This window comes from Pyrus communis, chromosome 9, assembly GCF_963583255.1.
Source record: "Pyrus communis chromosome 9, drPyrComm1.1, whole genome shotgun sequence".
NCBI lineage: Eukaryota > Viridiplantae > Streptophyta > Magnoliopsida > Rosales > Rosaceae > Pyrus > Pyrus communis.
Genome location: NC_084811.1, coordinates 22571110 through 22635584, shown reverse-complemented (window position 1 = coordinate 22635584; position 64475 = coordinate 22571110). Strand labels below are relative to the sequence as shown.

The 64475-nt window shown below is 37.0% G+C and overlaps 4 protein-coding genes and 1 pseudogene across 4 annotated transcripts; 2 read left to right on the top strand and 3 right to left on the bottom strand.

Annotated features, from left to right (window-relative positions):
- Positions 1 to 11418: 11418 nt before the first annotated feature.
- On the bottom strand, positions 11419 to 12048 carry LOC137744531 (uncharacterized). The gene has a single exon (XM_068484326.1). It carries the CDS (start codon positions 12046 to 12048, stop codon positions 11419 to 11421), a length of 630 nt encoding a protein of 209 aa, XP_068340427.1.
- Positions 12049 to 26138: 14090 nt separating this feature from the next.
- On the top strand, positions 26139 to 26986 carry LOC137745592 (uncharacterized). Its single transcript, XM_068485567.1, has one exon. It carries the CDS (start codon positions 26215 to 26217, stop codon positions 26794 to 26796), a length of 582 nt encoding a protein of 193 aa, XP_068341668.1. The 5' UTR covers positions 26139 to 26214; the 3' UTR covers positions 26797 to 26986.
- A 3257-nt stretch (positions 26987 to 30243) lies between these two features.
- LOC137744530 (uncharacterized) lies at positions 30244 to 30892 on the top strand (annotated as a pseudogene).
- A 1815-nt stretch (positions 30893 to 32707) lies between these two features.
- Positions 32708 to 39775, bottom strand: LOC137745334 (uncharacterized). The gene is made up of 8 exons (XM_068485278.1): positions 39255 to 39775; positions 38070 to 38438; positions 37727 to 37986; positions 36979 to 37120; positions 36431 to 36802; positions 36181 to 36312; positions 35508 to 35636; positions 32708 to 35368 (listed from the first exon to the last, which is right to left on the bottom strand). The coding sequence occupies exons 1-8, from the start codon at positions 39378 to 39380 to the stop codon at positions 33095 to 33097; spliced, it is 3804 nt and encodes a 1267-aa protein (XP_068341379.1). The 5' UTR covers positions 39381 to 39775; the 3' UTR covers positions 32708 to 33094.
- A 2498-nt stretch (positions 39776 to 42273) lies between these two features.
- Positions 42274 to 45852, bottom strand: LOC137746107 (probable protein kinase At2g41970). The gene is made up of 7 exons (XM_068486175.1): positions 45665 to 45852; positions 44702 to 44955; positions 44495 to 44621; positions 44135 to 44408; positions 43498 to 43630; positions 43317 to 43403; positions 42274 to 42635 (listed from the first exon to the last, which is right to left on the bottom strand). The coding sequence occupies exons 1-7, from the start codon at positions 45762 to 45764 to the stop codon at positions 42510 to 42512; spliced, it is 1101 nt and encodes a 366-aa protein (XP_068342276.1). The 5' UTR covers positions 45765 to 45852; the 3' UTR covers positions 42274 to 42509.
- Positions 45853 to 64475: the final 18623 nt, after the last annotated feature.

The following is a 64475-nucleotide window of genomic DNA, read 5'->3' as shown; positions in this document are numbered from 1 at the left end:
TGCACTGCAAAAAAAACAACCGCTTCCACTTCAACAACCAAAATAGTCATGGCCAGGAACCCGCCTCGACTGCCTCCCTTGATATACCACCACCCTGCGATGTAGCGGACCACCAACCAGCCCTTCCCACTAACGTATCAGAGGACCAAGCTCCATTACAATTAACTTTTATAGTTCCATATATAGTTGGTTATTTCCACTATTGTGCCGCCTTACTGACTTGAATTTGAGTTGCATAGCTCGTCTCTCTGGCCTATTGCAGTGGCGATGTACTTAAGTCAATGGGGTGGGACAATCTTGGTCCTTGGTGGGAGGGTTGGTTGGGAGATGCGCAACAACGCAGGATGATAACAGATGAGGAAACATATTTTGTGGCATAATTTGATGGTTTAAGAAAGGATTGTGTGGTAGAAGTAATTTTTTGTACGTTTACACTGGGAATTCATCTAGACCACGCGTGGCCTGAAAAAGATATCATGAAGCCTCAAATTAATGCAAAAAAACCATGTCTGTACTAATTGCAACTCAGCCAAATTATTATAGTTCTAATAACCCTAAGTGTGTGTTTAATTAGAGACTTTAAATTTCACGGAGCTCAGGCTAAGGTGTATCATTTTGAAAGTCCATCTGTTAATTTAGTGTCCTTCTAGTGCATTTATAGTGTTTTAGTATTAAAATAGTTTTTTTATATAGTGTTCTTGTAGCACTTTTTAGGCGGCACCAAACTATTTTTGCAAATTAATGGGCATCCCAAGAAATGAAGTCTGGCATTATTTAACAACAAATTATTTTCATGAAAAGGGTGGATGTTAAACTAGAAAAACAACCATTAATATATTGATGCTTAGAGCATTATATATAGTTCAGAAATCATAACACTAAAACAAGAGAGCAAGCCATTAAGATCTAGCTAGCTAGCTCCAAACTGTAACTTACAAGACCCTCTAATAATCCCACAATTACATGACTCAAACTCATTATTCCCATATATACATTATTCATCCATAAACCAGATCTAAGCACCTTGGTATATATAGAGACTCCGCATCAGCTCTTCAAAATCCAAGCCCTAGAGTTTGAGCTCCAAATCCAAATCATCATCCCTTTGCTCGGAAGTCATTTCCTCACCATCATGACCAACCCTAAAAATTGGGTCAGTCACAGTCCTTTCAGAAGACCTCACCGACCCTGCAGCTGCACCATTCCAACAATTAGTGGCATTATTATTTTCCCACTCAGCTAGATAATCTCTTGTATAGTTAATAACACCCTCTTGGGCCTCCTTCAGTTGATTATCCACTTCTGACCTAATCATTGCAAAAGCAACCTCATGAAAATGATAAGCACCAATACTTGAAGCTGCAAGCAGGTTAACAGTATGCTGGACTATCCCATGATAACCCCATCCGGCTACATTCATCTCCAGAGGCATCTGGTAGGCAGCGAAAGCAGCCGACTGGACCTCCACCAGAGCAGCAGCAACATAGGGGTTACTTCCATGGGTTCCAATGGCATCTGCGAGTCTCCTCATGTTATTTTCGTAGCGGTGGGCGTTTTGGTGACCACCCAAGGCCTGACCAGAGGAGAAACCTTTCTCACAACGGGTGCACTTGAAGAGATCTTTTTCGCCAGAGTTGGCCGTGCTGTCTTCAGAGTTGGTGGCACTGTTTGACATGGTGATTGGTTTGGACGATGAAAACAAGGTAAACTGAGAGAGAGAGAGAGAGAGCTGGGTTGGAGGAAGTAGTGCTTAGAGGGGTTTATAAAGGAGTGAAAACCGGACTTGAAGTTGGATTCAATTAAAGTTTTATGTATGAACTTAAATGCAGTGAGATTCTGTAAGTGAGGGACAGATATCGTCTTGTGAGAGCTTTATGTATCTGCACTTAGGATTTGTGCGACTTGGACACATCCTAAGAAAACTTTCAAGAAAAAGCTGAACTGGATAAGCACATAGTTAAGAGATTTTTTCAAGAACACGGTATGTTATTATACAAGTGGAGAGAATTGTTTTTTTAAGTGTTCTTGTACTTGTATAATCACTTATGACATATATATTTGTGTTCCAAGCACACTGAAAAATCTTTCTACATATGTTTACATTACATGAAAAAACAAAAATCCTGTCTATTAATATCATGGACTTTCACATAACTTTATTTAGATTTTTTTTTCTTTTTGTGAAGAAATTAAAACAACCAAGTTAGCCAAAGAATCATGGAGGACACTATTAACATTACCATAAAGAGGTAAAAACATTATACGAGTATAGCTAGTAAGCATGCACTAATATAGTGAGATTGAATTTGACCGATTAATCTTCATATATGAATATCGTGCACGTGCTTGCTAGATTGAAACATATATAGTGAAATTTAATTTTACCTAATAATCTTCGGATTTAGCAAGTTGTGGATTGTTTTGGTGGATAAGGCTTTACTCTTCACTCACTGTATCATGAGTTCAAATCTTGCCCTTATAGTAGTAATATCGCTTCTAATAATTAAAAAAAATCATTAGATATAAATATAATTTTTGGAGCATTAATTATTTTGTCGGTTGTGCCTTTACGTTCGACACTAATATACTTTATCCAAAATGTTTAGAGAATCAACTATTTTGTCGGTGCGCTGTCGCATTTCATTTGACATACATATGCACCCGAAAATTTTGGAGCATTAATTTATTTATCCAGTGCATTGTCTCCTAGATTCTGACAGTAATATACTACGTATCTTAATAATCTTACACTTCTACATAATAAGTTATTTTGTCGATGCATTGAGCGTTGTCGCATTTCACCTGACACATATATGCACCTGAAATTTTTGGTGCAATAATTTATTTATTCAGTTTGTCTCCTAGATTTCGACAGTAATATACTACGTATCTTTCACTTTTACAGAATAAGTTATTTTGTCGATGCACTGACACATTGTTTCAATGCATTGTCTATTGAAGACAGGTGTCTCTTGATCATTGGTAATTAGATAATCACTGCCAATTAGCCAAAATTATTAGAATATTGTTGGGCTATTAAGTGATTTGTTAGTGGGTTAATTAGTTACAAGTAACCTTGTATTGTGTTTAGTATATTAGAAATTACAACTCATAAATTTAATTAGTTAGTAATTTTCTCAATTAATACAAAAGTCTTATTTCTCTCTTTAAATTCTCTCTCTAGTTCTTTATCTTTCTCAATGTTCATCTTCCCTTGAGAAATTTTGATAATTAGCCATATTTTATTACCACAAAATAATTTTTAGCCTACCGTTTACAATTCTTACAAATTTAACAAAAAATTCATACAAAAGTTCTAAATTGCCCCTCCATTCTCCCTTGTCTCTTCTTCCCCCTCTCTCTTCGACTCCCAGCACCCCACCCCACAGTCCCCACCCCACCCTACCCCACCTGTATCTTCTCCAAATCCACCACCGCCGCCGCGCCCACTGTGACCAACATGCCACCATATCTCGCTCTCTCCATACCATAGAAGATTTCCAAAAATGCATCTAAATCAGCAACGCTTCTTGCAGGTACTTTTTCATGTCATCGTTTTCTATGATATGTGGAATAATAAGAATCATGGGTTGTTCAAATTTGCTTCCATTAAAGCATTTCTGCACATTTTGAGTCCTCATTTTTTGTAAACCATTTCCTTTTTTTTCCCTTCATAATTTCTTCAATTAGAAAAGTAGTCATATTTCTGCATATTCTACTATTATAATGCTACTTCTCAGTTGCATGTCATAATTTTTACTTACTGCATTGGACATTAATTTCTGGTTACGAAGCCGATGAAGTCCCAGTTGCATGTTATTGGTGCACACAAGAGCTTGCTAATTAAGGAAGTAATTCAGAAGTTGTTTGCATAGTATTGTAACAGTGTAACATCACCTTTTTTTTTGTCTGTAGGAAACTTTCAGATCTCAGGTATGCCACATATATTTCTTCACATCAGTTTTGAGTGCCTAACTAGAGAAGAGACAGGGTGGGGTGGGGCTGTGGTGGATAGGTGAAGGGGGTAATTTAGAAATTTTACATGAAAATTTGGTTAAATTTATAAGAATTGTAAAAGGTAGGCTAATCTTGAAAATGTTAGAAATCAAGGTCAACGTCAATCAAAGCTTGATTTGTGGATCAAATATTAGAGAATAAATCAAATTGTAATCACTGTAATTAGGTCCTAAAGTTTAGCTATTTGTCTGCTAGTTTACTTATTTAAACTAAATGTATTCCTATATAAGTATTATAAACAAGTTGTACAGATACATAGAAATATACAAGAAAGCCTTTTCTTCATTATCAAATTCTTTATGGTACAAGAGCACCTCCCTGGTGCCTAATATTGCTCACTTTTGCTTCGGCCAATATCATCGACCACCATGTTTGAAACTCTAACAAAAAAGTCAACCACCATCACCTCACCTATAGAGGTTATGGATTTCAATGATCCCTATTATATTCACCACTCAGATCGCACTGAGCACTCTCTTGTCACTCAACTCTTAGAGGGTGACAACTACGCGACATGGAGTCATGCCATGGTGATTTCTCTTGAGGCCAAGAACAAACTCGACTTTGTCGACAGCTCAATTAAAGCGCTGTCAGAGGATGATAAAAAATATGGAGCTTGGAGAAAATGCAATCAGATCGTGAAATCATGGATCTTCAACTCAGTTAGCCCAACCATAACCAATATTATGATATTTTCCAATATAGCCACTGAGGTCTGGTCAGACCTTTAAGATTGGTTCTCACAAGGTAATCTTTCCCGTATTTTCGAACTCAAACGAAGGATCGTTGAACATCGTCAACAACAACAGTCCATAACAGCTTACTACACAACACTTTAGTCATTTTGGGACGAACTGGGATCGTACAATCCTCCACCTTCATGTAATTGTGAAGGGTTGAAGAAGATTGCTGAAAGGGAAGAGCAGAAGCAAATCCTCCAGTTCCTCATGGGATTGAATGACACATATTCTGCTGTTCGTGGACAAATTCTTTTGATGTGGCCACTTCTGAATATTAGAAAAATCTACTCACTTCTACTCCAAGAAGAAAAACAGGGGTAACTTGCCAATGCTCGTGATGTAACTATTCATGCCATGAACGTGACGAAAGGCACAAAGAACACAGGAAATAAGCAGCCGGCAAAATCACAAGACAATAAAGGGAAATCCTTTCTTTGCACATACTATGAAGATGATGCACACACAGTTGATTGCTGATTCTACATTATCGGCTTTCCACTAGGGCACAAGTTCCATGGCAAGGCAGTCAAGCCACCAAACAAGAACAAGCATACCACAACTAACAATGTTCACGATGCCAAACCCGCCACTGCAGAAAATACACATCAGAACTTTCCACACTTCACAGAGGAGAAGTACAATCAAATAAGGGCTTTACTCAGTAAAAATCAGTTTTGTGGAAACGTGACAGGTAAACCCAATACTGAAGACTATTTAGCCTGGATTATTGATAGTAGTGCTTGTGATCATATATCCTCTTCATCTCATCTTTTAAATCAAACACCTTACCATGATACTGTTGGTTTACCTAATGGCTCACATATAGATATCCTATATGTTGGATTAGTACAACTTAAACCAAATTTATTCATAAAAATTGTCCTTCATGTATCTTCCTTTCGGGTCAACTTACTCTCAGTCAGTAAAATTACTCGTGACTTATGTTGTATTGTCATTTTCCATCCTAATTTTTGTATTTTACAAGACCTGAAAACGATGAAGGTGATTGGCCTGGGGAAGGACCATAACGATCTCTACTATTTGTCCAAACACACAGCCATCAAGCCACCACCAGAAATTTGAACCAACGCTGTCTCCACCACTCCAAATTTATGGCACTACGACCTAGGACATCCCTCTGTTGCACCATTACAATTTTTATATAGAACAATTCCCAATGTTTCCTTTCATCCTAATAAGCATTGTGAAATTTGCCTGATGGCAAAACAAACTCGTTTACCTTTCAATTAAAGTTCAATTTCAACACATGCACCTTTTGAACTCATACATTGTGACATTTGGGGTCCCCATCGCACTCATTCACATTCCGGTGCCCGTTATTTTTTAAATATTGTGGATGATTTCTCCCGCTACACTTAGGTGCATCTTATGGCTTTTAAATCCGAAACACAAAACTTACTAAAATCCTTTATAGCCTTTGTTAAAACACAATTCCAATGCAATATTAAACAAGTCAGGGTAAACAATGAGAGTGAGTTTCTTTCAATGTGTCCATTTTTTAATGATTTGGGAATTCTTTTTCAACATTCTTGCCCAGCAACATCACAACAAAATGGAGTCGTCGAGCGCAAACATCGTCATCTCTTAAACGTTGCTTGTGCTATACGATTCCAATCTCACTTACCACTTACCTTTTGGGGGGAAAGCATTCTTACTGCTGCTTATATAATAAATATATTACCCATACTTGTCCTCTCCAAAAGCACACCATATGAAAAGCTCTATAACACCACACCCCATTACAGCCACATGAAAGCCTTTGGTTGCTTGTGTTATGCCACCAACATTAAAGCTTCACACAAATTTGGTTCAAGGGCATGCAGATGTATTTTTGTGGTCTACCCTCTTGGTCAAAAAGCATATTGACTATATGACCTTTCTACCAAAACATTATTTTCCAGTCATGATGTCACATTCCATGAAATAATATTTCCATTTTCTACCCAGCCACGAGACACATAAACTGACTACCCGGACTCCTCTGTCATACCTTTGGCTTTACCAGATGTCACACATCAACCTATAAACACCAATATCTCAAACATAGACCTAGCACTAATACCTTATTCGCTAACTGTTACAACATCAGCCGACATTCAGCCCAACCAATCCAATGACATACCATCTAGCACATTTACTTCATCTTCACCAAATAACACCACATTTACCCTGCCTTCGCTACCTTTTCCACAACTATCATCCACTGAACGTATACACACTACAATCAACATACTCATGCCATCATTAGTGACCACACCACCTATCGTTCCATGACGGGGTTAACATGAACGCCACCCACCACCATACCTCCAAGATTACCAATGCTCTAATGCTGTGGTGCTTCCCTTAGGGTCGTCATCTTCTCGTCGAGGTAGCATAATCCTTTATCCAATTTTGTTTTCTATGATCATTTATCTACTTCTCACAGTTGTTTTATCGCTAGTCTTTCTGCCCATAGCGAGCCAAAATCCTTTGCACAAGCTTATTCAGACCCAAAATGGAGGGAGGCTATGCAAGTAGAATTGACAACTCTTGAACAAAACAAAACATGGGTTTTATGTCCCCTACCATCAAGAAAACGAGCTATTGGGAGCAAATGGGTCTTTAAATTAAATACCACTCTAATGGCACGATTGAAAGATACAAAGCCCGCCTCGTCGCCAAGGGTTATACACAAATGGAAGGTCTCGACTGTACCGAAACCTTTTCACCCGTAGCTAAATTAGTCACTCTCAAATGTTTACTTGTTGTTGCTGTTGTCCGACATTGGTCTTTACATTAACTTGATGTCCAAAATGCCTTCCTCCACGGCAATTTGGATGAAGAGGTTTATATGTTGCCTCCTACTAGCCTTCGTCGAAAGGGGGCGAATATGGTTTGTCGACTTCGGAAGTCGCTATAGGGTTTAAAACAAGCATCGCGTAACTGGTTCTCCAAATTCTTCGCAACCATCAAGAGAGCCAACTCTAATAGGATAATATCTAACCCTAGGAAATATTCCAAGTTATCCCTAGATACACTAAGATTTACATAATTATATTCCTCTCATAGGTTTATGTTGTTTGTGACAAATTGTAATTTTTTTGTGAGAAAACTGTTGGTCACGAACAACATAAACCTATGAGTTACCATATATTCAAATACCAAAAGCTATAGGGCAAAAGAAAAAGGGATGTAAGAGTAGTTGAGAGTATGAAACTCATATCGGAGTTGGGCCATTCTTCATATTTTCAATTGGTTTTATAGTGGAATTTTAACTTTTTTTATGGTATCAAAGAATAGTTGTTTCATGTGGGAAGCCTAATGACCACACGCACTCTACATTACCCAATATGTATTGCCTAGGTCTTAGATTTGAAAATTTGTCACATGTGACGGTACGTGTTAAGAGTATGAATCTCACATTAAACAAATAATGGACCTTACATATGCTTCTAAGTAATTGGGCTACTCCTCATTTTGTCAATAAATTTTATGGTGGAATCTAAAAGTTCTTCGATAGCATCTCTGATAATGTTCAATACTTTCAAGCCAAATATTAGAAAATTATTTTAGGGAGCTTTGTATAAAATTTATACTCCAACCATATACATAATCTTTATTTTACAATGATTATGAACCAATAGTATAGAGTTTTTATTTTAAATATTATTAAAATATTAGTAATCAGTGAACTCATTTTTCCCTCTCCAAATTTACGAGGTCCTACTCCTAGTGGTTTTGGTATTCTAAGGGCAGGATATAGAGTGTGATTGGAGATGGATTTTTTCTAACTTTTGGTTAAATTTTAATTAAGGCTCATTTAGAGATCCCTTTGAAGATTTTCTAAGAGAATATGCTTAAAGTTTAGGAAAGTAGAAATAAGCAGCAAGGGCCACAACAACAACAACAATAACAATAAGGTCTTTTTCCCACTAAGTGGGGTTGGCTATATGAATCATAGAACGTCAATACACTTGGTTCTGTGCCACGTCTACCATTAGATCCAAGTACTCCAAATCTTTTTTAGAGTCTCTTCCAAAGTCTTTCCAGGTCTTCCGTTATCCTTTCAGCCCTAATCCTTTGTCTCATAATCACATCTTCTAATCGGAGTGTCTGTAGGCCTTCGTTTCACATGCCCATACCATCGTAACTGATTTTCTCTCATCTTTCCTTCAATTTTGGCTACTCCTACTCTACTTCCGATATCCTCATTCCTAATCTTATAATTTCTCGTGTGCTCACGCATCCAACGAAGCATTCTCATCTCCGCTACTCTTATTTTATATACGTGTTGATGCTTCACTGCCTAAAATTCCATGCCATAAAACATTGTTGCCCTTATTGCCGTCTTATAAAATTTTCCCTTGAGGTTCAGTGGCATACGACGGTCACACAACACACCCAATACACTCTTCCACTTCATCCATCCAACTTGCATTCTATGGTTGAGGCCTTCATCCAACTCTCCATTTTTTTGCAAGATAGATCCTAGGTAGCAAGGGCCAAATTATAATATTTGATGACTAAATCTCTTTCTATACTAAGAGAGCTATTTCCCTAGTAATTTCATGGAACAAATTAAGGATTGGTTTGCTATTGTTGTGCTTTGAAAAAAGCCTATTTTTGCTGTGCTGTGAGAATAAGTGGCTATGAAATAAAGTAGCAGAGTGTTTGGTAAAATTTTTTGTAAAAGTACTTTTGGAAAAAATACTTTTACAAAAAATAAAAAATAAAAAATAAAAAAAAGCAGTATGATAGTGTTTGGTAAACTTTTATGTAAAATAGCCGTGACTGTGTGAAATGACCAAAAATGGTATAATACTAGATGTGCTATTAATTTAATTTTCTTAACAAATATAGGTTAATTTTCTTTACAATTTTTAATCCACTATTGCCAATATTTTTTTTTTTATTTCATTCCAGCATTATCTAGTCATTATTCGTACAATATTCTAATCCACTTTGCCATTTTTTATTCCATTCCATTATCCTCTAGTCTTCTTCTTCAATCATACATCTGCAAGCACTCCATCCAAATCCTCTCTCTCTCTGAAAAGCTCAAATCACCTTTTTTTTTTTTTGTGAAAAAACCCAGATCAAAATTCTTCATTTTCGCCGCCACCGGGGTGCCTTGATCCTGATCAACCGAAACCGGCACAATGCAGCACAGCGGGTTCATCTTCAACCTCAATCAGACCATCCAATCAGATAAAAAGCGAAATCGATCGTTGAAATCCGAATCCCTTCCAGCGCCAATCAAATGGCTCCGATTTATACAAAAGCAAGACCGATCCGAAGCCAAAACGAACCTTAAAGACTCAGAGCTTCTGGTTCTAAAGAAAGACAGAGACTCATGAAGAGTTCTACGCAACAAGAAGGAGAAATGGAGGAGGGTATTTATGAGATTGTGAAAATTTCATTAATTAATTACAGAAAAAATTGAAAGCAAGTTAAGTACCTGGTACCTGGAAGGCGACGACGGTGTGACGCTGGGACCGACAGAGAGAAAGGAAAAGGAGGAGGAGGAAGAGGTGCAGCGGCAGGAGGGAAGAGGGGCATTCAGAGTGTTTTGCAAGAGAGAGAGAGAGAGAGTGCAGAGTGTAGGAATCAAGAGAAGGAGAAAGGAGAAAGGAGAAAGGAGGGGGTAGTATTGGCAAATTGAAAAAATTCATTAACTTGGTACTGTAGCTCCGTGTTTTGGATAATAAGCGGCTTCTTGAAGCTGCAAAATGCAGCTTCCACTTTTTGGCTTTTTTTTCATGTGAAACTTTGAAATAAAATTGTTTTGGGATGTCTACCAAACATTAAAACCCCTACCAGCTTTTTTTCATCCCAGTTTTTTTTTAATCACCTCAATCCCAAACTGCACCTAAGTATCAGTTCTTGGGAGAATTTTGAATGACAAATTGAAATAGGGCATAGATACCCTTCTTGAAAATGTCGTCATTTTAATCTTAAAAACCATTTTTCTGGGCAAAGAGATAATCATCCACTTAGTTCTAATATACAAAAGGGCATCTCTTTTGCTCGGAGTAGTCAACACCAAAAATGATAGTCGAAGCCTCCAGTAGCCGTTTCTAATTACCAGTAAGATTGCATCCAGCTTTGCAATCAACTTCCTAACTGGTTCTTTTTTAATTCCCAATATTTGAATTGAACTTATCTAGTTCTCTGCAGCCAGATATGTAAAGAACCAGCACGCACATGCACACACATCAATAAGATGAAAGAGCAGTTACAAATTTTCAAATACAAACAAAGACTTAACATACATTCCATGATGTCTCACAATTACATGCATTTTGAATTCATGGAGGACATAGCCTCCTACAGTTCATCATCAGTAAGCATGGCGACAACAGCAAGAAAAGATGAAACAGTACAAAGACACTAGAACTGGACCCAAAAACAATAAGAAAAAGCAAGTATTCATCTCTCTCACTCCCTCTACCTGGCCATAACATACATATTTTTTAGGGAATTATTATTTGCACTCCAAATATATATATAGCTCCAAGTTTGAAGAAATTGTTTTCGGAGTGCAGATATCAAGCTCCCTAAATTTTATTATTACTTATTACCTCTAAATAAAGCTAAGCATGCGTACAAGGATGCATATTTATTATGTGAGGAAAGAGAGAAAGAGAAATAAATTAACTTAATAGAGTTTCAGATTTAAGTCCAGTTCTTCAGTCCTGGAAGTACTTGCTTCACCGTCACCTCCAACAACGTACATATACTCCCCGTCCTCCCAATCTAAACCAGAATCGGACTTCTCCACGTCACCACTTCCTGTTGCCAAGCTTAGAGTCACATTAGACATAGACACTTTCAAATCATCAACGACACCAATATACTTACCCTTCTTCTTGTCACGATCCGCCCCGGCATCGTCGTTGTGATCATAACCACGCTTCTTTGTTTTAGAACCTGATCCAAACCCTAACCCTGCACCCCATTTTGGATTACAATCCCCCGCCATTCCCAGGAAATGGTAGAAATCGTATGAACGCATTCGAGGCTTGGTTTTGTTAATGAAATCGTTGTAGATAGATGGCGGTGCCCATCTCCAGGGGTCATGTGGGAAAACGTAGGGTCTGAACCTGAGATTTTCCTGAGCAGCGCGTGCAACCTCATTCGCACGGAGATCGTTTCGCTCTTTCCGGTGAGCGTTCTGGTGGCCTCCCAAAGCCTGAGTTGTTGGGAAGGCCTTGTCGCAACTATTACATGCGTACTTGCAGGAACCATGATTATGAAAATAGAGACATGAACCAAGGATTGGTGACATGGGGTACATCATTGAAATTGAGGTATCTGAGGTGATAGGGTTGCATGGAGAGATGCTAGGGCTACGGTTACATGGAGCGATGGTAGAGCGGTGAGCTGAGGATCTGGAATTGTTGAACATGGAAGGGGACTTGAACATGAAATTCAACATCTTTTTCTTGAGATGGAAAAGAAATTGGAGGCCAGAAGATGGAAGGGAATGAGGAAAGAGAGGTGATGAACAATGGTGCTTGTGTGTAGCACAACTGGAGGAGGAGGGTATATATAGGGAAAAGGCGGGTTAATTTTGTGGTTGCATGGGTGGGGTCGAGTGGGTTAAAAGTGAAGGATTTTGGGGTTTACACCCACAAAACTGATGAATTTGCTAACATACTCTCTAATACAAGAGGAATTCAATGGTATAGCCCGCGTATGCATTAGGGAGTTTTACTACGAGGGTAATGTAAATTGGAAAGGAATCTATCTGAAAGTTGAGGATGAAGTTTGGGCTAGGGTTTGAAGCAACGTGGGAAGAGGAATGAAGACTTGTACAAGCTTCATGCATTGGGTGAGTAGGAGTAATGACACTTGGACTAGATGGCCAAACTTATGACACACTAACCTGAGTTCTCACCAGATAGAAAAGGACTAACTAGAGTTAAGTCAGTGTAGTCTCTAATCACTTTTGAAACTGCAGAGCAGTTACATGCACCTTCGGTTTCACTTGGTCAGACTCAAAGCTCGCAAAGACAAATTGTTTGGTACAGGAACTCTGCAAGCCAGCTAAGTAGACCAAACCATGCCCTCATATATATGGACTGCCCTAATGTGGGTCTGAAAAGAATAGGTAAACTATCGATTAAGTAACTGAATTATTATTTTAGTAAAAATTAAGTCTTAGATTTTTTTTATATAAAATAAATTTATGTCTCTAATATTATATTCAAATTAAAATATTTATCTAATTTTTCGTCAACAAATCACAAGATACATTGATAGAAAAGATTTTAATGTTCATAGTCAATTAATCATTTTTTTTTTCGTTTTTTTTTTTCTTCACGCAGTGCTATCTGAGTTTTAGATAATTACTAGAAACGGAGTAAAGTACTTTGTCTTAACACAAATAAATAAGATTCTAAATTATCTCGGTTAATGTATAGAGTTAAGAGTGTATAACCAAACAAATCTGTCTTGTTCCTTTTGAGTCCAATAGATTTCATTCATATGAGCAGTATAACGCCTGCGTCTTCAACGATCACTTTATTGGCTGAAGGGTAATGAAACCCCCGTGAACCATATTTGTGTGGATGATTATTAAATCTTGATTGACATATTAAACTTCTTGTGAAATTTACATGGATTAACATCTAGAGTGGGTAACATTTCACTTAATTTTGTATGGCATTTGTAATATTAGTTAACCTTCTCACACTCATTTCATGGACTTCCAAATAACGAGTGCAAAATATCAACTTTGGAGTGGAATAACATCCTTCTTATGAGGAAGTTAAGGTTGAGGTTGGGCTTCACACTCAAGTTAATCTGCTTTGATATCGAAAGTTGAGGTTTTATCCTAAAACCAATTGATAGAAGAGTACCTCAAGTTCTTATAAATTCTTGAAATATTTCTTAACTTATTATAATGCGGAATAACACTCTACACACTCACATCTTATCGAGGTCATGAGTCACTAATGTTTGAAGGGTTAGTGACGCTTTTCAATCGTAACCAAAAATGTCCGGATCGACAGTTGGATTGCAAGACTTGCAACATCAGCGGCCCTGAAGAAGTTAGCTTCAAACTTAAGCCATGCAGATCTGTTTGGACTTTTTTTTTTTTTTTTTTTGCCACGTTCTCTTAACTGCAAAAATTACTCCCCAGAAAAAGACATAATAAATGCCATCTGATACTACCAACAACTGCCTTCCATTGAGATTTTGTCTTCAATTAATTATGAGGCATGCAACACTTTTCATATTTTTCGTACCATATTTATACAAGGTTTTTAATAGAGATATAACCCAGCAACATTGTCTTCCCCCCTCTCTCTCTTTCATTTTTAAAAAAAAAAATTCTTGTATTATGAGGAGTTATGTTTATGTCTCTTCTAACTAGATGTACCTTTTTTTTTCAATATCAATAAAATTCTTCTCATACCGTTGAGATTTTCTGAAGAAAAAAAAAAGGTATGACCGACAACACATGTAGGTCCCAACTTTATTAGAAAGGTGATACAAATGTGGTATGAAAAATGTGATATGAAAAAATGTGATAAGAATAGCATTTTTGATTGGTTATACTTTCTACTATATACAACTAGAATTGTGATTTCCACTCATCGATTTTCTCCTTGTGCACTTCTCCTCTTGTTTTTGTCATGTTTCTTTGATTTTGTATCACTTAATTCTCCTTTAATTTATTTAATCTAAATACTAAAAAAGTGAGTACATCCCTTAATTTAGTACAGTGATTTTCATGCACTCCTTTTAGTGTGACATCCCACATCGCCCAGGGGAGTGATCCTTAAATGTATATTCCCATCCCTACCTAGCACGAGGCCTTTTGGGAGCTCACTGGCTTCGGGTTCCGTAGGAACTCCGAAGTTAAGCGAGAAGGGGGCTAGAGTAATCCCATGATGGGTGACCCACTGGGAAGTTGCTCGTGAGTTCCCAAAAACAAAACCGTGAGGGAATGGTAAGCCCAAAGCGGACAATATCGTGCTACGGTGGTGGAGCGGGCCCGGGAAGTGATCCGTCCCAGGCCGGGATGTGACAATTTGGTATCAGAGCCTAACCCTGGTCGCGTGTGTGCCGACGAGGACGTCGGGCCCCTAAGGGGGGATGGATTGTGACATCCCACATCGCCCAGGGGAGTGATCCTTAAATGTATATTCTCATCCCTACCTAGCACGAGGCCTTTTGGAAGCTCACTGGCTTCGGGTTCCGTAGGAACTCCGAAGTTAAGCGAGAAGGGGGCTAGAGCAATCCCATGATGGGTGACCCACTGGGAAGTTGCTCGTGAGTTCCCAAAAACAAAACCGTGAGGGAATGGTAAGCCCAAAGCGGATAATATCGTGCTACGGTGGTGGAGCGGGCCCGGGAAGTGATCCGCTCCGGGCCAGGATGTGACATTTTAGTCTCTCGCACACCTTGTTTAATCCTAACAGTCTCTCGCACGCCTTGTTTAATCATGACCGTTGATTTTGTTTGATTTAGGGCTAGTTTGGTATTGTTGTGCTTTTTAAAAAGATTGTTTCTTGATGTACTGTGATAATAAACAGCTGTAAAATAAAGTTATTGAGTGTTTGGTAAAAAAAATTTGTAAAAGTGCTTTTAACAAAAAAAATAGTTTCTAAGTATTTGGTAAACTTTTATATAAATTAATGTGAATATGTTAAATTAATGAAAGTGATATGGTATTTAATGTGATATAATAATTGTCAAAGAAAATAATTTAGGGGCAATAATTGTAATTTTTTTAAATATGTGGATGTATACTTGCCATTTGATAATTTCATTAATAAGCACTAATTACTATGCTTTGAAAAAAAAAAAAAAAAAAAACCACTTTTTTAAGCATGGTAAACCCTGCTTCTGTTTTTCTATGTTTTTCTATTGTCATTGACAGCAGTTTAAAGAGAAAAAAAAAACACTTTATTTTTTGTTTTACCAAACATATTTGATGTTCTAGATTTTCTAATAAGCTGTTTTTTTTTTCTTTTTTATCTTATTTTATTTTTTTAAACACTACAATCCCAAACTAGCTCTTATTCAACCTAATTTTCAAAAATAAAAAGCAGTATGTGGAGAAGCTATAAAAAGAGTGTAAAATTCCCTTAAAATATGTAATCTGTTGCAGTCTTGTCCTATTAGATTAGGAATGGGATTGTGTAAATCCTAATGTATCTAGGGATATCTTTGAATATTCCCTTTAGTAGTTAATATCCTATTAGAGTTGTAATCCTAAAAGGGTAAGGAATTAACCTTCCCTACTACTATAAATAAAGGCACAATGGGGTGGAATAGAACACACCTCACAATTACACATCTCTCTCTTTCTCTCTACTATTGCCGCACCCCTCTCTCTATGGTCTCCATAATCGTTCAATAAATTATACCTACAACACGTTATCAGCACGCTCTTTACGCTGCGCTAAAGAGAGTTTATTCTTCAATCAGGGGAGTATTACGTTTTAATCATTCTTTTATGATTAATTTATTATCTTATTGAATTGATATACATGCTATTGATTCAATTTAATTTTTCTGTGTTGAACGTGATATAATGCGATAGAGATGCAATTCCGGCTTTCTAAGAAGGATCTTCCACAAATTCAAAGGCTTTTATTGTTTTCTACCAATCAAGTACACTTAAAATAAAGGAAGATATTTGAAACGATCATGAAGTATGAAAACATTCCCCATGATGCATGAACCCTCTACATTTATATTTTCCTTCCAATATATATATATATATATATATATATATTGTATATGTTTCATATTTGTCAATATATATATATACACGTTTCATGCATTACGCAATTTTCGCTATGTGGAATTTGTGAGTCAAAGAATCGAAAGAAATTAGAAGCAATTACGGTTTTTCAAACCCTAAGATTGTCGGGAAAAAAAAACAATTAAACTTTTGGGAAAATTTTGCGGCTGAGCCCAGCCTCGAGACGTACCAAGCTTGAAGCTTGGGTAAGCGACTGGACAGCCTTGTTAGGCTTACTGCTCAAATTGGACGAAGCTTGCTGCTTAGGTCCCTGGTGCATGGGCTTCAAGCCCTCGGTCCGTTCCAGAAGCCAGCAAATGTGCTGGGCTTCTCTCGCCTAGGCCCATCGCCAGTAGCCTTTGCATTGCGCTGCTGGGCCTCGATCCAGCTCGGCCCGCTTTCAACTGCAAGCTTGCATCTTGCTTTATATTCTGGGCTGCACAGTAGCCTCTCCCAAACCCACTAGCAGCAAAAAAAATTTCTACCTTGATGGGCTGTTTATCTTGGCCTGCTGCCACATGCAACCATCTGGGTTGTTTTTGCAGCCTTGATCCGAGCCCAATGGCCTGCAACTTTTATTTTTTTTTGCAAAGTCGTGCATTGCAACCAGCCCACTTATGCTAGGCTGTATCTATTTTTTCGACCCAATGCCATATTTTGGCATCCCCTGCTTCTTAACCATAACCAAATATTTTTGGGACGTTTTTTGTTAATGCTAATTAAGCTATAATTCACTTGTCACTTGGCATGCCGCCAATTGAAGCTAATAAGACCCTGAATGTCATTATTTTGCTTCCACGATCAACCCCGTATGGTCCCGATCTATTAAATTAATTAAAAGTGACCAGCAATCCATTAATTTGACAAGAAATCCAAAATTATTGACTTGAAGATCACTTTTGAACATTAACGATTCAATAATTTATTTCTCTTCTTTGAACTGTGACATCCTTTCATAGTTCACTTGAGTTCCTGAAACAACTCAAATCCACTACACTTAAATCAGCAGATTGCATTATGTGTTCTTGCATAAACCTCTCTTTGAACCCGAAGTTTTCATAAAACAATACACCCATGAAAACTATGTCTTAGAACTTGAATGTTCTAACTTTGATGCTTATGGATGATTCATTCTCATAGCATCAATCACAATCTTGTTCCATCCATTTAGTGGATTGTCGAACCGTAACAAGTTCGATTTTCCTTATGTGGACGTTTCTAATAGAAACCACTTTATGTGGGTGCAAGACGTGAATCTCCACTTGACTATCAAGAATATGAGAAACCATTGTAGCTAACAATGGCAAGAAAAAGCTGAATAAGCCTCCACCATGATCTTCATTTGAAGACTTATGCCTGAAGCATTACCTACGGAAGTACCTCCCAAACAAGGATTCCTTGGCTCTTTGGCTCGCTTCTATGGATCGTCTGATCATGAAAGATATTGCCTGAAGCATATTATGATTACATCCATGAATGAGTACAATTATGAAGTTTATACATCCCATCGAATTTCGACTGGAGAATACTTTTTCTCGTCATTCCTTGTTTTTAATTCGCTCCTGAAGCAACAAGTGTAGAAAGCGGAAGTTTATCAAATTCTTGGATTTGATTACTACCATAAATGTGAGAGAAAGGTATAGACCCAATTTCGACTGGAGTCTACTGAATGGTATAAACCCAGTTTGGTTGGAGTCTACCGAATGGCTCAACCTAGTTCGGTCAAAGCCTACCGAATGGTGATGCCCTGTTTCAACAAGGATGCATCAAAAGGCATGCTTTGCTTCGGCAAAGATGTATTGGACGGTATTGCTCTACTTTTTCAAAAACCTACCAAACAGACCCCTCCAGCTTCAGCTAAAGCCTACCGAACCCAATTCAGGGTTTGTCTCTCTCACCATCCAATTTCGAGTTTGTTTTTACAACATATGGTAGAATCAAGGCCTGCTAAGGTATGGCATCATGCCCGAAGTGTGATCCATGGCACATAAGACCTAAAGCTTCAAGAATAAGGGATATTATTTTCAAACCTCAACCCTACCGAATCTACTTTCATCTTGATGAAATAAATCATTGGTTATGCACTTGTTTGTGCCCCTATCAATGTCGTTGAGGAGAACCATTCCTGTAGTCAATATGTGAAACTAATTTTGCTCCACCATATATCGTTGGAAGAACAGAATTTTGACATGGATGGCTTTGTTGGCCGAATCCCCATAGTAAACCATTTAGTTTATGAACACTTTTCCATGTTCTTAGATTCAAGTTTGGTGTATGTTTTAGTTATGGATAATCTTATTGATATTGTCCTCGAATATGAATTAATTGAATCATGTTTCTTGTATACATGTGACCGAATTCAATTAAACACGTGATTAGGTACGAATATGGAGAGGTTAGTTGTTTAGATGAATGCGATACTATGCACACTAACTTTACACCTAAATCACATCTCTAGCAACAACTCTAGGTTTATCTAACCTGATTAAGAGCAATAGCACGCTCCTCATTGTATGAATGATACTACGATTTAAGAGACCTTATATTCTCACCGTTCTGGATTTTTGAGGATATTCGAGATGGCAATAATCATAAATGCCATTGAAGAAAATAGGGTGAAATATCTTTGCACCACCTCCAGAAATGAGCCTGAAGCTTTGATTTAGGGCCAATAGGTTATCTCCTAACTGGGAACACACCACATGTAGTCGACCTGGAGCCTGGTGATTGAGCAGTTTACTGCTCTGGCATGACCATTTGGGACACTTAGGTTGAACAATGATGCTACGACGCATCTCCTTACCTGAAGTACGAATTTTGTACCTACAAGCACATTCAGCCTAGCCTGCTCATTAAGGAAATTAATTCTCTAAATCATCCCTTGGAAAGATACAAAATCACCCTTTTTCACAGTGGATTCGAGGGAATATATGTGGACTAATCCAACCAAAATGCAGACCATATAAATACTTATGGTTTGGATTGATGAATCGACAAACTGGTCACATGTTTGTCCATACACATTGCTGCTAAACCCCCTGGCCAATTAAGGGTTCACTACCCTACTTATCCCTTAAAGTCCAGGAAACTAGATAATGCACGAGAGTTTATATCGACGGTTTTCGATAAAGTATTGCATGTATTTTCGGTTTATAATTGAACATAGAATTCTCATGTTCACCCCAAATAGCCTCACCTAGTGATCATAAAGCACAATTTAAATGATTGCCCAGATTTTGGTGAACGTACCAAGTTTTTGGTTTCTTCCTAAGGCTATACAATCTTGTACGCAGTTATGTTGGCTGCCTTGAGGCCCGTTGCCACCAACCATTTCGATATAACAGTTGGTTAATGGGTACGATCCTGACGTTTTTTTTATTTACACATTTGGGTATGCATTCCATGTGCCAAGTTGCTCCACCGCAACATACCAATATGGGTCATCAAAAGAAGGATGTGAATATTTGTCGATTATGATTCTCCTTCATACTAGCTCTCTTAGAGCCCTTGCATGCAATCTTTTTACCATTCATTTAACGGTAGTCACTTCAATGAGACAGTTTTCCCACTGTTAAGGGGAGATAAGAACGTCAACATTCTTGTAGAACGGCGCGAATTTGCATGGATGTTGCCCACTATGTCTCATCTCGATCTTCGTACTGCACAAGTGTGATAAGCAAATGCGATGTATTCTAGCTTTCAGAATGTTGCTCCAGACGCATTCCTCTGATCTAGCTAAAGTGACGAGATCATATACTAGCTGTAAACATGCCTGCAAGGATAGACGTGCTTAACGGACGTCGATTCAACATCCCCGAAGAGTGTGCCACCCTTGTTTGACGATTTAGACACCCTTATTAGACGGTCCGGTACACTAGCAGATATCCAATCAATCTGTCTTGGCCTGGAGCATGACAGATCAATCGGCTCATAGGATTCACTTCTCTAGAAAAGGAAAACACGGCACAAAATGAATCTATACTTGATCGTTGTCTCAAATCATTTCCATCTTATGAGATTAATCTAGATTACTCATGAGACTTGAAGTTCTTGGTCCAGTATACCAGTTTAGATGAGAAAATGGAATTAAAATGAGATTACCATCGATAATGTTTTCACTTATACATAGCTACTAACATAAAAGAAAAGCAATGATATCGAACCGTGTTCCGTTAATTCCTTACCAAAGTGTGTTTTAGACCTGTCGTTCCTACACTGCCCAAGGTAACCCTGTTGTGTTATAAGTGGGAAAGGAAGCGTTATGAGATAAATGAAATAGTGCAATATGATGCAGGCCTTACGGCACAAAGTTTCTCTCAAATGCCATGTGATTGATAACAACATTATGAAATGTGGTTAATGTTTCCTCCATAGGGATATAGATATGGAGATTTACGTGTAAGTTCCCAAAGAATTACATGGATTGACTCAAATAGTTCTAGACCACAAAACACCCTCTCAACTCGTTTGAGGCGTTCACTTAAGGATTGAAACAATCTGGCAGATGTGGTATACTCATCTAAGTGATTATTTGATTAGTCAAGGATTGAATGAATTCCCTTGCGTGTTAAACTATGAAGTCTTATTCCGAATTGCTAGAGTTACAGTTTATGTCATTAACACGAATCTTACTAAGACTTTAAAAGAGCTTGAGAAAACTGTCTCGCACTTGAAGACAGAATTTAAGATGAATGATCTTAGGAAAACTCGTTTATGCCTTGACCTGAAGTTCTAGCGTTGTTCTGACGGTACATTGGTATACCAGTCGAACTACACCCTGAATGTGTTACCTTAGAGTATACATATGATCGTCCATACGTTATATGCAAATGAGACCCTTGAAGAGGTTATGGAATCCAAAATTTCATATCTAAGTTCAACTTTGCGCTTCGTTGTACTTAGATCATTTTATTAGACATGACATCTCTTTCACTGGTAAAGATGCAGCACCGCGCCAACACGTAACCACTGAATTAGTATTAAAGACGTACCCTGAAGGTACTGCGAATTTGGGCAAATCCTTACGCATCTCGAGCGGATCCAACCTTCATGATCCTCGGAATGATGCTTGCTTTGTTGTTATGCTGACGTTGGTTACTTATTAAACCCGCACAAGGCAAAATCTCCAAATGGTTATGTCTTTACTGTCAAAGGATATTGCAATATCTTGGAAGTCCACTATATGACCTTAGTTGCGAAATCTTCGAATCATTCCAAGACTCACCTTACTTCACTACGCCACAAGTGAGATATGGTTAGGAGTTCTTGTTGAGCATAATCAAAGTACTTGCTATTTTTTATCCATCATTAAGTCCCAACGACGATCCATGAAGACTATGCCACATGTATTCGCCCGACCAAGACATGATACATCAACGAAGTCAACGCCAAGACATATTGCGTTTACATCAGCAAATCAATAGGAGATTAAAGTCATGCAAGCCGGTCCCAGACAACCTTTCCAACCTCTACATGACGTCACTGCTGAAGTCAACCTTCCAAAAGCTTGTCCAAGGAATTGGTATGCCTAACTATCATATGCAATGCTTGTAGTTCTCATTTGGAAGATCTATCAAACTTAAGGGTAGTATCCGGAAGTATACTTACTTGATCTTAATGTACTCTTTTTCCCTATGATTAGAAGAATTTTTCCCACTGGGTTTTTGATACTTAACTAGGTTTTAACGAGGCACCCATCTTGGGCTGATCATACCTTTGTGAGCTCTTCTACTTGCGTCCAGAAGACGTATAGTTTTGACTTAATGCAACTTCTCACTTTTCTCCTTAGTCTATGAGTTTTTCTCCCACCTTGGGTTTTACCATAGCAAGGTTTTGTGAGTTTTACCATTTTATGCATTATTCCGTTAATTTGAGACTCGCATTCGTTCATTGTGCCGACAACTTCATCAACTGTACTTACTTTATTGATGAATACCTGATGCACCATTTGTTTAAATATTTACACACTAAAGGGGAGTATTGCAATCCTATTAAGTTATGAATGTGATTGTGTAAATCCTAGTGTATCTAACGATATCTTTGAATATTCCGTTTTGTAGTGAATATCCTATTAGGGTTGTAATCCTAAAAGGGTAAAGAATTAACATTTCCTACTACGATAAATAAAGACACAATGGGATGGAATAGAACACACCTCACAATTACACATCTCTCTTTCTCTCTACTATTGCCACACCCCTCTCTATATGGTCTTCATAATCGTTCAATAAATTATGCCTACAACATAATCAACCTTCTTAGAGAATTGATAGCCAATTGGAATGGATTTGAGTTTTAAGAGGGCTCATGTTCTTCTAAAATTGGGTAAAGCTAGGATGATTGATGCACGAACCCATCAATCGGTTTCATTCTGAGAGGCAAATGAAATTTTACTATGGGCCTAACTATTTTTTCAGGCTTGGGCCTTGGACCTTATTATATTAATCCAATTGTGCAAAGATCTCATATTTTCCTACTACTATTATTAAAGATCCAATCGAGGATCATCATCATCACTAAACCCGGCAGTTTCTTACACGACACGGTGACACGAGACGAAAACGACATGAAAATAACGAGTTTCGGGTCAACACGATAACTAATCGGGTCATTATCGGGTGACCCGTTAAGAACTCATTAATAACGGGTATACACGCGGGTAACACGTAGGTAACCCGTTTCGACCTGTTAAGGAAAATAAATTATAATTTTAAAGTTTAATTACAAAAAAAATTATTATAAAATACAATAGCCATATTGTATACATTGGTATATTCTATATTAAATATATATTTTTGTATTATTATTCTATATAAGTTTAAAAAATTAAGTTTTATTCATTTATTTATTTTTATTATGTGAGTTTCTTATTATCATTATCAGGATAAATTTTACTTAACATGTTGTTGTCCAAAATTAAAATCAACTAGTATAGTATTAGTATAGGCAATAAGACATTCCTACAAGTATGAAAAATGTGAAAGAATATATAAAAACTCGTGATTCATCATTCCTCCACGAGTAGACAATAGTTACACTTACATTATCGTTTAGATTTTTAAAACCCTCCAAACCGTCATGAATAGTATTTTTTATTTGAGTGTAAAAGTAATAAAATTAATAATAATTACTGTAGAAGTGTAAGAAATGTAAAAATACACACACACACACACACACACACACACATATACAATCACTTGTAGTGATAAGCTTTACAACTTTCATAAAGGGTCAACTTCGAAATCCGACACTATAATCTATAAACCTTAAATTTGTATTTAACCACTCATTGTCGTTTAGCCTTTATGCTTTATATTGAATTTCATTTTTTAAATTTTCTTTTTTGAAAACATGATCTACTAGGGGATTGAAAACAGTTCGGATCTTTGATATCAAATTCCGATATTTACGGTTAATTGAAATATGAGTCGATGTTATATAGTTTATAGAGACTTTATAAACACCAAGCAATATTTTCACTAACGGTAAAACTCTGAACATACTATCAACGATCCGAACTGTTCATCTTCCTGTATCCTCTAATAGATCATGTTTTCAAAAAAACAAAATATGAAAAAACAAAATTTGGTGGGAAAAATGAAGCATAAATGTAAACAACAATCGACGGTTAAATTTTAATCTATGATTTATATGATTATAGTGGCACATTTCAAAGTTATGCCCTTCACGAAAGTTGTAAAGCTTGTCATTACAAGCATTTATATATATATATATATATATATATTATACTTTTCACACTTCTACATTAATTAAAAAACTATTAAAGACTTTACTTAAACAATAGCCATATAATCAATGAGAAGAGAATGCTAATGTAGAAAGCCTAACTAAAAATATCATCAATATAACTCTTGAAAACAATATATCAAGCCAAAGTTCCAATACCGTTTCCCATGGTGATTGATGAGAATTGAAGAGTTTGATTGTAAGAAAATATGCAAGGTTCCAAACCTTGAAACATAACTCCCTTAATTTTGCAAATCTTTTGAACATTTGATATTTTGTAATGTTCTAATGTTTTTGTATTTTTTATTATGCTCTTATTTTGGGTATGTAAATATGTAATACTTGAAAGACAAATGCGTTTTTGTGTTTTGAATGTGATTATATGGTATGTATATACTTATTTAGTATTATGTTTTCATTTGATTATTTATTGGTTCAAAATATATGTTCCTTAACGGATAACGGGTCGAGTCATATTACCTGTTAATATTATCGGATCGATTTCGGGTCGGGTCATTCTACCTGTTTATTTTAACGGGTGTTACACGACACGACCTGTTAAGATATCGGGTATGACACGAAAACGACACGAATGCCAGATCTAATCATCACCACCACCATAGACTACACCACCTTGACTATACTACATTGCTTTGAACATCAACACCTCCACCACAAACAACACCACCTTGACCACTAATACGTTGCAATGTCAATCAGCACGAACCCATTTTGTCACAACCATCATCCTCATACCACGACCTCTTATAATCACTTGTTTTGTGGCTATCGTCATTACCATCACTATGACTGCCACCTCTATTACCATCATCGTATATACCTTGTCCATCCTCGCCACCACCGGCACAACCACAACCTCTTATGACCACTTGCTATACCGTCATAACCACCATTACCATGATTGTTGACTTTACCACCATCATCACCACCCCATTAAGACCAACCCCCCTACCCACCCCAAAAAACCCCATTCGTCCACCACCCCAACACTCACCACCTTTACTATTATCCCTACCACCAAAGGCACCACATTACTGCCGTCTTGCCAACAATCACCACTTGGCATTTCCACATTGCCGCTGCTATCTCAAACAACCACTTTGCCATGGTCATAATCACCGGTCGTAAAATTTTGAAAACATCAATATTTTATTAATAAATTTGGTCATAAAAAAAATCCATGACTCCATGTTAAAAATTCTCAAAAACTCCATTAAAATCTATGTATAATTCAATCAAAATCCATATGGATTTATGAAAGTATCAACTAAACTGCTTTAAAATCCATGTATTCATACATCTATGAAAATTTATCAAACTCTATATACTACACAACTCCCCCTAACCTTTTTCGTTCGAGACTAGGTTAATAACTTTTTGATGTTGACTTACAAGCAAAAACAATTGAAGGCCGCCGAGATTTCGTTCGGGAAAGATCTTTTAAAATTAAGGTCGCTTGGAAGTGTTTTTAAACAACTAAAATCACTTTTGATAAAACCGTTTTTTGAGTTCTAAAAGTATTTGAACTATATTTTGAAGAAGTACCGGTTATATATTTTCTTAAATAAGCATTTTAAAAATTTTTCTCGGATTGACTTATATTTTTACTAAAAATTAATTTCAAAAATATTTTCGACTATTTTCAATAATTTTAAAAGCATTTAAGTTCCTTTTACATGTATAAGCATCTACCGGTAGTGGTAGTAAATATGAATTTTTTAACAATTGGATTAATATTAAAAAAATTCAAAAAAAAAAAAAGAAAAAAAAAGGAAGCCCAAGTCGCAAGGCCCAAGACCAATATAGGCCTATCGAAAAACTCCACCCACATCTCACAATCTGAAGACTGGAGTAAACACACCACCGAATCAGATCACACACTCCGACATTCCAATTTTCTCGCGTTTTCTCGGCGATTTTTCGATGGCCACCGCCTCCTTCCTCTCCGGCCTCAAGTACTCCGACAGCCTGACGGTGGTGGGCATATCCGTCTGCACGGCCATCATCTGCGAGGCGATCTCGTGGGTCCTCATCTACCGCACCAACTCCTACAAGTCCCTCCGCTCCTCCATCGACAAAGCCGCCAAGAAGCTCGAGACCATGAAGACCGACTCCTCCTCCGCCGCCAAAATTACCAAAAAATCCAAGACCAAGAAGATCGACCGCGTCGAGACCAGCCTCAAGGAATCCAGCCGGGATTTGTCGCTCTTCAAGTTCAAGTCCGGCGCCGTTGTCGCCCTCGTCCTCTTCGTCGTCTTCGGGCTGCTCAACTCGCTGTTTGAGGGTAAGCCGGTGGCGAAATTACCCTTCAAGCCCTTTGGGCTGGTGATGAAGATGAGCCACCGAGGGCTGCAAGGGGAGGATCCGACGGACTGTTCGATGGCGTTTTTGTACTTTCTGTGCTCGATCAGTATTCGGACCAATTTGCAGAAATTCTTGGGCTTTTCGCCGCCGAGAGGTGCCAGTTCCGGGTTGTTCCCCATGCCCGACCCGAAAACCAATTGATGGGTTCATCACTCAGGACTCCATTCACTGCCTACTGGGTTTGTTCTAATATTTAGTATTTTTTTAAGATATTAGATTGCGATTGGTTATTGTTGTTGTTTAATTAGTGTTCTAGTTCTCTAATGACAATTAGTATTTGCTTTCATAATTTTCTCATCATTGGATCTCTAAAAAGGGACGAATTTTACTCCTTTTTTGTTATCAATTTAATGTATTATTTACCAAAATGTGAACTTTTTGTTAAGTAATTAAGCTGTGAACAAATTTATGCACTCAAAGATGCCTAAATTGCTGCTACGTTGAACTGAATTATGTTTTCTGAATTGTGCGGCAATGGTTATGAGTAATCGAACTAAGTAATGGTAAGGGTTCGATCATGTCAAAGTTGCGGTAATGCAATTTGATTGAGTCTCCGTTTATTTCTTTGTGCTGTGAATTTTCTCTTATGCTCAGCTTCTGTGAGTTCTGTTCTAGTCTGGAATTGGATCCTTTCTCTTGAGAGCTGCATTTAAGTTGTCGTTGTCGGCATTCTAGTATGCCTTGTATGCTAAATAAGTTGTTTTGTTGAACTTTATCAACAATTTGTTTCGTATATGCTGACATCAAAATGTCTGCAGCATTGTAACCAGTGACCATTACAATAGTGTTGTTTTTCTGATCCTAGTTCTGTTTTCCTACTTTGGATGGTTTCACTTTTTGAATTGATTTTTGAAGAACCGAGCAATTAAAAGAGACACACACACACACACATATTCCTGTCTTTGTATCTGTTTGTGTACCATAGTGCATAAAGTATGGGTTGTTTAAAAGTCACAGTTTTGGTTAAGGTTGTTTCTGATAGCACGCAGTCTTGATGTTTATCAAAGTGGAACGTTGGTGTGAGTTTGAATCTATGTATTGTCATATAAGCTCTTTTGTTTGACATTGCATAAATTATGGTATCAGTATGTTAAGCAAAAAGTTGCGTTTGTCTTTAGAAGTATACTAATTAAACCTTGATCTTATATGGGAGTGTATATATATATCTTAGGGAGGCATATATAGATGGTATTAGCAGGATGAACTCTGCATTGCACACAGAATTGTGAGAGTTTGGATGGGACAGGGGATGGAAATGGGGATGGAAATTTGGAAATTGTAACTGTTGTAATTACAGATTAACGCGTTTCCATCCGTAACTGTTGTTATGCAAGAGTTGTTCTTTCCGTTACTACTATGGTGCGGGTGGGAATATTAGGCTTGTTATGGAGTTGATGGGCTCTTGTGCTCGATTCTTACCAGTTTGATGGCCCAACGACGGTGTTAATGCTTTCACTGGCTCTGTAGACATGGATGTTGTTTGGTTCTTGACTGTGGTTAGGGGTTACTCTGAACTCTTGTATAATGTTGCCGGCCGTTTCAGCATTTCTTGAGTTCAAATCTCGTGGACAAAAGTTTTTTTATTCGTTCCAAAAACGGAAAGAACAACTCTTGCATAACGACTATTCTGAATTTAAGACGGACATGTTGATCTGTGGCATAAGAGCAATTCCACCGCTGCTTTTAGGGGTGGAATTGCTCTAGGGGTTGTCAAGATTGTATGATGCCCCGGCCATTTACAAATTTGTTCTTTGGTTGGAAATTGGAATGTAAATCTCAAAGTTATAATATTTCAAAGACATCTTCCTATGGAGGTGGGATAAATATTTTATATGATAAGAAGTTAAGAAGCAATGTTACTTAGAACTACGTTTCATCGATACACATTTTCACCTTCTTTAGATTTGACTCTTTATAATAAAATTTTGGTTGTTTTATCGCATTTTTCGGAGATGCTCTCATACCACTGGTTAGAAATTTACGTTAATAGACTTAATTTCAGTAATAGACCCTAAATTTATCCACGATTAATATTTCTTGAGCCTTCACTTTGTTGGAGTATAAATGATTTGAGTAGGTGAAATAAAAAGAAAAAATAAAGTTAATGGCCCAGTTTTTATGTGGGAAAGATTTGTTACATGAGTTTAGTACCAAAATTTTATTAAGGGAGGATATATTATATCAGGCTTGTAACTCAAATGATAACTCACATTAACCCTGCACTTAAAGTTTTTAGTTCGATTCTCCCGTGTCACATGTCAGCACCAAAGGTGATCCCAAACATGGTCGCGCCAACATTTAACGGCTGGCCAGATGGTCAACTTTATAAAGGATATTAGGGTAAAGCTCATACTTAGTATCAACTTTGGTACAAATAGTAAAATATTATCAGTTTAAACTATTCTTACCATAAAAATGACAAAAGGTTTAAATTGATAATATTTGAAAGCTTAGCAGTATAAAAATTGAAATCTCGTGATTTATTCTAAAATTTAACCCTAAGTTTTGAGGTGTAAATATGATTTTAATGAAATAAGGTAGAGATTCGGACCAAGTATGAAAAGAGGATTCAAGAAATATTAATTTTTGGGCTGTTAGTGGTCGGATGAGAGTGGTGTTGCGACGACTACACCTTGGCTGCTGTTGCAGCGTGAAAGGGATGAGAGAACATGAGAATGAAGATGATAAGAGAGAGCGACAAATTTATTAATTTTTTGGGCATTCAAAATTATTTTTTTAAATTTATTTTTTTTCTATATTGCACAATGGTCAATATTTGCCACGTCAGTAAAAGTATAGTCAATGTATTTGTCACGTCATCATTAACGGTTAATTTGACAGATTGAATAACGGACGTATAAGTTATAACATTGCACGAATTCATAAGTTAATGTATGATATTAAAATGTTTAAAAGATAAGGTATGCATTTGTTATGAAATCTAAAGTTAAAGGTGGTAAAATTTACACTTAATTTTTTGTTACTTTCGTTTGAGCGATATAGGATAGAAGAGTTTCGTTCATTTGTGCCAAAGGAAACATCTTAACTTTTACAGAGTCTACAGTACTCGGTTCTGGTGAGTTTTTTTCTCAGGATAAAGTAGCGGCGGAAATGGAACCCCGAAAAGTTCAAATTACGGTTTAAGGGGAGAGGAGTCGAGCTATCAGGACTAGAGCTTTGCAGTGATTGCCATTGAGAATAATGTCTTTTTTTTCTTATATGCGGAGGTTCTGATCTTAAAGATAAGTGTAAGGGTGGTGATAACAAGTTGAACCGAGCCACTTTCGAAATATTAACAGAAACCCTTTTGGTTCATTTCTGTTAATCAATAATTAAGCTTCTTGAATTGTTCATTTTACACGAGAAACATCCTGAAAGGAAAATCAGTAGTTTTGTGCGATGAATTCTGTTTTCTCATCTCAGTCTCTTTTCGTTCCCTTGCCTAGCTGCCAGTTCCTACCTTGTTTTCAAACGCAACCTCGACATATGCTCATAAACCGTGTCTATCGCCGGAATCATTGTGTCCCTCCTCTTCCTCTTTCATTTCCTTGTATTTCACATCGGTCTTTGCATGCTTGCTGATCATCTTTTGGTGCTACTTCTCCATCAAACGAAGGCGTAGTGTCTGTAATCAACTTCGACGATTTTGCTGAGAAAGACTGGTCCTTTCTTGATTCAGCTGATTTCAGTTCTGACCAAGATTATAACCTTAAGATTGATCGCCTTATATCCGCAGGAGGGATTGAAGAAACTTCTAGGGTTATGGTTTCAATTGGTTCTGAAGGGATTTGTGGATCGGTTGGTTGAATCATCACCCTGCAGTCTCCTGCTGGTTGTCCATGATTCACCTTTTGTTTTAGCTGGCATTAAGGAAAAAGTGTCATATTTGCCTGTATGAATCCATAAATTGAAAGTTTCGTGTTAAAATTAACAAGGAGAAAATCTTTTGGAGAGTGATAAATCTAACATTAGCTGGTGCATTCTTTCAAAATATCACTCTTGATTCTGAGTTGTGGCTGTTCCTTGTACAGGTGCGAGACTGGTTATTAGCCATCCCCAAGGAAGAGAAGTTTTGGAGCAGCAACGACGACAATATCCAGATGTTATAACTTCTGACTTGCCTGAAAAGAGTACTTTAGAGGAAGCTGCAGCAGAACATTCTTTCAAATTAACCGAATTTCTCGATGAGCCTGGTTTTTATCTTGCTGTATTAAAGTTTGTTGGGGCCAGAAACTGATAGTCGAATTAAACTTTGACAATTTCGTGTGCAACAAACAATGGATTCGACTGAAATTTATAGATTCACGTTGTTTAATTTTTGAAAACTCGTTTCTTTTGCCCTGCACCCTGAGTTTATGTTTCTTTTGGGGCATTTAACCCCTGTGCCGTGCTGAGCAAGTTAGGTAGCTTCTGCTTACCTCTGTTTGAAAATTGGACTCCCGTTTAAGGTCATTGAACTTGTTAACCAGGCATTCGAATGGGAAAAAGTTGTTTAGTCCGACATGTTTTTCTAACTTATGTGGCATATGAATTACTAAACTTCCATCTTTGAACCAGCATGTAGAAATTAACGATATTCTTTATCTTTTGAGTTGTTTGCAGGACTGGTCGCTCGAGAACTTTGATCTCTACCCCAGCCCAATGAAAAAAATGGGATAACATCTTATGGACTCGGGGGAAATGATCCCTAGCCCAACCCACAAAATTAATTTCTATGGGTGGTGCTACAAGCTAGGGTGCACCTCAAGCGAGTTGGGTGGACGGGTTGGATAATCAACTTAATCCAACCTTCACCCTTTGAGTTTGGATTGAGTTCAAGTCCATGTGAGTTTAGTCGGGTTCATGTTTTAATTGAGTTTGGGCTTACTCAGGTTGGATTCGAGTTCGTCCAACTTTATCAAGTTCAATCTTATAGCCCCTTATTTTGCATGATTTTTCAAATTTTGAACCAAACAACGTCAATCTTAGTTAAAATTCCATTTACACATCATTATTCACATAGAAACTAAAGCAAACAACTTGCATACCATTTCCAATGTTTCAACCATGCGAAGTTGAAATAAAATTACAAGACATATAACAAAGCTTCAATAAAAATTTAAAAAAAATGTAAAAGTAACATTATCTTTCATTATTAATAAGGAAACCGCAAACAAACTTCAAGTATATGCATTCCAAAACTTCTACGTAAGTAATATAGTATATATAATATGAAGTTGGATGGGTAATATGTACATCAGCAAATTCGAACTTAAAATCAAGTTGGGGTTGGGTTGGTATGGGTCAACCCAACCCAATCCAATAAACAATCGAGTTGAGGTCGAATTGGGTTTGGGCAGATTTTTTCTTCATTCTAACCCTCCCGATTGGATTTGAAATCAAGTTAGGCATGAACAAATTCGAGCTAACCCAACTCAAGTTGCACTCCCACTCAATCGTGCACCAAATTATGTGGCACACATTATACACCGTATAAATGTTTACGATAGTGTTATTTGCATTCCAAAAATGCAATTGTACACTCCTTATAAGAATAATTTTCTTTCAAATTCACTTGACTTAAAATAAAAATTTGATTAGTGACACTATTTAGTACACAAAATTAGTGTGCCTAGCGCTATTCATTTTTTATGTGAGAAAGAGTTGAAAGCGAGCCATTTCATTCTTTTATAACATGCATTGTATAATACTATTTAAACATAAATAAATAACTACTATATATTCCAAAAGGGGCGGGTTTGAATCGAAGGTTAAAATATAATTTCCTCTTGTTAACATCCTCTTTCCTTCCCGCACTTTACTTTGTCTTTTTTTAATTTCAAAATAAGATGTTGACGTGATTTAATCATAACTGTTTAAATAAGAGAAGAGAGAAAGAAAGAGAAATTAGGAGGGAAGAAAATTCTACTCCGAAGAAAATCGTGATCACTAGATGGATATCAATCTAATGGTAAACAAAATTTCAAGCCATCAAAATTTATGTACCACAGAGAATTTCAGTGAGCATAATAAACTTGGAACTGAATGATTTGCACTGAAGACAACAAATAACTTCCTCATCATATAAGCTCCATTATTTTCATCATCCAAGAAAATTCTTTTAATAAGAATGTTTCAGGAGGTTCAAAACCCTAAAACAAGCTCTAAAATACAAGAGAAAACTTCCATACCAACAAATTCTTCATTAATTAAGAAAAGAAAAAAGAACACTCTTCAAACTTTGTAGCACTCTCCCAACCTTTTTCTCTCTATTTAAGGGGAAAAAAACAATGGGGCGAATGAATAACTAAAACGAAAAACGCAAAACTATTGAGCTAAAAATTGGAATTTTTCAAAGGAAGATTATCGAGTACCAAATACCAAGTATCACAAACCTTTGGTCGCCATGTAAGAAGATAGGGGACTGCATTCCTCAACAGCCACCTCACGCCCTCTTACCTCAGAAGAATTGAAACCTTATGCCATTACTTGCTGCAAACAGGTTGTATTCTTCAATGGTCGCCTCTTTCTTGTAACACGCCCGATCATTCTCAACATGATCCGAACATTTTAAAGGAGAATCCACAACAGTCTGATCTTCCGAAGGCATATATCCTGGTGGATTAGCAACAGGGCCCCCATAATGGAACAAGGAAAAGCCATCATTAATCGTATGCAATTTTCCAGAATTATCATCTTGCGCTCTTTCTCCAGTTGGTGGTGCTTGCCTTGAATATGCTCCACATGGATCCACACTCTCTGTATTACCTTCATTGGGAGAGTCTTGCATACACGGGGTAGATATCTGATTCTGCTCCTCTCTGTTGATGACTGGCTGATAAATTGGAACGGGGCCAGGGGTAAACAAGGGAGGTACGTGCTGCACAGGATACTGCATGCAGAAGCCTGAATTTCCATTTATACCATACCCAAGAGGACCAGCGTATAAGTAGTGGTTTGGAAATGTTAGTATTCCATTTGCTGGAGCAGCAGGCCATGAAACTGGACTTTGTTGATAGTAACCCATTGTTGAAGGACCTTGAAAAACGGGGAACTGTACATTTTGGTTATGCATCGGAGAAAGCATGCCATGATGCTGAGAACCCACATTAACAGCAGACAAACCATTATCAAAACTCCGAGCAATTTTTGTTGGATTCCCAAAAACGTTACTTCCTCCTCCACTCAGTGAAGGACCAATCGGTGTCCTGCTTTCCATAGACTCTCCTCTTTTTTCATTCTGATTATTGTCCATACCAACTTCATGGCACTCTCGGAAACCATTTTGAATGAATAGAGAAGTTTCCTTTCCTCCTGATTGCTGGCTGGCATCTTCTGAATCTGATGTAGACGAAGATTCCTGATGTCCATGATTTGATGACGTTGTATTGGTATCTCCCTCACTTAGGCATGATGAGCAGTTATCGGAATTAGAAGTGCTGCTCACAGTGGGGTCAGAAGTTCCATTTGATGCAGAGTCAATGGAACTAAGTACAGAACTGACAGGGCATAATCCAATCTCCTCATAAGTGGGTTTCACTGGGTTGCAAGAATCCTGTGCTCCCGCATGAAATTCACTCTGACAGTTGACAGCCATTCCTGTGCTGGATTTTCTTGATTCCTTTAAGTTCGCATCCTCATAAATTTCACCTGTATCTGCCCCATCTTCACCTGTACATATGTCACCAGGTGACTTCATGATTTTATCTTCATCCTTGAAAGCAGATGACCGCAAGGTAACATCGGAGTCTGAGTTACTTCTAGTATACAAGGGCTCCCATATTTTCTTGGGATGAACCAAATCTCTACCAGGATTGTCCCCATAATTGATTTTGCTTTTGGGTCTTACACAACTAACTTGCATCTCTCCCACTTGGTTATACCTGTTACCGCGATATAATTGCTTGGACATATCTAATGCAGATTCTGACTGACTTGCAGTTTTATCCTCCCATCCCACTCTGGCAGCAGAAACATGGGGCTCTACCTTTGCTCTATATTCAGTGTTTTTGTTACAGCTGCAAGAATTGAATTCGTATCTGTCACTCATCCTGTTACTTGGGGAGAGAAACTTGTCAGTAAACTTAGGACCACTATGTCGACCATTGGACTTCAGGGCATTCACTCTTGATTGCCTATTTGATCCATTGATAACCCTTGATGGAGTCTCAAAATTATCAGCATTACATCTCGACTCGGATCTACTAACCACAGAAGCATTATCTGAAACAGCAGCATATCGGCGCTGGTCAGACCACTTCAAAGATGCCTCTAGTTGAGCTTCTCTCCTAAATTTCAATCTCCGTCGTGAAAACCTTGATTGCTCAACTGTAAAAGAACCAGTATCGCCTCTTCCATAGGTAATTTCACCATCAAGACTAGCATGACAGTGGTCTTCACTTTTTGAAATGATAAAATCATTTTGGAACTGATCATCAGGAATCTCAGCAGATCCAGGCCTAGATAGAATCTGATCATCAGCTTCACTAACTGAATCCTTGCAGCTAATGGAACTATTAGGCTCCTCATCAGCATTTAGTGATGATTCTTCCTTTGAGACAACATCAAGAGCGGGAGTTTCATTTACTTCAGAACATTCCGTATCTTTATCTTTCTCTTTCCCTTTCAACCTCTCCTTTCTTCGCAATTTTTTCTCTTTTTCTTTTGTTCTTCTCCTCTCTTTGCGCTCTTCTTCTTCACGCTTTTCTTTTTCTTCCTCTTCTAGAAGCTTCATCTGTAGGGAAAAGGTACAAAATCATCAGAAGTGTTCCTCCTAAATCGTAAAATGGCTGTTCTCATTTTTCTACCTAGTATGTTATCTTTTGAATATATGACAAGATTTATTCGGACGGAAATATAACAAGATTTAAAACCTGCTTTTCAAGCGTAATTATATCTTTGCAAGCAATGTGAACTCGTTCTTCCAGCAGCTTTAGTGCAAGACAAACAAAGATGCTATGTGCATTTTGACGAGCTGTTCCTTCTCTAAATGCTTTTTCCACCTAAAAGATGGGCATTCAGAATCAGACAGAGAATACGTATATTACAGTCACACACAACGTTTGTATACGAACAAATCTGCCAGCATTCCACACACACACAGTGACTAGTTGTAGAGCATCATGCCAACATAAGTTTACTTTTGTCCGGAACACAAAAATTTAAGCACCCCTGAACACCCTTTCCCCACCATAGTTTCTCCAAGGAAAATGCAAGTTCTAAATACCATTTCCTCAATGGTTATATGAAAAGGTTTAAGTAGTAATAATAGTGAACTATTGTGATTGCATTCCCTAGAAACCATTGACAACACCAGTATTGACATCATTCCTTCCATAGAAAATATAACTGATCTCTCTTACTTTCCACATTGCACCCAGATGTCTTACAGACTGAATTGTATACTACCTAACAAGGTTTAAGAATACACTATGGTAAATGAAGGATCTTAATTTATGTTAACACAGGTAAACAAACAAGGAGTTGAGTGTATAAAATGAACAACGACGAACTTAACACACAATAACATCAGCAGACTGAACATGCCTGTTCCTTGAAAATAACAGTTGCAGCATCTAGAAGAAATTCTCGAGCAAGTTCAGGACTCTTCGCATGTTTTTGTGGACGGGAGCATTCTCCATCCAGTTCATTTCCATCTTTGTCCATGGAATCATCATCCTGACAAAACACATTAAATAACAACACTGCATGAGGTCTAGCCTCGTAAGATATAATATAGATCTCGACTGCCCCTGGAGAACATAGATAATAATAAGCCTTTAGGGATCTTAACTACCTCTTCTTCCTCTGCCTCTTCAGCATGTTCAAAAAATCTTCTAATACTTTCTCCTCTTGTGATTGTTACATAGCCGTCTCCGACTATAAGCCTACAGTGAACACATTCTTGACCCTTTAATGCATGAGCTTTTACAGAAAGCTCAGTGCAACGGCCATCTAGCTTCCAAGCCCTCAGGGTAATATAGCATGCACTTAAACCACCGAGCTCTAGATCATTAACCTTCACACTTCCATTCATGCCAACATTTTCAAATTCCAGAATGTCAGATTTTCCCTCGCCTGTTCCAACAGCCCATTCAAAATGATGGTATGTCCCAACAGTGTCAGCAAAAGTATGGCGCCAATCAGCTTGTACTGTGCCATTGGATACCTGAGATGACAGAAAAAAAAAGGATCAAAATGCCAGTCATATCATCTGTACTTATCACTAAAAAATAAACAAGGTCCAACTGTCCAAATTTTTCTCTCACCAGTTTGCTCTAAAAAGATTTAGAGAACACAGAAATCAGAGACAATTAAAAAATTAAAAAACATATGATGCCAGACCTCATACTGAAATGCGGTATCTGCAACACAAAACCAATTAGTGCAGCGAGGTTCCCTCCGCAAGCGCTTCAGCTCCTTTAGCTCCTTGAACTCACGAATAACATTCCTTCTGCAATCTCTGCAAAATCTCTTGCTATCAAACCTGTGACAGGAACATCAAAATCTTAAGACAACCAGAATAAAAGTAACCGATGAGAACTGCTAAGATATCTAAACATAAGGAGGCAATTGCTGCAAAAATAAGTTACATGACTCTATTTTAAGCAGTTTTAGAGGACCAAACAACGTATAAATTCATGCTAGATACAAAACGGCCAGATGTTGCAAAATGAAAAGCCACTGGTAGATTAATCTTTCGCGTTATTCCTTTTTGTTCACCTGCATGGTTTTTGGTGAGGATTTTTAAATACCATCAATATACTTACTATGTGCACGAACCCAAATTCAAATTAATTCAAAAAAAAAAAAGTAGTGTTTCAGGCCTATGTAAAGCCTTCAAGGATGCATCAGCTAATAACGGACATCTATTTTACCAAATGAAGCTACTTTTCTCTTCCCTATTAGCTTCACCAGGCTGAACATCATCAATATCATTACTAATAATGCAGTCCCAATGGTAATAACCGAAACTTCCTCCACAACCCAAAACTAAACATACAGCGCTCCTTCAACCAGAAAGAAAAAATACATCGCTTCCACTATTTTATATTGAATTTCATGAGAAAGGAATACATAAATGGCCAAACACCTGTACATGAGCCTCTCAATAAAATCCTCTTCCTTCATCCTAAGAAGAGACTGCCGAGTTTCCTCTCCGAGTGCTGACCAGAAATCTACCAATGTATCGCAAGAAAGCCTGGCAGTGTGCAATGCACATGTTTCTCTTGTTCCATGTCCTCTGCCATAACTTGCCATTCCTTGGCTTATCCAACCCCGACCTCCCCCACCGCATGCATCAGGATAAAGCAACTCACGTTCTCGTTCCCTTGCGCGTGCACTGTCAAACACCTGATTCAAGCAAAAAACTCAGCTATTAGAATAAAATTGGCTTGAACGCAATCTCATGAAATAATAAAATCATCAGAACTTACATTTTGAAGTCCCTTGAGAGACTTACAATACAGATAGCAATCAATAAGTGTCAGCGACCCCTCACGCGTTATGGTTAGACCACCCCAAGGATGGACAGATGGATCTGGGATTTCATCATGGCACCCATTATTAATACTTGATCCACCATCTTTTTGATTTTTTGAGGCCCTTGACCTGTTGCAGGATAGTTGCCCGCCTGTTCCCTCCTGCTTTAAAGACTTTCCATACACAACAATCTGCAAAAAACCTTCAAGCAGTAACCCATTGCATCTAGAGCAGTACATGTTCTTCCGAGCTTGCTCAAAAAGTGTTTGCTTGTCAATCCTGAGAAGCTTCTGTCGAGCTTGTGGCGACAGATCACTCCAAAACTACGTCAAAAGTAGATATAACTTCGTAAGAGACTTGTCAGTCATCAATGAGTAAAAAAAAAAATGCCCGCATAATTATAGGTTATCATACAATCCGTAAATTGCCAAATGTTATTGATACTACAAGGAACTTCATATTCAATCCCAACCACAGACTCTATCAAACGAACCACAGACTGGGAAATGCATATCAATTATCAAGAAGCAATGAACACAACTTTTCTACCTGTTGCATCCTTGTGACGATGAAAGAGTCTACATGTGTGCGTCTGTGTTTAGGTTTTATGTCCAAGCCTGTAAGTGTTACTAACTTACTATAACAAAGTAATAAAGATGCACTAGATTTGGTATAACCAGACAGCTTTATTTCAACTATCCTGCCGGGATAGAAAAAAAATTACAACTTTTCTTTCTTTTGCACATACTTTTCTTCCGTTACCTCGCATATGAAGATCCTTTTGGAAACAAAAACGTAACGAGAAATGCTCTCCCATAACGGTACACATTACGCAATTATCAACTCAAATACATAATTACAAGATTATATTCTCACTAAGGACATATACACACACACACAAACAAGTCAAGTGGATCTGATTAACGAAACAACGATATTCCAACGAAAACTAGCCCTCCAATGAACAATCACACATGTACAACCTCATAACTTGTTAGTACAATATCCAATTCAAACTCAAAACACCCATTAAGTTCATTAATCAAACACAATACCAAAAAAGTGATCCAAATTAATCTCATTTATCAACGCAATGTCAAAGCAAAAATCGAATAAATTAGAAAAAAAAAATGAAGTACCTTCTGGAGCTGATTGTAGCTAACATCGTCGCGACGCTTGGACCAAAATCCGTTGGACGAAGACAGTGAGTAAATGGGCGACGAACCATCACTGAATTGGTCATTTCTCTGAGCTAAACCGGGCATATTTGGTTCAAAATTCTCATTCACCGGCTCTTCCCATCCCCGGGCACGCGTTCGCGGTCCGATTCGGATTCAATCCGATCGAAAATCGAGCATTCCAATCAATAAAACCAAAAGGGGAATTAATCTGGGAATTATAGATCGCGGAATGGATGGTTTTAGGATAGAAATGAATTGCGTCGGAGGTGAATCCGATTGGGATAGTGGGTTGAATTGAAACGGATTGGATTGGATTGGATTGCAGGGTGAGAAACTGAGAAGGGAGGGGATGTAATGGGGGTTTTGGTTGAGGACGGTGAGATTTGGTGCTGCGTATATATTTGCAGAGAGAGAGAGAGAGAGAGAGAGAGAGGGGAAGGCTTTGGTGATGGTAGCTATATAAGGGAGGCACGGTTAAAACGAAATGAGCGAGCGAAGGAGAGAAGGGGAGAGGGAGAGAGAGAGAGAGAGAGAGAGAGAGAGAAGTACTGTTCCGTTAATTTAACAGGATTAATTTAAAATCCCAAGCTAAAATAATTTCCTAGTTGTACAGTACTCACTATTCGTCCGTATCTGACTTATGGGGGCCCACTAGGTCGTTTCGGTAAGAAAAGCACATTCTGTCGCCACTATTTCCACATAAATTACCAAAATTGTTCATTAGAAAAGAAATTACCAAAATTGTTCTTTCAAAGTGGAATCATTTTATATCAACTTTCTGTCATATCACAATTTAACGTTAATTTTTATATTAATATTAAAGTATATTGTGATAAAAATACAAAATGACAAAATATCTCATTCTTGAGAATCTTCTTAGCATTTCTCAAAAAATAAATAAAAATAAATAAATTTCTCTTCTCATATTCAGTAATTTTGGGTCAGATATTGTTCATCCTTGTATGCTTATTTTCACAATCAGGTTTTTCACATAACAATTTATGTCAAAAATGCTACTTTTTTTTTAGTAAATAACAACTATCTTTTGAAGTGGCATTAGATGTGTTGTACTTACGAGTTACATGAATGTTATTCTGATATTATGTAAGTTGTTTTTTTTATCTCTATGTTGCTTATATGACATATGGTAATTCACGTTGCATCGATTTCGGCGTACATGCAAGTCAAAAATTGATCAACCGAGTATTACGTCATACAACAAACATGTGAGATTGACAAGGGAGTCTATTGTGTAATGATTTGTAAATTTATGATTGTTTTTATCAATCTAAAAAAATATCAACCAACTTGTCGGATACTTCAAATTACATTTATCCGAAGTGTAATTGATTGAAGCAAAAATTTAAAACCTATTCAACCATTAATTAATCTATATCTAATTTTAAGACTATAAGTAGCATTTGGTTTGCGTTGCGCAAAAGGTATATAAGCCCGATGGAGCGACGATGAAAATGGAAAACCCCACAAAGGTTGTATAAGTAAGCCTCGCATACCAAGCCTATCAAGAGTCAAATTCAAACGACAGATAGTTCCTCGGTAAGTGCTTTTACACTTTTATTGAATGTTTATTTGCTTTTACACGATGAGTTAACAATAATTTGATCAAATTATCTTTGACAATAATCGAATTTAAAACTTCTTATTTTCTTATATTAAAGAAAACACAAGGAGCATATATAGGTCCTTTACCACACCCCTTGCCGCACCTCCCTCTAGGGTTTGACACCCAGGCCCTCTACTTGTCAAGCCCATTCGCTTGCCCGTTTTAGGCTTGTGACTTTTACACCTATTGTAGTTAAATAAAATCAAACCGAAGTTAAACCGTTTTTCTACACTATGATTCAGTTTCAAACGAAACCATTTCAAAACCATATAAATCGAATCATTCGGTATAGCTTGATTTGGTTCATGTTTCGGTTTTGATTTTCAATTCCATGTGCCCACACCTATGATATTCTTTCCAATAATCTAACACGTGTTATTATAAAAAATTAAATTAAAAATTGATTAGTGAGCAGCGCTGTTGTCCCTTGTGCTATGTGTTGACATTTTGCTCCTTTCTTAGGATGGGATGGCATAGTGTAGTCACTCTGTCGACACATAATGTTTGATACAAAATATGGCGTTACATAACATCTTAATTATTTAGGGTTCATTTTAATTTGTTTTTAAAAATGGCTAAAAGTATTTTTTGAAAATGTTTTTTGAATCAATCTTTGTAATGAACCTTTTCACTTCCTAAAATATGGCACACGCTACCTTATATTTGGGCCAACGCTGTCATGGCTCAACTGCCATAATCTTCATTTTCTCCTCTATTTCATATTATCAGAGGGACGAGTCAAATGTCCACTTCTAACAATATCAATATTGTCCCCAACTAGTTAATTACCACTTACACAGTTCAACATGTATGGAGCTTTATCACAAAAGCCTTTAGTATTAGTTGAAGTGGTATGAACTTTTGTACCAGAAACAATGGTATCTCCAATTATAGCCCATCTAGGATGTAAAATATCTTTTCTCACCATACCCAGGTGTTAGAATTTAAACTCTTTAATAAAAATAAAAAATAAATAAAATAAATAAAAAAAAGATATGTGAGATATTTCAACACCTGCCGATTGTCATTTGCAAGTCCCTTGCAGATCACGTATGGCCATTTTCTAAAATAGCCAATTGGCTCTAAACATCAAAGCTTTATGCTACAAGCTCAATTATTCGCACTCAAGTGTTGATTTCATACAACAAACACAACGAACTGTGGCCGAGGCTCCCATTAACTCCGCTTTTTGGTTGTAAGTTTTCTCAAGTATATATCACAAATCTCATTCGAGCAGATCGTCCTATGGCGGATATTTACATTCACAGTTTGTATATGTGTTGATGGTTTTTTTTTTTTTTTTATCTGAATCATAGTTTCTAAACCCTTTCATTTCAAGTGACATGAGATTTAGAAATGAAAAAGCAAATACAAGAGAGTTGATTGAACTAGAGAATAACTAGGACTGCTTTCTTGATTAAACTAGATAAATGACAAATTCAGAACGAATCCTTGTAATCGACAGTGTATCGATTCAGTGGAGCGTAACGTGGGAATAGGATTACAAAGAAGAAAGATAGGTTACAAAGCACACATACACAAGACAAGTTGCTGATTCTGCATGCATGCACGTGGTAGAGTATACATGGTTAGGCATTTGACTCTGGGCCTGCGGGTTTTGCGTTTAGCAGTGGCTGTAAAGCCTTCACAACGATGGTCATGTTTGGCCTGAAGTCAGCTTCGTACTGTACACAAAGTGCTGCCACTGCTGCCAACTGAGACATTGCGCATGAAAACCAAGGTTTTAGAAACTAATTACATATCAAGTTGATAGCCTAAGGTATGCCTGCCTTATTGAAACAACAAAGAAAGGGTTTCCCATCAAATCCTGTAGTGTCGTATAATATACCCACGCCCATCGATGGCTAATAGTCACCCACGCAGGTGTGAGCTACCACTAATATTCACACTGTTAGTATGTCGTCCTTTGCTACGAAATTAATATATAGTAATATTAAAACACTCAGAGAAGGAGTAGCGCATTATGAGAAACTAGGAGTGTGAATAGCTTTACCCTATGGGCTCATTTAGTGTTTAGGTGCAATATATTCAAGTTATGTTGAAGGAAGAAGTGAAAACTTGTTTCCGACTTGAATGTAGAAGATTAATCACTCGTTAAGTAAACTTTATTCCCTTCCAATCCTCCCCCAAAAAAATGGAAAACTGGAAGAGATGACACTGTCTAATCCCTTGTGATCCCCTAAAAAATCATTCACCTCTACCTTCAATATACCTTGAATTTTACGAGTTACCCAATTCATTCCAATTCTAGGCACCAAACGAGTCTTATATATAACTGTTACGAGAATGTGAATTTGGTCTCTTTTTTTTTTTTTTCATGGGATTCCTAGATTGTTCATAGTAAGTTTGTTAAGAGAAAGGATTTTAAAGCAAACCTTAGCAATTGCCTTTGGTGGGCAGTCATTGTTTAGCTTGGGATCAACACACTGCTTTACTTTGTCCTCGCTCAATCTTGGAGTTGCCTGTAATGTTTAATTTGTATGTGGATTCAGATTAGAGGGCTTTAGAAAGCACTACTAAAAGCAAGTTAGAGAGTCTTGAGAAATTTATGTGTACCCAAGTAACAAGACTTTGTTGCCCCTTTGGCATTGTATGATCTACAGGTTTTCTCCCTGTCAAAAGCTCTAGTAAAACAACCCCAAAACTGTAAACATCACTCTTCTGAGTAATTTGTCCTGTCATCGCATACCTGAATAAAAAATAATATTAAAAGCAATGATTTTATAATTAAAGGAGGAAATTACAAGCAAACGTAAGGAGAAAATATCATGCACGATGGCAAAATGCTAGAGTTAGTGCAGATTATATAACGGGTTCTATGCAAGATATGTATCTACTCAACCGTGTTTTGGAGATCATAAAGGTAAGATGCTTAATTATGTTTTCTTGCCAATTGTCTGACAACGTAAGACGCTTAATTATGTTTACACAGACTACATGAATCTAGACCATTAATAGGTTGATTTTTGTTTGAATGTGATCTAATTCCACAATACAAACATAAGTCTAAAAAGAGAATATTACCCTATATATACAAAACTTAGTATGTACCATATCCATCACTATATAACCATTATAGGGGACAGAAATACATCAAGATCAAGCTAACATACAACTTCTAAGCTAGTAATGTTCCTCCTATTAGATTAGTAGAATCAAATCAAACATTCAGAAAACAATAACCGAGGCTTACTCAGGAGCGTGATAGCCAAATGTTCCCAAGACTCTAGTCGAGTGCAGTCGCGCTGCTGTGTCTGATGACTGATTTGTCAAGTTGAAGTCCGCAATTTTGGCAACATGGTCATCAAAAAGCAGGACGTTGCTAGATCTGATGTCGCGGTGAACAATTGAAGGTTGAACCTTTTCGTGGAGATACTCAAGGCCTTTGGCTGCACCAAAGGCAATTTTAATTCTCTGATTCCAACTAAGAACTGGACCCGGTTCAGCCCCTTGTACTCCTTTCCTTCCTGCAGCAGAAATAGTGGATAAAACGAATCGATTTTCAACGAATTGTAGAAACAAACACAAAAGCAAATTATGTAACCGAGTATACCATGTAATATGTCATGTAAAGATCCCATGGCTGCAAACTCATATATCAAAATTCGGTTATTTGCCTCCGAGCAATACCCCATCAACTCCACAAAATGCCCATGCTTAAGTCTTGACACTGTTGATAACTGCACAAGATTGATCCAGCATTTTAAGTAAAATATGCAACATTGTCGTTGTCTAGAAAACATAAGGTCCCAAATCTTACTTGTGCTGAAAAATCAGAGTCCTCTTGTGATGAACCCGTATCCAATTTCTTTATTGCAGCAGCCTTACCATTACTCAATTTTGCATGGAAAACCCGGCCATAAGAACCTTCTCCTATCAAAGCCTTCTGACCAAAGTTACCCGTTAACCTATTTAGTTCATCCAAAGACATAGATGGTATTTCGATGGGTAAGACCTTCTGTGGAGCTCCGCTTTTGACCGTATTAGAACCCCTTGGCTCTCCCCTGTCATTGCCTGCAACACAATGGAATGGTTTGTAATGCTTGACAAGGTGCATGCTAGTTTGTGACACAAGTATGCATATGCATGAAGGTTGAAAATATGTTTGACATACGGAAAGATTGAATTTGTTAGTTTGTTGTCCACCGATTATCTAATTAACAACTTAATCTTTGACAAGGTCATGTGATCATTGTCTGACATGGTATCAGAGCTCTCGTTTCTATAGGCTCTCAACATCAAACCTCCAACCTCATTCCACACCATATTTATTCCAGTTACATTAGATTTTGCCCGCCCTCAGTCACCATTTCGGCTAACCCCAAAACCACTTATTTAATAATCCGTGAGATGAAATTTTCCTACAGGTGTGCAGTCATCTGAATGGTTATCCATTCCTATCCAATCCTAAAGGCCTGATGAGGCCTTAGTTTTACGGGTCGAGCAATTGTCTAATAGACTTAAGCTAAGAAGTTGGACAACCAAACTGCTAATACAGCCGCCCATACTGAAATTCCTCAATAATTAGCAGTAACGAGCTGCATTTTTGCTTAAGAAATGGATTTTGGCTTGACCTAGCAAACAAGTTAATAGAACATTGCATGGTTAATTAGAACTTGTCATTTGAATGAAATTGCCCTCTAATAATTTCCACCAACACAATGGTCCTCATAAATCACAATATGGCAAATGATTTGAAATTAAGAAAGATTAAAAAAAATACCTCCTCCTCCTCCATATGTATTCCCACCTCTGGGTGGGGCGGTGTATTGATTAGCAGGTGGGCCGAAGTTTTCCTCCTCCGCACCCCCGCAACACATCATTTTTCAAGTTGGGGTGACACAGCAAGATTAACGACCCATGTATCACCACCAATTGCTAATATTCTACCCAATTAATTTTATTCAGCACCAACAAAAATATTTCTGAATAAAATTATTCCTGCAATTCCAAAAAATCCCACATCAACTTATCTACAATAAACAAAAAGGAAAGATCAGCCTTTAAACTGCATCCTATATGTTTCCTTTTTTTCCAAAATTTATGAATAAATATAAATACGAATCAAACAATAGACCAAGAATTTAAGATCTATTTGGTTTCTGGGTAACCAAAATAGAAAATGAAAACCAACCATAAGGATGATTACATCTTGTTAAAAATATATAATAAATATATAAACCAATCACTTAGAACAAATCTCAAAAGCAACGTGGACAGTTTTTACAGAAGAAGATCAACGGAAATATGACACAAGTTGAAGAAATGCAGGTTGAATAAATGATGAAGTGAAAACTGACCTGGGAATTTAAAGAATGGTGAGGAACCAGAGGAGGGGCAGAGAAGAAACGGAGGAAGAAACCAGCAACGTTTTGATAAATATTTGTGTAGATTTGTCTGTGATTGACGGGCTTTCTGTTTTGGGACGACGGAGAGAGAGAGAGGGAGAGAGAAAGAGAGAGGGCACGTCATGCGTCTCTGTTTCGCGGGAAACTCGGGCATAAAACAAACCCTACTTCGTCTACGTTTACATGTCACCACGTTGCACGTCCCCCTTTCTATTTGCTATTTCTCATCATGCATGCATGATGTTTATGGTAATACAACCACCAAAACTTCACCATACGGGTGCCTTTGTATGACTGGCTGGTGTGATTTGGGAGTGTTTTAAGTAGCACATGCATTAGGTGTGGGGGAGCAAAGTCAAGCGGGATTAGGAATCAAATGTATTTTTGACAGAAAAGCTACTAACACACCTTGACAAATTAAATAATCAAAATAAAATGGCAGTTAATTAAAAGATAGCCTTGCAGCAAGTTATAGGACTCAGAGCATTTGATTACTATCAAAACTCAAAGGAACTGCGGTTTGATGCATACTTGATTTATTTGGCCTTATTCATGGATTTTTTTCCTACATTCTTCTTAGAGCTGTTGGATTGATCTTATTAGAAATACGATAGTTTAGTACATTAAATTATTCTTCATTTAAACTTTATTTCTAACACTCTAAACGGAAGTTTCAACACCTACAACAAAGTATTGGTTAAGAAAGAAAAATTAGTGCGGCACACTACGCACGAGTTAATTATATGTTCTTTCAATTGAAATAACATACATAACAGTTAATCGCATGTGAACAATGTAAAAGAATGCATTAAAAACATATAGTTGATTGACTAATAAATTATCAATTGTAATTATTATTTTATGTTTTCCATTTTGTGTGATTTTGTTTGCTCTACTGCAATTACAATCGTGTCTGCAGAGAAAAAAAAAAAAGTACGAAAGTAGGTGCAATAAGATATGCTAAATTAATTTCACAGTTGTGTTTGTATATCTTGGATTGGCATCTGTGGAATCTTTCTGCAACATCATTTATATTCGTTAATTTTTTCTGACAGTTCATCTATCTCATGAAAATACGAAAATTAATTTTCTTACTGTCTAATATAGAAAATTATGGACATATAAAATCGATGCATGAAGAACACGTGCAAATTATTTTTGTAGTAAAGATGTCTTTATGCATGCAGAAAGGTGCAAGGGAAAAAAAAAAATTGTTTTTGTAGTAAATATGTCTTTATGTATGTAGAAAGGTGGAAGGGAAAAAAATAACTCTGTATGCCTCGCGTAGTGTCATTATGTGAAAAAAAAAAAGAACTTTTGCAAGGAATTATTTTAATGGGTTTGTGTTTGTTCTTGGATTAATGGGAAGAAGAACGGCAGCGGCAACAAAATGGAGGCGCCAACACCACCAGCAACAACGGGGCTGAGGTGAAGGGAGACGAAGGTAAGATGAAGAAAGAGGAAAGCCCCATCACCGTGTCTTCCTCAAGGTGGTCAAATGTGTCAAAGCTTTTGGAGGTATAATAATATATCCTTCAAAACCTTTTGCTTAATTATTGCATAATAAATCCTCAAGGTTGAGCTGCAACTAGTGACTTAGAGAGAAAAGTGGTAGTGAGAGAGAGCGATCTGAGCGGTGGAGGAATTGGGGCAGTACAGTAGAAGAAGAAGCAGAGAAAAAATGGGGACGCTTTAGACGTGGAGGAAAGCCTACGGCGCTCTCAAAGTCGGCCTTGCGCGCATCAACAGCGATTACGCAGTACAAATTCCTTTCCCTTTTGTTTAATGTACATTTATTTAATCAATTAGAAGCAAAACAAAAATTGAACGTGGGATTCAAACATCCATGTCTCTGCCTTTGCAAACGGGGCAGAACGTTTATACAGAGGAAGTAAACCGTCAATCAAAACTTCAAAGTCTTGGCAAAGTCATATGAAGAAACACAATAGAATTTGTTAAGTAAAATGTTAACAAATTCTATTATCTAAACAACATATTAATAGAACTCATTTTGTCAACAAAAAACCAATGAAATTACAATTACAATTCTTAATACATAAGTGGAAAAAAAAATGTGAGAAAAGGAAAAAAATAAGGCATTAAAGTAATTTCGAACAAATAACTTTTTGCTGTTTTTTTTTTCCTATACCTCATAGCCATGTCACCTTATCACTACCCCTCTAAACTCATTCTCTTTCTCTTTCTTTTTCTCTCTCCATAACTGCCAACACTTTCTTTTTTTTTCTGATACCTGTATAACTTCTACCAAAAAAAAAAAATTTAAAATAATATTTGAGAAAAATGAAAAATAAAAATTATATTTTTCATGGAGGATGTGATCTCTGCTAGTGTTGCTTAATTGTACTGTTAACAAGATGATTCGATTTATATTCACGTGATGGTAACGAATAATTTTCTGAGTTCTATGACTTGCTGCAAGGCTATCTTCTATTGGTGCATTTCCGTATATTTAATTCTAGTTTAGTACAAAGTTTTTGGCTTATTTTGGTATATATGTAGTATTTAATTAATTGATTTCATGCATGGTTAACCCTATTTCGGTCCATGTTATTGTAGTCATAATTAGGTTAAAAATGCAATTATGTAAATCCTCTTGAAATTCTATAATATCAATTAGATAGTGTTCTAATTCCGTTTATTTAACCAACCAAGAAAATAGAAACCGACAATAAACTATGGTTTAGATATAATCCATATATAATGAAGATTATATTATCTTCCTTAATCTATATATAGGATGACACAATCAAGCAAAAAAATACAAAGTGACGATAAAGTTTGAAGTATTTAGATCATAATTTATTTTCATTAATTAATTATCTCACTAATTGACTATTCCAACTTTTGCAACAAGAGTAATCGCGTTGGAAATTTTGAGTAGAAATTTCATTGTCCCACATTTGTCACTACCAAATGGTTCCCTCATTTTATAAGGCTTTGTCCCTTATAGAAAGTGATTGAAGTGATAGACCATAGAGAATAAAATTAAGCTCAACCTTGGGGTTGGACTTTGGGTGTACTAATTAATTGATAATTAATATGTAATTAATTATCAAAAATGGGCCTTGGAATAAACAAAACAAAGAAAATGTTGAATTCAAGTTTTGACATGAAAGACTTAGGTCAAGCCGATGTCATTCTAGGAATTCAAATTAAGAGAAATAGTGAAGGGTATGTCCTTACAGAGTCCCATTAAGCGGAAAAAATACTACGAAGGTTTGGTCAATTTGACTGCAAACCTGCTGCAACTCCTTTTGATGTTGGATGCAAATTGGAGAAAAATAAAGGCAATGCGATATCTCAACTTAAATATTCACAAGTAATTGGAAGTTTAATGTACTTGATGAATTCGGCTAAGCCTGACTTAGCTTATGCAGTAAGTAGGCTTAGTAGATATACAAGTAATTCGGCACAAGAGCATTGGGATGCTTTAGTAAGAGTGTTAAGGTATTTGAAAAATATACTTGACTATGGACTACACTACACAAAGTATCCACCTGTTGTAGAAGGCTTCGGTGATGCTAATTGGATTTCTGACACTACATAATCCAAGTCGACAGGTGGATATGTTTTTACCTTGGGAGGTGCAGCAATATCTTGGAAATCCTCTAAACAAAAATGTATAGCTTGTTCCACCATGGAATCAGAGTTTATAACCTTAGACTTGGTTGGAGACACTATTCTAAAAAACGCTAGGCGCTAGTCGGCCGTCAGGCTAGCGCCTAGCTCCTAGGCGGCTAGGCGGGGTCTAGGTGGATTCACTACAACAGTTTGGGTCTTTTACGACTTGGAAAATACGACATACAATACTGGTATGTCGTAAATAATATCATTCATGACATTCATAAAGTTCATGTCGTAATACTTGTGCATAATCTCACATTCACAGCAGTACTTTTGTGCAAGTCGTTAAACACAAATATTTACAGCTTAAGCGTTGTGTGTCGCATTTGACAATTTATACGACACACTTTCCTTCTCTTTTAAGGCTTCACGTTATGTCGTAATGTGAATTTTTAATATATTTGTGTCCTTACCTTTTATGACACGAATGACACGTCATAAATAATGACTCTAACTTTGGAAAATTATTATGTTATAAACAAGCCAAATTTTTCTAGTCAATCAATAGACAATTTGGCGCCGAAATTTTTTTTTAGTTCCCGCCGAAATTTTCCCCACCCACATTTTTTTTTATTTATTATTAGACCAATTCATGTGTTTTGGGGTGCCCAGCACCATTAGATTTGTTTCAGTTTCCCAATGCTCAAAAATGAGCTTTTTGGCTTTTTGGCTTGATTCTCTTTTCTTTCTCCAGAGTCCCCAGCTTCTACGACTCATCAAGCTCTCCGGCCGGCCATGGTGATTTCCTAATCCAACACATCTCTCTTTTTTCCCTTGTTTATTCTTTTTAGAAAATGCAATTTCAATATTTTTCTTGAAACTTTTGTATTTTTAACCATTTGGTTTTATCCTTTTCAATGATATAAATGTTGAGTTTGTAATTATGAAAAAAGATATAGATTTCAATCTTTTGTCTGGTGCTATGTATGCATTTGTGAGTACTTGAAGGAATATGGCTTGAATGAAAGTGAAATGGTGAAATTTCTCTACTTGATGCCTTTTAGAGTTTCAGTAGGGGCAAGAAGGCCAAAGTTATATGGGGGTGTTTGGTTCTTGCTGTAATTTGTGTGGTCTAGATGAAAAGAAATAAAGGGCTTTTGAAGGTATGGTGGAATAGGGGCTAAGGAGCTATGGGATAACTTGGCGAGGAGTCTATGATGTTGTAGGCCTACTAATTTTTCAGATTTTAGGAGGGTTTTGTTTCCCTCATGCATTTCTATTTTCCTTTAGTGGTCCTCTTGACCACTTTTTCATTGGTTGTTTTATTGTCTTTGTTGCAAGAAAATTATTTTGTCTTTGTTGCAACCAGAAGATGATTAGAATCCAAGAGAAAAGTAGTTTATTAGCACGACAATTCCGTGCAATTACAATTATAAATCTTTTTTATTTTTAATGCATCAACTGAGGGAGCATTTGCTGATGACTTCAATCATTGAGGCCAACATTATTTTTAAAAGCTCCTAGTTGACTTCAATCATTGAGGCCAACCATTTGGGAAAATGCAACAAAGTATGCTTCTCTCCTTGGTGTCACGGCAAGGGAGTTGGTTCCCATTACCGTAGATACATGGAAAGAATTTGCTGATGACTTTAAGCATCTACTGTGGGAGCATGTTCAGGTAATATAAAAACCTTATTATGTTTTCATTCTGATATTTAAATTAGTTCTCTATCAGTTTCAATAATTTAATGTTTTATGTTTTAGAATAAATTTGTTGTTGATGAATGTCATAAGAAGTATTCATTACAAAAGATTTCAAAGATTTCAAAGCATTGGCAAGATCACAGATGCAAAATGCTTAAGGAAGTGCAGAAACAAGGAGAGCAAATTGGTTTTAAGCGTGCTACAAAGCAACTCAAGCCTGATAATGTGAGTTTGGTACAATGGCGGAGTTTTATTAAGAAACACTTAGGTTCAAAATATAAGGTAATAATATTTCTTTTCTTTTATTCAAATATATCCATTCTATTTTCAGTACTTCAAATCCATAACAATTATATTGAATAAATTTTGGATATATAGGAGGTAAGTGAGAGATTCAAGAAAATGAGGGCAAAGCAAACCATGCTACACACAATGAGTCGCAAAGGCTATGCTCGCCTTGAAGATGAGATGGTAAACTACAATTTTTATTTCTGTTAGTCATATTTTGCTTTTGTAGATTTTCTGGTTTAAAGTTTCAATGTATATTTCATGTATGTTTGTACAAGAGTGAAGAAGGCATGTTGCCTACCTAATCTAAACCTTACACAAACACATTAGCCCAATCAGTCTCCTCCCTTAAATCAAGGGAAAGGTGATTTACATACCCTTACCCTAAAGATTACAATGAGCCTTACCCTAGACATTTACTGTAGGGGTCACCTTGGTAGTAGACTCCATATGCAACATCAATCATATGCAGCATCACAACAACTTTTTAACATAATTGTGAGTGGTGCTGCTGTATGAAGACTATGGTCTAATATTCTCTCTTAGTACTTTTTTTTTTTAATTTCTAATGATGTAGATAAAAGAAAGTGAAACACCTGATGTAATAACAAGGGGAGATGTATGGATTCGTGGGCACACAAGAAAATCTGGTGATTTTTTAAACGAAGAGGTTGCAATTGTAGCGGTAATGAATGGAACAATTTATACTCATTTGTATTAGTATTATAGTCTTTATTTTATAAGTTAACATTTTGCTTTTTCATCATAGAAAAAAACACAAAAAGCAAATAAGAATGTAATAGATGTTGATAAAAACTCTATTAAGAATGATGCTCTTGCCAAAGCGCTTGGACCCGAACGTAGAGGTAGAGTAATGGGACTTGGGTTTGGTGCAACACCTTCACAAGTGAGTGTTCAAACATATAATCGTGAGAGAGTTATTATGCTGGAAAAAGAGTTGGAAGATTTGAAAAATATTGTCCATTCCCTACTAGTTGGACTGATGGGGAAAAATGCTAACTCGGTAAGTGCATTTTTCGTACACTTTATTATTATTATTATTAAATATTAAATTAGCATCAAACTCATAAATTATGGTCTACTTTAATGGCAGTCTCCTTGTGTTAGCACAAATCATCAAGGATCTGGAAACTTACCAAATGATTCAACCAATCACCATGCTAATTCAGCAAACCATCATGCTACTTCTTCCAAGCCTCAAGCTAAATCTTCCAACCTTGATGCCTCTTCTGGTAATCTAAATCATAATTCTCCCAAACCTCAAGGGACTAAGTGCAAATTACTAAATTGGACAGGGACTTTAGAAGTTGTTGCACTTGTTGAAATTGCATCCACAAATCCTCAAGATTTGGTGCATTTTGTGCCATTTGGACCAAATCATTGGAAAGTTTGGGTCCTTGAGATACTTGTATCTAGGATAAACTTACCTCAACCAACACATGAGTTTTTTCTTCTCGACGATGCACTCCTTAGTACAATCGCATGGCCAATCGAATCTATCTCCTTTGACTAGCTCTTGATTAAAAGGTACTAATTTTGGTTGTGATGGTTCACTAAATTTATATCAATTTCTACTTAGTTTTTTCTTGGTTTTTTCTCACTTACTAGGTATATATATTTTGGTCCTATAGATTTGAGAATTAGCTCAATGCTTCCTTCTTGGTATGGTGCTCTTTTGTGATGAAATTGCTTGCTCCATGAACATGGAAGGTGTGCTTGGGATATTGCTTTTTGGTATGATGTTGCCTTATATTTTGGTCCTACATATTTGAGAATTAGCTCAAAGCTTCCTTCTTGGTATGATGCTCTTTTGTGATGAAATTGGTTGCTCCATGAACATGGAGGGTGTGCTTGGGATATTGCTTTTTGGTATGATTTTGCCTTATGGTCATCATTAGTTTCCTCTGTTAGCTTTAGGATGTGCATAAGTTGTAAGAGGAACAAAACAACTCAAGTTTTTTGTAAACTTCCAATTGTAATGTAATTGACATTTTTACTAATTAATCTAAGTATTTAGAGTTTAATGCGTTTACGATGATTATTGTTATCTTTCTATTGTAGTCCTTACAATATTAATTTAGATGTTATGAAGTGAGGTCCATCTAAAATGAATCGTTAAAAATAAAAATAAATGTAAACTACGACATGCAAAATCAGTTGTAATTGTTGATGGTAGTCTTCTTTTACGATGTATGCCGTAATTGCCTTCACAGTATTACGACACTCAATAAACGTCGTATCAAATATTAATTACGGCACACAGGTATGCCGTAATTGCTTTTGCAGTATTACGACACTCCATTAACGCCGTATTTAATACCAAGGCGCATAAGGCACGCCTTAAAGAGCATTTACGACGTATTTTACTTAAATTATTCACGGCTACTAGGGAACGTCATATTTGACAAAACATCTTTTACGATAGGGGCTTCTACTGCTTAAGGGCTTTTACTGCTTGGGGGATCAAGCCATGAATAGCCGTTTACGGCGCCCTTTATGTGCCGCAAAAGACCAATTCTGTTGTAGTGATTTAGGTAAATTTATTGTAAATCTTGTAAATGAGTGCATATTGACACTTACAAAAAATTATATTTGTATGAAATCCATGGATAAGATAATAAAAGAATGATAAAATGCAAAAAGAGTATCCAACAATGTCTCTCCAATAGATAGGACTTTTTTTTTTTTAATGAATTAGATGGTAGAAGATGAAGTTCATATGATAATTAATATGTACTACTTAATAAATATTTTTTAAAGATTATTTATTATATAGTGAACTTAAAAAAAAAAGTAAAGATGTAAACGTTGTGGTTTGTAGTTTGTAAAAAGGAAGGTATGGCGCACTACACCAAAAAGGGATGTGGGGCACACCACACAATATTCAATGTATGTTACAATTGATCAGAAGTTAATTAATTTAAAATAATAAAACAAAAAGTGGAGTGGTCATGTCTGTCACGTGGGGAAGTGGGAAGAGAGAAATTTATTTCTATCTTCTTCTTCCTTTCGTCTTCTACTTCTTCCTTTCATCTTCTTGAAATGCAGAAGGCAGAACTAGAACAAGAACGCAGCTCTCTGCAACAGCAAAAAGTCTAAAACGCCCAGACCACCTAGGTCATCAAGTCGCCCGCCTAGGCCGCCCAAGCACCACTTAATTTGCCTCTGCGCCCACCTAATCCTCTTGCCGATTTTTCTCCCGATTATGGGCTAATCAAAGTGGTTGGTCACCTTGTAGCGCCTAGGCCGATTTTTAGAACACAGCCGAGTGGCTCAAACATTTCCTGGAGGATATTCCACTATGGCCAAAGCCTGTAACTGCTATATGTATACATTATGACAGTATGGCCGCGCAATCAAGGGCCAAAAGTCATGTATACAATGGAAAGTCGCGACACATCAGGTGTCGGCATAATACTCTTAAGAAGTTGTCCAATGGAATAATATCCATTGATTATGTGAAGTCAAAGGAAAATATAGATGATCCTTTGACAAAGGGTCTACCAAGAAAGCAAATATTATTTACATCGAGGGGAATGGGTCTCAAGCCAATTCAATGAATTGGACAGGGTGGAAACCTAACCTAACTGATTGGAGATCCCATGGTCTAGGTTTAATAGGCAAACTGGTTGAGTTTGATTCAAAAGTTGAACACACAACTTACCCATTCTTATGATAAAATGTGTGTTGTCTGTTGCATTCGAGGGATTATGTTTTATACATTTAATGACATTAATATCTTGTTATCAAGACGAAATGGGACCACATTTATAAGAATTGAAATGGCTAAATTCTCTAAAACTCCTACGAAATCCGGGATCTGTTTAGGGCCAAAATGAACACAACCGTATAAATTGACATGTGGCAGACATGATATGTGTGTAGTGTATTGTCTCGGTTTACTATTGCGGTGAACAGTTCAAGATCTTCCACATCCACTGTGTCACCAAGTAAACCCGATATGTTTTCACTAGGGTAAGTTCAAGTCCAAAAGACACTTCATCATATGCATAATGTTGGAAATTTTAGGCAGCCTAGTCATACATTTGCATTCAAATGTGGGGTGTTATAAGTAAACTGGTGGTGTTTGAATGAAATTTCAACTCAAATGTAAGGTATTGTTGGAAATTTTGAATGTAGGGTATTGTTGGAAATTTTGAGTAGAATTTTTGTTGTCCCACATTGGTTCCTACCAAATGGTTCCGTCACTTTATAAGGCTTTGTCACTTATAGAAAGTGATTGGAGTGATGGACCATGGAGAATAAAATTGGGCTCAACCTTGGGGTTGGGTTTTAGGATGTACGAATTAATTGATAATTAATATATAATTAATTATCAAAAGATGGTTGGGCTCAGGCTCTAATAATTAAATTCAATAAGCAATTTTGAATTTAATTAATCTTTTTTATTTTTTTCAAATAGACTCGTCCTTTCAGATGAAGTCTGAGAGCATATGAAAATATCTGAGAAAAAGATGGAGCAACACACCCTTTGCGTTTAACAATCGCCTTCCAAAAACATGTCTGTTGCGAACAGACATATGCTCACTATAAATACATGCATCTGCATATCATTCAACTCACTGAAAATCATCAATCCATACATACCAAGCATATTGAGAGTACCACAAAGAAATTCGCCAGAAGTTTAGTTTTGTGGTGCTGGAATTCTAATTTAGATCGTTGAATCCTGATGAAGCAGACGTCCGTAGAACTACAAGCACTGAGCAAGGACGAAATTTTTGTTTCAAGGACATTGCGGTACGCAAGCCTCGATCTTCTGTTTATATGCTTAAATATTATTTCATTTTGTTTATACTCTGTAATATATTTATTCACATTTATTATTAGCATATATAAGTTTATTACAAATTGTTGACATATATCCAACAAAGCGCATTACGATCAAAGCATAGTCCCTCCTTCAATTTTATTGAGGAGCTCAATTGCTATGCCCGCAAGCTTAATCAAATCCTCCACACGATTGGACACTTCGGTCTTGAGAAGCTCATCATTCACGACCTCAAAGCTTTCTTGGCAAGTCCGCGCATAGGTATACCCGGCACTCAACTGGAGACTCGTATCCTTAATCTTTTGATGAAAGGTCGGGGTGCCGGGGGTGCCTAGTTGGTCCATAAACGCCAGAGCAGTGCGAAAAGATTCAACGGAATCCTCGAACAATTTGACGCAAGACTCACGGGATCTAGTATTGCGTCGGTCGGGTTGGGGTTGGGGGGGGGGGGGGGGTGAGTGTGGTTTTGTTTGGGGGAGAGGAGATGCTGGTGACAAAGTCGAGATCGGCATGGACATTGGTTAGACAAACGTTGATAACATACTTGGTGCGTTGTACCTTTTCAGTGAATGGGGATCCGGCGGTGGGGCAGGAGAGGAAAAAGAGGAAGACGAGGGAGAGGAGAAACTGAGTCGTCTTTCGTTGGGTAGTGTTCATGATTGCCAGGGATCGATGTGCGGTTGTACACGTACTGGAGTTGTGCTGATGGTGGTGTGGGGAGGGGATTTACATAGTAGAAAAGAACTTCATTAGGGTGAGTGGTGACGTGCGCTCAGGTAGTATTGAGCTCTTACAATTGTTTTATATTTTTTAGCATTCACAATATTTTGAGTAGGTATTTTTGTGTTTGATTATTGCATGGATGAAGTAATGAACTAAAGGTTTGTACAGAAAATCTTGCTTTTTATTGTTCTTTTGGAATGAAGAAAGGGATGCAGAAACAAGGGGGTGATGTGGAATCACAATATTTCAACGTAAAAACAACTGGATTACTCCTAATAGTATCTACCAAAACTAAAATTATATATCTAGTTTTATTTTCTTCTTTTTTAAGAGGAAAAAAATTAATGGGTACTACTTTATGGACAATCATCTACGTCTGGGATTGATAGAAGGTTGGTCTTCATATATAATGGTGGCATGCTTTAGGGCATGGGGTTTGGCAGCATATAGTGTAGAATTTATGTATAAGAACTATTGCACTGTAGAGATACATATTATGCATGGAAAGCTAGTCATGAAGTTAGCACAGCTGCGTAATATTTATAGAAGTTTGACGTGCTGTAACGTTAATTAAGAAAGCAACTCGGGTGGTGTACGTGCTCTTTTTGTCTTAGGGGAAATGGGGTATTATGGTTGTTTCCAAAGGGGTTAATTTATGGTTGCCTATGTTTAATGATATCTTTAAGTATTTTCCCTTCTCCCAAATGTGCTATACTAGGAAGAGAAGTAGAAAACAGTATAATGAAGAAAAGGACTCATACGTGTTCTTAACAAAAATGGGTAAACCCCAAACTGTTCACACATACGCAAGAACCCAATCTTTTCCATCTCTTTTGGTATGAAAATATGATTCCTTTTGTTTTTGCGATGTATCTGACTGGAGAGAAGGAGACTGGAAATAATTTGTAGTTGAAGGGTTTGTTTCGAAGTCCATTTAAAATGAATGAAAACGTGTTTGGTGAAAATGTTTTTGCAACCAATATTTAGTTTAAATGCAAGTGGATCCTGGAAAAAATATTTTTTCTAAAAACGTTTTCAGTTATTTGAAAAACACCTTAAAACGAGGCAAAAGATGTCTTGCTAATCAGTTAATGTCCATATTCAAAACGAGAGATGTGAAGGTTTTTTCGTCTAATTTCGATAGAGTTCTCATTTGGCAATTCATTAGGTTTAATCATTTTATGCCATACTATATTTATATGTGAATTGATTAATTAATTGATTCATACTAACATTTATACTTTTCAACATAGAATTGAGATTATTCTTCATTGATTTAGCTACAATAAGCCACATGCATAATTAATTGATTACTTAAAAAGTGATTGAGAATTATCAGCCATGCAAGCAAACATACGTATATATTCTCTATCTTACTTGGGCAACCTACGCATTTGTCTCTCTACCTTCATACTCCACAGTCTATAAACATCACATATTCAATATGGATTTTGCATCAATTGTTGGTTTATCAAAATTACAACGTGGTTACTTTGGGTAGATTTTTATTAACAACGGAGTTAATTAACAGTCAACAAAATGAAATTATTAAAAAAAATCAAGAGGTCTATAAACCTAACAACATCAGCCACTCAAAAACACAATAAACTCAAATTAGCCAATTTATCAGCCGCGGAAATCATCTCAATATTAGGGTAGCGTTGATTGCCTCTAAACAATAGTAATAAGAGCTACAATATAATCTTCGTACGTACTGATCCTTTAGAAAACTTCATCCCAATATCAAATACTTTTGTACAAGTACCACACCACCGAATCGAAGATCACATGTACGCCTCAATCAATCACGTATTCCCATTGGTCGAACCACACAGAGTCAATCTATCTGACGTTTCACAATGTATATCATTCCCTCCACTCTCCCACTCCTGAAAAGCTCTACATATATCCATTGAAAACTGGAACGTAAAATGATTGGCCAAACTCTAAACTTTAAACCCTAAACACTCAATCCTAAAGCTTGAATCCTAAATTACACAGCCATTTTTATCTCTCACATATTTTTATTAATTTTTTACCATTGAATATAATTTTAGCAGTTGCAAACGGGTCACAATAACTCTTCATTAAAATAAGGAACGTGACATAGGAATCTCCAAATGGAATTTGATCCCATAATAAAAAACCATAGTTATCCATCAAATTTCTGAACTTATCTCCAAATTGAATTTGTTGGTGCAGGTGTCTGGACTTTATCTTCAAATTGAATTTGTTGGTGCAGGTACACTACTAGTGGAGCCAACGCGGGGAAAATTGGTGGATATGACCCCAACAATGTCATTTTACCCTTACTAATTATAACTGATGACTCTAAATGATATTCACGAAAAACAGAAAATTTGGTTGATGTTTTGTGCAAGTAATAAGGTTTCCAGAATTAATATATGCAATGCACTAGGACCAAGTAGATAATTTGACTAATGATGTAAAAACAACCGTGTAGGTCAAGATCATGTATATGGGTTTAGGTTAAGTATATGAAAATGAATGTGTAACATGACAACTTCTTAATCATGCACTTAATTGGGTTAAGATCTTGGTTTCGCCAATGTGTACTTCTAAATTATGCATGTGTAAGTGTTGGTAAGAGTGAACCTTTTAGAGCATTCCCACCGTTGGGTTTGGCTCGGGGGACAGGCTCCAAAACAAGGGCCCGAGGGCCGGTGGCGTCGCTCCAGTGTGGGCTAGCCCGATGGAAGGGGGAGGCCCAAGCTCCGAGCCCGTGGGGGATTGCCAGCCCGAGAGCCCGAGGTGGGCGTGACGTCAGGCTGACGCCAAGGTGGCGTCAGCGCAATATTTTTTTTTTTTTTTGTGTCAGGCGCGTGCACCCCACCCGCGCGTGGGGGCGCGTCACCGACACAAAAATCAGAAGAAAAAAAAGAATCTGTCAGTTACCGTTGGGAAGCCACATGGCTTCCCACGGTGCGTTAGATCTTAACGGTCACTTAATGTGGACCGTTCGATCTCAACGGTAAAAAAAAAAAAATTAAGTCAGATTTAATATCCACCGTTCGATCTGAGATCAACGATGGATATTAAAATACTTTATAAATTAAAAAAAATGAAAAAATAGTTTTAAAAATCTGAAAAGTTACCGTTGTGACACGTGGCACAATCTAGAGTGTTGGAATTCAAATTTTTTTATATCCAACGGCAGAGATTAATTAATTGAATAAAAATTGTAAAAAATTCAAAAAAATTCAAAAAAATATCTGAAAAATCTGAAAAAAAATTGTAAAAAAAATTGTTTTTACTTTTCTGTAAATACCTTCTCATTATCATCTACCTTACACAACAATTTCATATTTTCTCAACTACTTTCAATCACATTCCTTTCTTTGTCTCAAAGTTTGAATCCATTTTTTTTCAACAAAATGACCACTGGTGCAGGTACGAATTGGTTGCTTATTGAAGATGTTGCGTTGTGTACTAGCTGGGTTGAAGTTACTCATAGTTCGCTTACAGGTAATGAGATGCAGTTGTGAGAAATGTGGAGTCTTATTCATACCAATTTTCTTGAGAAAATTGGTGGGAAAAGAACCAAAGAATCGATGTCCAATCGTTGGAAATTACTTAGCCAATCGTTTAGTACGTGGAGAGACGCCTTGGCACAAGCTAGTAGTAATATTCGAAGTGGGGAAAATTACTCGGATCAGGTAACAATATATTATTTATTTGATACCCAAATTTACATTATAATTATTTGTTTGTATTATTTATTTGTTATGTACATAATTTATTATTTATTGTTTGTATTATTTATTTGTTACGTACAAAATTTATTATTTATTGTTTGTATTATTTATTTGTTACCGTCATAATTTATTATTTATTGTTTTTATTATTTATTTGTTATTTATTATTTATTATTTGTATTATTTATTTGTTACCTACATAATTTATTATTTATGGTTTGTATTATTTATTTGTTACCGACTTACATTATAATTATGTTGTTTGTATTATTTATTTGTTACTTATTTTCATTATAATTATTTATTTGTATTATTTATTTGTTACTTATTTTTATTGTGTAGGAACTTCAAGCACAAGCTTGGTACGCTGCCAAAACCAAAAGCAAAAATAAATCATTCAACCGGTGGGAATGTTGGAATATTGTCAAAGATTGTCCTAAATTTAGAGTTGTGCCAGTCGGTCCAAAAGTGCACATGAACAACACCCCTCTACACTCTACACCCGATCATGTTCATGAAGATGATGCAGAAGAAGTGCCCGAAACGCCCCTCCCTGAACAAGCGTTGGGTTCGACCCGTTTTCCAATTAGGCCTCAAGGTAAGAAGGCTTCAAAGAGAAAAGGGGGTGCTTCCAAGAATGATTATGCAAAGTTCATGGAAGAACTTACTCGCCAAGGTGAATTGACTTTGGCGAGGGAAATGGCGAAAGATGAGGCTGATAAGGCTAGAGAGGCATCAAAAGCAGCAGCTGTTGAGAGAGAATTTTATGCTAATGAGAGAGAAAGAGAGCTACTTAGGCAAGAAAGGGAACATGTTAGAGAAGAAAGACGGGCTCAACAAGATCGTGAGATTATGAACATGTCTTTAGAAGGGAAGTCTCCAAATTCTAAATTTTTTTGGAAGTCAGAGAAAGCGGACGTGGTGCGAAGGAGGCGTGCAAGAGAAACGATAGCAAGCCAAGGTGGTTATAGCACCGCAAGAGAAGATCATCCTAGCACCACAAATTGGTTAAGTGATGATGAATAGAGTACTTTTTGTAATCGGAGCCCATAATTTTCCAATCACTTTGGGTTGTAATTTATTATTTATTGTTTGTATTATTTATGTTGTTTCCAATTTCTTGAATATTTATTCAAATTAATTTGGTAAGTTATTTATACTAAGAATTACCCTCTGCCTCCTTGCTTTCCTCATGACATGAAAATTATTAACAAACCATCTGCCTCCTTGGTGAGTTATTAACAAACCATCTGCCTCCTTGTATAAAATAATTAAAAGTCCATGACCATGACCATCGTTCTAATTAAAAGTCCTTGTATAAAATAATTAAAAGTCCATCGTTCCAATTAAAAGTCCTTGTATAAAATAATTAAAAGTCCATCGTTCTAATTAAAAGTCCTTTACATAGATTAAAACCCACACGAAGTGTGACTCTGTTTTCTTCTTATAATACATATACTAAGAATTACATAAACATAAACATAAAAAAATTACATATACTAAGAATTACATAAATATAAACATAAAAAAATTACATAAACATAAACATAAACATACTAAGAATTACATATACTAAGATAACATAAACATACCAAATAATAAAACAAACCAACTAAAATAACATAAACATACCAAATTCAAAAAAACACACTAAATGAACTTAATTATCTTCAGCTTGTTTCAATGCCCATTGGTGCTCTATCAAGTCAATTTGTCGGGCATTGTGCATGTCTGGCATTTGAAATGCAGTATATCATTGAATGAGTCTTTCATTGTAACGTCCATCCCTTTGTAATGGCTCATGTTGCACGGGCTCATCGGTGGCGTCATGAGCACAATATATACGTGTTCTTGAATTGTTCATCGGGTCTGGCTCATATTCATCAACAGCTTCATAATCGTACTCATCTTCCACAATCATGTTGTGAAGAATGATGCACGTCATCATGATGGATCGAAGCGACTCTACATCAAACAATCTGGTAGCACCCCTGACGATCGCCCAGCGAGCTTGGAGGATACCGAAACAACGCTCCTCATCCTTCCTGCACCCCTCTTGACAGCTTGTAAAGTGTTTTTCCTTTGCACTCCGCGGACGTGGCACTGTTTTGACAAATGTTGACCATCGCGGGTAAATGCCGTCAGCTAGGTAGTATGGCCCGTCGTACATACGTCTGTTGACCTCATACGTAACTTTTGGTGTCTTTCCTTGCAGGACATCGTTGAACACTGGGGATTGGGCAAGGACGTTGATGTCATTTTGAGCTCCCGGGACCCTGAAAAAGGCGTGCCAAATCCATGTATCAAAAGATGCCACCACCTCCAGAATGATACTTTTTGCTCCTTTTCTGTCCCCGTAAGCGCCTTGCCATGCACTTGGACAGTTTTTCCACGTTCAGTGCATACAATCAATGCTTCCAATCATCCCAGGAAAGCCACGCATCTCGGCCTTCTTCAACAGCCGCTCCAAGTCCATGTGTGTAGGTTTGCGGAGGTACTCAGCGATGTAGATAGATTCGATTGCTCCGCAAAACCTCATCAGGGACTCAAGAATGGTTGATTTCCCCATCCTCGTTATCTCATCCACTTGGTCTGCAAATGCTCCATATGCAAGCATCCGCAAGGCAGCAATAATTTTTTGCTCAGGCAGTAGACCCATAGTACCAAAAGCATCTTTTTTTTGCACAAAATAAGAATCATGGTTGCAAACAGCAATCATGATTTTGTTGAACAAATATCGTTCCATTCTAAAACGACGTCTAAAGTACGTATCAGGGAATGCACTATTAGGAACAAAATAATCATCCAAGAGTTCCATACCTCGTCGTTGCCTACTTCTATCAAGGTTTCCGGAACGGCTGGGCCTGCAGATCTGAGCCGCAGCTTGGATGACTCGACGGGAATGTGAGGCTCTGCCCTTTCTTACTTCGTCATCTCTCATTTGACGCTCCTCATCCTCTTCCCTCTCATTTCTTACCCCCTGGTGATTGAACATTGCTTCTGATTCGTTAAACAATTCTTCCTCTTCCTGATTGAATTCCCACATCATCCTTGAGGAAGAAGAAGAAGACATTGTAAGAAAGAAACAGAAACTATGAATAATGATACAGATTTTTGTGAATAAGGAATCAGAAACTATGAATAATGATAGAGATCTTGAGAATTTTGGTGTGAGATTTGTGAGGATGGATGGTGGATTATATAGAGGATTCAGAAATGATTAGGTTGTACATAATGCCACGTGGCATGCCATCATTCGTTACAAATCTGATGGAATCCTCAAAGATTGTGAACATATTATGACACGTGGCATGCCGTCATTCGTTAAAAATCTGATGGAAATCTATCCTCAAAGAT

What these genes read in the sequence shown, in the direction of transcription:
- LOC137744531 (XM_068484326.1), bottom strand. Translation starts at nt 12,048, where the DNA reads ATGTCACCAATCCTTGGTTCATGTCTCTATTTTCATAATCATGGTTCC.
- LOC137745592 (XM_068485567.1), top strand. Translation starts at nt 26,215, where the DNA reads ATGGCCACCGCCTCCTTCCTCTCCGGCCTCAAGTACTCCGACAGCCTG.
- LOC137745334 (XM_068485278.1), bottom strand. Translation starts at nt 39,380, where the DNA reads ATGCCCGGTTTAGCTCAGAGAAATGACCAATTCAGTGATGGTTCGTCG. An exon ending in GCTACAATCAGCTCCAGAAG is followed by an intron (nt 38,439 to 39,254) that starts GTACTTCATTTT and finishes CTTTTGACGTAG; the next exon opens with TTTTGGAGTGATCTGTCGCC. An exon ending in ATTGAGAGGCTCATGTACAG is followed by an intron (nt 37,121 to 37,726) that starts GTGTTTGGCCAT and finishes TTCCTGTCACAG; the next exon opens with GTTTGATAGCAAGAGATTTT.
- LOC137746107 (XM_068486175.1), bottom strand. Translation starts at nt 45,764, where the DNA reads ATGATGTGTTGCGGGGGTGCGGAGGAGGAAAACTTCGGCCCACCTGCT. An exon ending in ACTCTGATTTTTCAGCACAA is followed by an intron (nt 44,622 to 44,701) that starts GTAAGATTTGGG and finishes AATCTTGTGCAG; the next exon opens with TTATCAACAGTGTCAAGACT. An exon ending in TTTACATGACATATTACATG is followed by an intron (nt 44,409 to 44,494) that starts GTATACTCGGTT and finishes TTTCTGCTGCAG; the next exon opens with GAAGGAAAGGAGTACAAGGG.